This window comes from Camelus bactrianus, chromosome 34, assembly GCF_048773025.1.
Source record: "Camelus bactrianus isolate YW-2024 breed Bactrian camel chromosome 34, ASM4877302v1, whole genome shotgun sequence".
Lineage (NCBI taxonomy): Eukaryota > Metazoa > Chordata > Mammalia > Artiodactyla > Camelidae > Camelus > Camelus bactrianus.
Genome location: NC_133572.1, coordinates 6,428,605 through 6,482,611, shown reverse-complemented (window position 1 = coordinate 6,482,611; position 54,007 = coordinate 6,428,605). Strand labels below are relative to the sequence as shown.

Here is a 54,007-nt window from a genome sequence, read left to right as displayed (position 1 = left end):
AAAAATAAAGTTTAAAAAAAAAAGGAGCAAAAGCAAGCATAAGCAACCTTCTCTGGAGACTTACATTCATGAACAGATGGTAGAGAGGCACCCACATCAGGGAGCTGTGGATATTACCCAATATTTTCTATGATGGGTGCAGGTACTTAATGAATGTGTTTAATACAAGAAGCACATAACCAGAGACAGGGATGAAGCCTTTAGTTAAGCGATTATTTTTTAAGCCTTGCTACTGCAGAAAGAAAATATGGTTCATACGAGAAGGTCCAATGATTTTGTGAACTAAGGTGTCACATTGAGATTGCAGACATAAAGTTTTGACCTCTGGCATCCTACAGTCCTACAGACTAGTTCAGGGCTGGGTGACTCTTTAAATGCCATTGCTTTAAGGAGTCTGGCTGCGTGGAGGGTAGGTGTTGGATTGTGTTCTCTCTCCAAATCTGCAACCTAAGGGAAAGTGTCACTTTAGATGGCTAGGAGCGAAAAATAAGAGCATTGATTTGATATTTGTTGTTCTTGAGGTTATTTCTATTCATCTTTGTCCTCAGTTCCCTCGTCTGCATAACAAAACCCACAGTATCGATCACAATGTGAGCAAATACTGCAAAAGAACAGGAAAGGAGCATGGGACAGCATTCTCTCCACAAAATTTTTCTTCTTCTGTTTTTTTTTTTAAGAATACAACAATTTCAGACTATTTCATGACATATGAGAATTACATGGGATGAAAGTTTCAGTGTCCCTAAATAAAGGTTTATTGGAGCACAGCTACGGAAAAAAAAAAAAAAAAAGAAAGAAAAAGAAAAAGAAAACAAAGAATCAGAACATGAATTTGAAGCATGATTTTCTCGGGACAGTTTTCCATTGAGAACCAGAGAGAGCAGCGCCCTGTGAGTTGGTTTTCTACCACGAGACTTTTTTTCTTCTAGGCTCTTGTGTGTTGAGGTAATTCTGAAGCAATTGTGGGAAAAGTCAAATGAGGATCATGGCCTTTCCTGGTAGATCTGAGTTCCCCAGGGTACAAAATGAGCCGTGTCTTTTCCTGAGGATATTGAACCAGCTCTTAAACACTTATCAACAGGAAACAGGCCAGGAGCCCTGGAACAGCAGGAAGTGTGAGAAGTGTGCTGGGAGCTTCTACTGTGGAGATAGAAGCAGATTGCAAAATACGTAGAAAGGTCTAGAAGGTTGTCTCAGCGTTGGCCTCAACATTTGGGAGTCAAATACTTTCCAAAGGGATTCTTGCATTTTTTGAAGAATGCCAAATGCAGCACGATCGGATTTAAAGTGTACATAACTTCTTTCACAAAGCTCATCGCATGAATAGCTTTTTAGACTCTAATGATACATTTTATTTTATCAATAGTACGATTCTAAAGTTTTTCTTTTCACACATTTAATGTCTTTTGAACAGACTATGTTAAAAAGCTTCTTTACATTTGTAGAACAGAGTTCTATTTTTCCTACTGTCTGCCTTTTTAAAAATGATTCTGGAACTCAATGAGATGGATTAAAGAGACCCCATTCCTTACTGGTGGGAGAAGGATATGAAACTGGTTATCCTGGAGCTGAGGTCCAATCTCTTACCGCTGTGTTGAAAAAATGCCTTGCTATACCTGGCCAAGAGCCAACTGCAAGGAAGAAATCTTCCCCGACCCCTGCCACATCTGTGTGGAAAGCAGCACCATCACTGAGGAAACCTGAGAGGTTTGCGCCAGCTGCACTGTAGACAAGACTGGTAGACATGGCATTGCGTGCTGGCAGATGACATCAGCCGAAGGATGTTTGCCTCTTGCTTCATTGTCCTTCTTCTAAAAAGGGTTATTAAATGCTTCCTATCCTTTCTCTAAACACAGCTCCATGACAATACTTTGAGGAGTCTTGAAGGAAAACATTCTTTATTACTCAAATTTGCTATTGTTTCTCTTTATTCCAGGTTATTATAGTCATCTGCCAGCTGCCAGCTGTCAAAACCAAACAGAGGAGATGACTTATAGCATGTTTTCTTTGCTATTTTCCTTTTATAAGTTCAGCAGAAAATGGGAGAGAATCCCTTTTATTGGAAATTCCCACCATGTAAACTCAAAGACAAGGGTAAATAAAGAAATAAACCTCAAAAAGCGCTCTTCCAATCCTTAAAGGACATTCTCTTTCAGAGGTTGTCTTTTACAGTAGATTTCCCAGTTGCTTTGAATAACTTCCACTGCCCCAGTAAATTAGGTTTTATTTTCCGTTACTTCTTTAAGTGGTGCCCTTATTATAAGGCGAGAAAGATGAGAATCTAATGTATCTTAGCTACTCCGTGTGAGAAATGAAAGACTGAATTTAGCATATATTTGATGAGAGTCTGCTGTATGGTAAAGGTAAGGTGCTGTTCTAAGGAGGGTAAGTGGCAGAAAGGTAACACACTAATACTTAGAGAACTCTTTCCTCCTTTCAATCACAAGACATTTTCACATCCATTGTCTCTGGGGAACAAGCGAGTCTATGCTTCAAGAAGCCCATAGACTTAGGACAGAGAAAACCTAAAGATTTATTTGAAAAGACTAATTAACTTTATTTATGTATTTAATGGAGGTACTGGGGATTGAACCCAGGACCTCATGCACGCTAAGCATATGCTCTACCACTGAGCTGTACCCTCCCCCCACAACTTTAAAACAGACATCCTCTCCAGACAGTTGGTGACAATTTATCCATACACTTTATCTTCTCAATATTTCTATAGCCTGAGCAGGGAATGGGGACATTTTTATCTGGAATGCGCACATGAGGTTGATGCCCTGGGATGGCTGGTGATTTACACCCAATGATAAAGGTGTGTGTTAAACTCTGTGCAAGGGCTGTTCTCAGCAATTTACATGTATTCACAGCTTAGTCCTCAAACAACATCTTGAAGTAAGTTCTATTATTATTTTACAATGAGGAGATTGAGACACAGAGAGATGCAGTGAAAAGTGCTGGTGTGTCAACCTTGAGAATTCAAGCCATGAGTCTGATTGGTGAGCAGTGGGGACGGGCAGTGAGATGGAGGCGAGACCCTGACATTGGCAGCCTGACTCTTCCCACAGCTTGCCTGTAGTTCTGCTGGTTCTTCTCTCCAGGAGAACCCTGCAGTCCTAAAAATGGTACTGTCTTACCATCCCTTCCAATCTGAAGAAGCCACATCTCTGTCCTCCCATCCTACTGGCCTGATAACATAATGCGTGGGAGCCCAACAAATGCATAGAAAGATCTGGCAAACAGTGAGTTTAAAAGATCACGTTTCTTTATTTACTAAAAAAGAATATCAATCAGCTAAAACCGCACATCTCCCCAGTGACTTACAGATTTCTCTGCGGAGTTTAAACTCACACTAGGTTAAAAATAGAAGGAGAGAAAGACAAAAAATGACCAATGAAAATAATTTTTCTTTAGTTTGTTCTCAGCTCTTTAAGGTTTCGTCCTCTGATGCTCTAAATCAATTTTATTCTTATCAATTTTTTTTAAACAACATCAAAAGACTGTCTGGAAAGGATTGAGGAATATTGCCAAGTGTAAATGCTAGACAGGTTTGGGTTTCAGGTAGTGAGTTTCACAGCCCTCTGACTGGTTTACTTCTGTGCTGGCTTTTGGGCTGTTTGTGATGGGTTTTCCAACAACCTGTTGCACATACTAGCATGATAGAGAGATGACTTCAAGCTTAGTTTCTTTCAGGTAGATCTTAATGCGTACTTCTCACAGATGAAATATTTCCAACTGCTGCAGTTGGCGGAAGAAAGGATCTTGTCTTTGAGGTATCCACACACCTGGTTAGTTGATGGGGGTCCCTGTGCTGGCGACCTGGAGAGGCAAGAAGTCAGTGCATCTGAGGTTAAGCATGGGGCTTATGGGGATGTTCTCCTGGGCAACAGAACGAGAGATGCACAGCTTTTTGTTTTGTTTTAATCTGTCACCCTCCTGCGATAGTTTTGTCCTCTTTCTTCAAAAACAGAGCTATTTTCTCTCAATAAAAGATGTGAATATTATTTCAACAAGCAGCATATTTAAAAAAAAAGTTTGGTTACACAAAGATAGGCTCTAATTTCAAATCTCTTTTCTGACTCTTAATTCTCAAAATGTGAAAGCACCTGATTCCTTTGACCAGTCTCCTCAGTTCTTTCTGAAAACTTAATATGGAAATTGCTTAGTGATTACTATAATCGCTTGCCCTTAGCCCTCTCTAGCCATTAAATGGTACAAAGGGGATGTGCCTGATTACATGATTGCATAATATTGTTCATTCAGACTCTCTAATTTTGATGTGAGTGTCCTGGAGGGTAATGACAGAGGGGCTGAGAAGGTTCAGGGACAGAGAGGTTTAGAAGCCATGTAGCTACTCTTAAATTATCTTGGCTTTGATTCCAATCAGAAGCCTGAAAAATTATCACCCTGGTTCTGTCTCCTGGAGGAAATGTAAGGTATAAAATCAAATGAACCTTTGAATTCCCTTATGTGTCTAACTCCCCTTGGACCGTTTCCCTCAGAGACTTACAGGTCAGGAGCAGGAGGAGAGCCATCCTGCCAAAGCCAAGGTTGGCTGGGCCCATCCTGAGACAGTCCCACCCAGTAATCATAGTTGCTTTTGGTCTTCCTCAGGCTGCCAGTGATAAAGTCCTATAAAAAAAATAAGACCTGAGCAGTGAACTGAGAGAATGAGAGGAGAAAGAATCCCAGAAAATCTAAACACACACACAAGCCCAATAAACTACCATGAAATATAAAGTGTGGTATTTTGCCTACACAGAAATAATTGGAACTTGAGAGCTGGAGAAAGGGGTGGAGGTTAAAGGAAAGGATACTTATTTTTCCCAGTTGCTAAATGATCAATGTGATGTTAAGGGTTATTGAAAAAAATAGGTATCTGGCATCAAAATAGTTTTAACAGATTCAGAATTTGGTAGACAGTATATGTCTTTCCCAGGATACTTCAAAGTGAGAAATAGTTTAGAAGATTCCAGAAGCAACTTAACTGTATGCGTATTTTGTTAGAAGAAATATTTCTAACTGTTGTCACTAAATTTGCACAGAAAAATTAGTGCAAATCCATAATCATAATAGGTGAGTCCAGCTTGCCTTGGTTTACTGCATGCATATCCTTACCAAGTTGTTCTCTATTATTCTTATAGAAATGAACTTTGACTAATTACTGAATATAGAAGGCATACATTTTTAATAAATTCAGAAATGTGTAACGTGTATTCTACTTCACACACAACTTACAGGTCAAATGATTTCAGGGGAACATCTTACTGTTTGCTCATTAAGATTTTAGTAAACTAGGTTTAATGCCAATTAAGCATTTTATTTGGCAAATGCTTATTTTCAGAGAACATTCCATTTCGTGATGTCACCTCACTGTTTATACTTCTACGTTTCCTGGATAATTGCAAAATTACAATAGGTTATTATACTTCCCTACAGCAATGAAAATTATAAATTTAAAACACATGCAATTGTAATGTATGCATATCTTGGAGTGGATTAGCATGTCACAAAATGGCAATGTCCTTTCCCCTTTTTGATTACCAAAGTTCATAGAATTAACATATTGTCCTCAATTTCTAAATAGCCATTCCGTTTTTTGTTTCTCCAATTAATAGGGAAACAAACCATGTTAATTACTACTTTGTGTTCAACTCTTCTTTTTCAATAAATATACTATGGTTAGGGAGTATCAAGGAACTCTATTTTATGAGAATCAGTCCTTTTTTTAACGTATAATATGGTATTTTCAGAATGATATGAAACCATAAAACAGTGTTTACCATTTCTTCTTTGGTGTCTATTTGTAGAAGATTAGAACATTCCTCTAAACAAGCCTCTTGACTGGCGAGCCAAACTTTCCAGTTTTCAAAGACATGGTAACAGCTTTCTCCATTCTGAATCCAGTTGTCTGGACAAGGGCCGTGCTTATGGGCTTTGAATATAAACATTTTATTAAAGTTATTATTAAAATGTTAGTAGCACATCCCCTCAAATGACCCCCTTGTATCTCTCTCAGTAAAGCTGAACTCTAACTGAACGGTTCATGTGATACAGTGCTTACCAATTTCAGCTCAAAGGAATTTGAATTTGGTAAGGAGGCTGAATTTGGTAAGATTTATATAATTATTTCCCAAATGTGATAGGTCTCTAAGAATTAGTTCAAGATAAAATTAATTGGGGAATATCTTTTCCTAAATTGTTCCTCTTCTATAATAATTGGTCTGATTAATCTACTTTTATAAATCTTTCCTCTCTTTAACTTTACATCATTTATAGTCTTCATTTGTTTGCTTATTGTTTCATGTCTGTTAATCTTACTGAACCAATTTAATTGAAATGTACTGAAACTGAGCCATTAGGTGAGCAGAATAATAAGCCTCAAGTTGATGTTTAAATTCTGGGAGTTAAACATGAAAATATTCCTTAAGGAGCAATTTGAAAATATGTAGGTGAGGAAAACTGAAGAAAAACACAAGTGACCAATATGTTTATTTTCAGGCGTTGATGTAACTAAGAAGTGAGCCATAATGTTTAAACAGTTTTACAGAACCTATCTTAAGAGAGAATGTATTCACAAAAGAGAGATGTTTAAATGTGTAAAAGAGGAAACAAAGAGTAAAAATCTGACCAAGTGTTTCTGGCACAGTTTTATAGAGGCAAAGACGCAGAAACTTCCAGAACTCTAGTTTCTAGAGAAAAACCTTCTGCTAAGGGTTACAAATAATTCATTATCAGTTTCCAAGGCCCAGGTGTCAAGTTACTGAAGGTTCTTCAATATCCTTTGCTTGGAATACGTTCTAATCAACGTCTTGAATATTGTTAAAGTTGTAGCATAAGTGGTGTTGACAATGCCAGTTGATAGTAGAGAACACGGTGGATTTGTTGGTCTCCAAAATGGATATTGTCACTGATTTAAGGTTGATGGCTCAGAGGTATCCATATCTCATGCTTGCAATAGTCTGTTATATTTAAAAACATTGCTGTCTTTTTAAACATTTACTTGACTAAATTTCAATTAGAAGAAGCTATGGTAGGTTTTTGACCTCTCTCATTAACGGTTACGTAAATGTTATCCACTACAGGGAAGTTAATTCTCTAAATTATATGTGTGAGTGTTATCAAATGCTGATTCAGTAACAATAGAATACTTGATACCCTATTAATAGGTAGAAATAAATGCTTATAAGGTATAAAAAAGATAAAACTTATGTAACTTACTAGAATTTTTTAAAAGAGCTGAATCCTGCGTTGTTACAATTTTTGTAAATACCCTAATTTTCAAAATGAATTTTCTGCTCAAAGAGTTATCTAAATTTGAGTCTAGAGCAATATCTAAACTAAATAAATTGAGGAATTTGGAACTATAATTAAAGATACACTTATAAATTTGCATGATGGGATAAAGCATGGAATGTTATTTCTTTAAAAAAATCTTACCTGCTAATCTTACACATTCCATTTTGACATCTGACTGTATATTTTCCTTATCTGCATTTCTTGGAACCTCAGTATTTTCCACATGCTATTGATATATATAAGAGAGACTGAACTGAAAAGCAGATCAAAATTATGTCTCTCCTATTATAAAATCCTGACTACAATTTTAGGGAATAAAATGTGTCACCTTTTTTTTTTTTCTTTAAATTGGTGTACACATTTGTATCTGCACAGTGGGAGCGGATTTTATATCAATTACCTGAATGGAAAGAGTTTTGCATCAAGGTTTGACAACATTGCATCTGGAGGCGATGGTTTCTATTCCATCGTGTGCAGTTCAGCAGGGCTCTGTCCTGTTGGATGAGTTCTTCTTGCTGCTTCCTTGAAACAGTGGACACCTGGAACACTTCAAACCATAACAATCAGATAAAATGCGGACATATAACAAAGTAATCCTTCAACACAGACTAAAGAGTGCTACAAATTACTGATGATATTTGAGACTAAAAATGACAAATGATGCACAGTAGAAAGGGTCTTTGACATCCCTGCTTCCTTATTCACCCAATCCCAGCCCCTGAAAGTGGTCAGGTTTACCAATTTTTAAAAAAATTCTTCCAGAGATATTTTGACATTTACCAGCAAATAAACATAAAATCCCTTCACTTTACACAAATGGTAATAATCTTTTTACATGGCTTTTCATCTTTTACCACTTAAAATATATTTTGGACATAATACTATGTTAGCACGCAAAGAGCTTTCTCATTCTTTTGTTATATAGGATTCTATTGAATGGATGTACTGTGATCCATTTTAATAATTCTCTACTGACTTTTAGACTATTTGTAGTCTTTTGGTATTACAGAAATAAGTATTACTGTCGTAAAGAACCTTGGTTATACATAATTTCACACGCGTGCAAATATATTTGTAAGATAAGTTGATAGGTCAAAGTTCTTGTGCATTTAAATTGTGTTAGATGTTTCCAAATCACCTTCCATGTATGCTGATGCAAATTGTATGGGAAACCCTTAGTTTTCTCTTCTGTGAGCCTTTCTCCTGTGCATCTTCTTTGCTTTTACACCACCACCATCCCTACACTGCTGACACGGTCACCAAATGTGTGGTCCCCGCCCCCCTCTTCCATACACCATCTAATTCAGCTCTGACACTAGCTTCCTGGAAATAGTGTCAGATCCCACAGGTCAAGGGCTCAGACCCACAGGCTGTAACGATACGCATACATAAAAGCTATGTGTGGCGTGTAATCTGTCCACCTGTAGATTGCTTTGAAGATACCCGTTCGTACTTACACTTGAGACCCAAGAAAATGGAGGTTGCTAATGAGCCTGTGCAGAAAATACACAAAAGCACCACCGCCAGACACCATGCTCCTAGACAAGGAAAAGAGACAATGAAATGGAGTTTGAGAAAGTAGATGAGTGATGTGGGTCAGACTAGGACTAGACCGAGTGAAATAAGGAATTAACAGTAGCCATTCCTCCTGGAGAATCGCTGAAGCCTCATAACTGCGTGTTAACAGGAAAAAGTGAACTCAGACTCTTCGAAATGCAAGTGATAACTTGCGATACACTTGACTTGGGAAGATGCCAAATTGAACAGCATTAGTAATATACTTCTGTTACCCTTACATGGCACCACAAACTTAGTAACCAGTTAGATGTAGCCTCTCCCAACAATCTTTCCGAGATGATGGCAAGCCAGGCAGCAGGCTTTAATTTCTGAGAGCAAAGATGCCGTCTCAAATCTCTTCCCCTCTTGTCAGTGTCGCTTGGCTGTGATTGGTTCAAAGGTATTTCCCTTTAAACATATGATTTTGGATGAGGATTTTTTTTTTTAAGGTAACATTTGCAACTATTCAGGAAGGGAAACTGAGAAACGTGTGTTTTTTTTATATTCTTTTTAAAAATTTTTCTTTAATTGAAGTACAGTCAGTGACAATGTGCCAATTTCTGGTGTACAGCACAATGTCCCAGTCATGTATATACAAACACATATTTGTCTTCATCGACTTTTTCATTAAAGGTTATTACAAGATATTGAACATAGTGCTATACAGAAGAAGCTTTTTAAAAAATGTATTTTTATATATAGTGGTTAACATTTGTAAATCTCAAACTTTCAAATTTACCCCTTCCCACACCATTTCCTCAGTAACCATAAGATTATTTACTATGTCTGCAAGTCTGTTTCTGTTTTGTAGGTGAGTTCATAGTGTCCTTTTTTGTTTCTTTTTTTTTAAAATTCTGCATATGAGTGATATATGGTATTTTTCTTTCTCTTTCTGGCTTATTTCACTTAGAATGACAATCTCTAGTCCATCCATGTTTCTGCGAATGGCATTATTTTATTCTTTTTATGGCTGAATAGTATTCCATTATATAAATATACCACAACTATATTCTTAATGCTAGACAGAGAAAAATGCATGAAATGTTATCTTTGCATAGTTTGGTAGGCTGACTAATGCCCCTGCCCAAGATGCCTATGTCCTAAGCTCTGACACCTATAGATGTTACCTTATGTGGAAAAGGAGACTTTAAAGATATAACTAAGTTAAAGATCTTGGGATGGGGAGATCATCCTGTTTTATCTGGGTCATTACAAGTGAGATGTGGATCAGAGGGACAGACTGCCTTATGATGAAGGGAGTAGAGAGACATTTGAAGAAGTTCTGCTGATGTCTTTAAAGATGAAAAAGGAGCCATCAGTCAAGGAAAGCAAGAATGCAGCTCTAGGAACTGGAAGATGGAGAATGAATTGTCCCCTAGAACCACCTCTAGGGAAGGTAGCCCCATGACACCTTGGTTTCAGGCCATTTTGGACTTCTGACCTGTAGACCTATAAGAAAATGAATTTGTGCTGTATTAAGCCCCTACATCTATAGTAGTTTATTACTCAAACAATAGAAAACTAATAGAAATATTAAAGAATATAGAACTGATCCAGGCTGATGAGAGTTGGCCAGTTTTTTCAACTTATGTTTTCTCTTTTTTTGTCCCTTAGTATTTATCAGATAATTTGCAGAGTGTTTCACTGTGGGAACTAAAATTATACAAAATATATAATTTCTTTCACTTATTTTCCAAATCCAGGGATTTTTCTGTCTTTCCAGCAAGCAAAAGAGAGAAAACCAATGTGTTACATATTTATCAAGTCCATCTCTCTTTTCCTTTTTCAACTTTACCTACCCCTCCTTCACTTCACTTCATTTTAATATTAGCACATTCCGCACATGATAATACTCTGAAGTGAGGAATGTCAGATTAGAAAAATCTCTTGGTCTCATTGTAAAGCAGTAACAAACGAAAGCCCATAAACCACAAGGTCTTGGTCTGAATCACTGGAACTGATTACCTGAATTTTTGGTGGAAGACCGATGCTTCTGGTAAGGGCTTGGTGTCGGATTATCCCACTGAAGAGAGGTGTATGTTTCATCCTCCTGCATGTCTGAGATGCTCTGACAGGCGGGGCAGTCCACTTGAAAGGCTGAGACAAATAACTCCTTTTGTAGTCAGGAGCAGATTAATGAAAGAACTGAAATTAGCTGCCTTTTCACACCAGTGGGGAAATATACTTGAGTTTAAGGAATAGAACAGGTGTATCTTCATCCAGAAAGCAGAAGTTTATGAAGTTTAAGCCAAAGCATAACTTGGTAAAGAAGGAAGTGAGAAAGAAACTGAACTCCAAATGGCCAATGATAGAAGTTTATTGTTCTGGATTCTACAATGCCGCAGAGGTTGAAGGTGATAACACTGGATTGCTGTTAAGATGGAAAGGCTAGAAGCGCAAAGAATGACCTTGAGGACAAAGGTAAGCCCATTGCTGATGTTGGGCAAACCAGTGCATAAGGACTTGTAGATCTCTGTGTTTCCCTAAATGAATGTACACACTGTATTAACTGGGCTGATGCAGCTGCTGGGACAAATGAACCTCAAAATACCAGTCATTTAACACAATCAGAGTTTATTTCTCACACACATAAAATTTCAGCTCTAGTAATCCTGGTCAGGGGGCAGTTTTTCTCCAAATGTGACCCCAGCTCCTTCTAACCTGTGAGTAATTAAAGTCTCGTAGTTCCAGCCATTGAGGGGGAAAAAAAGAGGTGGCAAATTCACATTTGCTTCTTGAGCCATAACCTTGAAGTACCACGTGCCACAGCCACATCCACTAATCTAATGCCCATGTTTGGATCTACAGGTTGGTCCTGATAAATATAATTTTTGCCTTTCTAAGACACTTTCCCTCTAGAAGGGAAGTATGAATTATTTAGTGGATAGAGGGCCATTTGGACCACATCCTATGACTACGGCACTGGTATTGATTTTTGCTTATTTTTTGGGGTGGGTAATTAGGTTTCTTTGTTTATTTATGTTTTAGAGAAGGTAGTGGGAATTGAACCCGGGACCTTGTGCATGTTAGGCTTATATACCGCTTGAGCTATACCGCTCCCCGCCCCCCCCCCCCCCCCGGCACTGGTATTGATAACTTTGATACTTGAATCATCATTCTTATATTGGCCATTTGTCTTTATGGCTGAAAGTCATGTCTCAGTAATGTACAGTCTGCAGATCCCAGCAATCTGCAAGACTCTCTTTTGTTTCAGTGTCTTACTGGTCCATCACTGACCTCTGTAGTGGGAGAAGACAGATGGCACACTTCAGGGGCAATCTGAAGGCGTTTAACAAAGATGCTCCTACAGAGTCCTGGGAAGGATTAAGGGAACCAAAAAGGGCAGTGAAATATGAGTTGAGAAGCTATGATCACCCCCCATGTCTGAAGGGTTAAGGGGGAGGTGTTTATTGGAACTTTGTTTCTTGTCTGACAAGGACCATGGCCTGAGGTGTAGACCATGAAGCCTCTGCCAAACAATGGCAGGGTAGGACAGAGCCAGGGGCATAAACACCCTTGATCACCACCGCGTTTGCCCAGATGCTGCTGTACGTCTGAGTTCCGCCTCCCAAGGCGCAGGGTGGGACCGAGAGGACCTCCAGCGGCAAATGGAGACCATCCAGCAAGTCTTCCAAATATTTCATATGATTTTCATGGGACCTGAGATTCTGACATGGAAAATAATGTGACCTAACTCCCTGTCACCTTTACAACGGAATGCTTTCTATCTTGAGGTGAAGAAGAGGAAGAAAGCACTAGCACACCGAACGTGCAGCGAGTAACATCGGGAACTCAGAAACGGAAGCTGCCGTTCATTTCCAGGTGCTCGCAAATTCCATCAGCACTAACTGTCAGTCTCAGAAGGAGCTGTTTTCCCCAGTACAGTATATTCTCTGATAAATTTATTTGTGTGAAACACTGGGCTCTCCCATACTAAAAGATTAATATGTCACTTGTGTTATTCTTGCTGTTTTTAATTATACTACCTTATTTATTATTCATTATATCCCAAGCGCTGGTTCCAAGGGCTTCGACATGAATTATTTTGGTTCTCACAACAGCTCAACGAAATAAGCACTACTGTGAGTATGTTGTAGCTGAATTGCAAATTGAGGCACAGAGAAGTCGAAGCATTTAGCAAAGTTCACTTATGCAGTTAAGCAGAAGTGTTAGTATGTAAACTAGGTGGTCTGATCACAGAACCTGTGCTGTTAAAATCTATGTTATTCTGATTTCCTGTATAAGATGCTTTTGGTATGAGTACCAGAAAAAAAAAAAAAAGAATCTTTGTAGATACAATTTAATTGGTTTACATTTTTGAAATGCATTTTCGAAGTGCCCTCCAATGTTATTCTTTGAAATTTAGTTGTGTCGTAGTGATCTAAAATATATGCATTTCCATTCAGAGGGGAGATGAAACACTAAATTCCAGAGAGATGGCTGATTTTTGGATGATTTGCTGAATTATTAGTTCCTATTTGTTTTCTCTAAATAAACAAGTAAAAAATAGGAAAATAACAGAGTACTGTGCCCCCAAAACCCAGATCTCGGGACCTTTGAAGTAAAAGCAGGATCCATGATATTTCTGTTTTTTTTTTTTTTTCTCAGCTCCCTAAATCTGCTTGTTTACTGCTAGTCTAAAATAGAATAGATTCACATGCCTTTGGATGTCAGTGCACAAAGCTATAGAAGTCATACATATTTGCTGAGTATTTATCACATGCTTGGTACTCTGCTCAAGGCTTTACATGATTGTATTAAATGATCCTCACAGCCCCTTATGAGCAAGGTAGCAATAAACTCATTCCATGTGTGAAGAAACCTGAGTTTTAAAGAGACTAACCAACTTACCAGACACCAGATAGGGAGTCGGTTCTAAAGTAATGTTTCTCAACATTAAAGATGGCTTGTATCAGAATCAAGCAGGGGTGCTCATTAAAAACACAGGACTCTTCGTCCTCAGCCCCCCAGCTGAGAGCCATATGTGTTTGTGTTTCAACATCGACGTTTTCATAAGCACCTCGGCTGAGATGTTTGAGAATCGTGTTCACACATTTTACTACCACTGATCGCAGGAGAAAGAATACTTTCCGGAAGGCTGTGAAAAGAAATGAAATTTTTGCCTATTATCCTGTTAAAGGGTGCCTCTCCACATATCTCTAAATACTTCACGAGTTACTCGGCAGAAACCAAACATAGAACTACCCGGAAAGGAACGAGATAAAGCATTTGTGTTTGCTGCTCAACTAGCCCGCAGGCCTTGTTCAGAAGCATTTACTCAGTTTAAAACCCCATCAGTTTTCTTGCAAGCTTTATTCTCCTTCTCTTGGACAGAAAATGACTGCTGCTGGGTCTGACCAAAGGCGGACCTGGAATAGAAGTTGTGCTTGCATAGTGTTTCACTGGTTGCTGGGCTTTCTAACGAGCTACCTCGCACAATGAGAAGCAAGTATGTTTCCGTTTCCTGTGAGGAGGGAGCTGTGTTTGATGGCATAGAATAGAAAACGGGAAAGTCATGGTGTTTGCTTTCCCGGAGTTTCTGAGATAATTAATACTCTGAAGCTTTATTTTAGGTTGTGGAACTGTGAGGCATACAAGGCAGGTGTTATCCTATTTTATTTTATTTTTCTCCCCTTCATGGAGGCACTGGGGATTGAACCCAGGACCTCTTGCACACTGAGCATGGGCTTTACCGTTGACCTATACCCTTCACCTCCAGGTAGTATCTTATTTTAAATATAAGAAAATGGAAGAGGTTACCTGACTGCTTCATGGTTGTACTTGAGTTTAGTAATCACATCATCTAAACTATTCTACTGATTCCAAGTTTAGTATGCCTTCCACTACCTTATGCTGTCTTTCAAGCTTAGGTATTTTGCATAGTCTCAAAGTTAGATACTTTGCACAGTTCAAGTCATTTAAGCCCTAACCTTCTTGTTTCAATGTAAAATGTATGTGTTTATATCTAAACATGCAGTGAATCATAGTAAGTTGAGATAATTAGGAATAGAAGACAAGAAAAATGAAAATTAATGGAAACAGAACAATTGGGAAACAAAGGATCAACTCACAGACCAGCTTCTGGATGTATTAAGAAGGTACTAAGTTATTCCTTAGCATAAAGGGCTGTATAAAGAAGGGGGTAAGAGGGTGCTGGTCGGAAAGATAATGTAAAGATGACTCCAAGGGGAATAAAGGGAAAAAATAAGCAATTTTGTGGCTAGTGATTCCTTCTTCCAGATCTTTTATTGTCCAATCAAGCCCTTGCCTGTGACATCTTGCCCATCACTTTGCATTAGAGTAGTTGGTCCAGCTTGGCCCTACCTGCCTTCCTCTCACACATAAAATAATGCTTGTTCTCACAGAAGGTGGGGTGAATTTTCCCATTATGAAAATAAGCACAAGTCATATTTCCCATTTCGCTTCCAGAAAGCTTAAACCTGTGAATGCAAAAGGTAGAATTAGTTCCTTTGAAAGTGAAATAATCAACATCCAGACTCTGTATGTAGTATTTTGTTGCACAAAGTAGACACAAGAAGTATGGAGGAAAGCAACACTCAGATCATTGGGAAACTTCCAATCTGCTTGGCAGTAGGATGCATGCACAGTTGAATGGCTCAACAGAAATTTAACATAGCATAAGACTAAGCAGCACATGAACAGTAGGTACCGCAGGAGTCCAGAGGAAAAGACGGATGGGGATCCGAAATGATGAGAAAGGCTTTAACTTTTCATCTAACATCGTACTTTAGTTCTGTCTTGAAGGAAAGGTAGGACTGAGATAAACAGAGAGGAGCTCCTACAGGGGGCCCTATAGGCGAGTAGCTGTACATTATGGAAATGAGCTCAAGGGAAAGTAAGTTGATTAAATATTTTGGACATGAGGATCTAGGCTGTAGGGTAGCAGATATAAGACAGCTCCCCACTACACAGCTATGACAAGAGGACAAAGGATGTATATTTATTAATTCATTTGCCAAATATGTATGGGATACCTACTACGTGTCAAGTTTGTTTTATGTGCTGATGATAAGAGTGATAAAGACAAGGTCCTTTCTACTGGGAAACTTACGTTAGAGTGAGACACTGTTGGTAAGAATCTAACCAATAAATAGAAGATTTCAGAGAGTGGTAAGAGTGATGAAGAAACTGAACAGTGTGATAGGATAGACTCGAGTGGAGGTGGTGGAGGGAGCCTAACCTAGTTTGGATAATTAAAGTTGGTCTCACTGAGGAAGTGATGTTTAAACAGAGACTTGAGCCACAAGGAGGAGCCCGTCAGGGAGTTCCTGAGGCGGAGCATTCTAGAAGGAAACAGCAAGTACAAAAGCCCCTAAGACCACAAAATGTGTTTCATTTTTTGGAAGAAAAGAGGGGTCACCAGGATTCCTGCCATATTGTGAACGAGGTGAAGTGTAAGGTCTATGAAGAAGCTTGCTTGTACTTGTGGTATTCTTGGCCCCCATAGTAAGTATCTGTTGAATACATTAATTAAACATTAAAGTAATGATCAGATTGTAAAGGTTTTGGTTATCAGTTTGAATTTTAACTGGAGAGATACTTTACAAGACAAACAAAAGGTGATTAGAGATTGGGATGCCATATTGGGTAACTCAGTGTAATTGGCCCCTCTGCCCGAATTGAATGTAGAAAGATGGAGATTTTTGACAGGAGCAGTGGAATCACCTTGTGATTGATAATGTGCCTGATTCGTGGAGACCCCTATGGCGAGGTAAAATGATACTGAAGAGTCAAAAGAAGCCTCAAAGTAGTAACACTCAACCATAAAATAATGAGGATGGTAATTTTGTACTAAAAATATGTGAAGAGAGTCAGATCAAACTGAAAAAAAAAAAAAAACCAACCCTCTCACATAAAATATTCCAATCATAAAGCTGAGGGTAGAAATGAGAAATGAATGGGAAAAAAATACCAGGAATAGAGGTGGACTGTGACTTAGATAAAGAGCAGAGGGACAGGAGAGTAGGGAAAGAAGACTCTTATTACGGGTGTTCTCCTGTTAGGATCAGGGTGGGAGTGACTCAGCCAGTGCTGAGGTAACACGCAGTGTGATACGGAGCCACCTCCCCACTTTTGAGCAACTTGCACTCAAAAGGCTAGAGGATCTCAGGAATAGAAATTTCTCGTTGTGCCTTGTATTCTGAGTGTCCAGTGACTTACATATTTTTGGAGGGAACTGAGCCATCTTCCCACATCCAGACGTCCCTGGAGTTCTGGCGGGACAATCCAACCCAACGAATCAATACAGTCCTGCTAGTGATGTATTGCTATTGCAAACACAAATAAATATAATAGTCAGAGTGCTTCTACAGTTCCTGTAATGACATAAAGGCAAAGCTTCATGGTAAGATCCTGGATACAAAAAATTAGATATGTGTCTATTTTAATATTTATTAATTATAGTTGATATTTAGAATTGTACATGTAGGATACAGGGGAAAATCTGTACACAAGATAGTTGATATTCTAGTCATCCTGTGTGTTTATATTCCATCAGTTGAAGATTAGAATAACAAATAAAGTACCAAATATGTCTCCTAAATGAAATGGATGGTAAACAACTAGAGAAGGAAAATGATTTTAAAAAAATACATTGTTTGTGAATCTTATATTCTCTAGAAACAAGCTCTCCTTGCTTTGGTTTCATTACTTAGCTTGCCCACAAAATCTTATATATTGGAGTATTCATTTGCTTTCATTTACTGAGTAAAAGAGAATTATATGATGTCTTGCTCAAAGGGATTTACAAATGACATACATCTACTTCTTTCTACTTAGAAATTATCTTTATTTACTCTACTGTATACAATACCAGTTTGTTTTGTTCATTGCCTCTTGCTCCAACTGGAATATAAGTTCCATAAAGTTAGAGAGTTTTGTATGTTTTATTAATGCATAAGTTCAGGTCCTGGAATAGTTCCAGCACATATTTGTTAAATTAATGGATGAATGAATCAATCAGTCAATCTATGAGTAACAAAATTAAAAGGAAGTCAAATGTTCATGTACCATCATATGTCTCCCCCCAAAATAAGTGAAGACACATCCTTGGCAGACCTGTGAAACACAAAATGGCATTCTATAAAAGATTTTGTGAGTCACTGATTTCTTAAAGCTTTAATTTATCTGTCACCTTTCTGTTAATTTATGTTTTTTTTCTTTAAAATACATCCACATTATCTACTTCACTGCAGGACCTGACAGACAAAGGCTGCTTGAGATTCAACTCTTCTTTATTTCTCAAAAATAACATTACTTCCTCTTTAAGTTGTAAATCTGCAACCTGGTATCAGTAATAAGATTCAAAACATATGTAGTCTCAAACTGATCTCTTTGTAATAGAATTGAGATTTTAAGGCACTCTTTTTATTTTGGGTGATTGAAAAGAAGTGAATTTGTTTCTCTGAGCATCTTCTCTGTGAGTGTGAGCCCACACACAGAGTACGTATGCGGTACAGCAAGTTAGAATAACAGGGCACACAAATGAACATGAATGTCACTGGGCTGACTTCCTCATGTCTGCTCCATCCTGGCTATTCCAGCCCTCAGGAAGGTGCAGGCCAATTCTGCAAATCATCTATAACAGTTGAATATGACTTGCCTGAATATTTGAATTCTGCTGACTCTCTGTATGCATATAGCCCAAGTCCTGACCTTCTATTCCAATTTACATTTGCTTTCATTTTTAACATGCGAAGTCATGAATCATTCCTGCGCTAGAAATTATAAGAAAATAACAATAAATAATTTCTGCCTTTTAAAAACTATGTTTTGATAGACTGTTACTGGGTTGAAGGGAGACTCCAAGGCTTGGTTCCTGGCTTGCTTCCAGGATTTATGGAAAGAAAAGCTATATTCAATCGTAAAAGGAGAGTGCAGCAGATGGTGTGGATGTATTTTGTTTGAAAAGAGAGCTTTCGTTAGAAGCTGTCAAAGAGGAAAATGTGGAAGAGCAGACATGTTTAGTAGAAAATTTTCAACTGAAATCCTGTGTTGTGCCAACGAGATTTGTTCTCCAGACTATCTGGGAGAGCTTCTGAAAAGATGGCGTTTGCATGATGGTTCGTTCAAAGTGTCAACAACTTAGCAAGAACTGAGAAGGCTTGTAATACTGGGATAACACTGTTGTTTATGCTTTGCAATCATATTGAGTTTCTTTGCACTTTCAGATTCTCTTTTTGAATTAGTAAACAGAGCTAAGAAGCCAAGAAATGATCTTAACTCTTGTTGCTGAGGTAAGACCAGAAATCAAACTCTCATTCACTCTATTTCAGCATTTTCTACTCCCCAGTGTTGTAAACGGGAGGACCTAAAAATGTGAAAAAATAAAAGTCGAATATTTTATTTGAAATCTGTCTCCTTATGATTCCAAAATACTTGACACAGAAATCGCCTTACCAGGACGTCCTGACTGGCGATCTTCAGGAGAGTGGCGTTCGTGTCAGCGCAGTAGTTCTTACTCTCTGCCCATGTCAAGTTGTGCCTGAAGAAACCATAGCAACTGTCTCCGTAATACCTCCAGTTTGTGTCACATGGGCTGCATTTATGGCCTTAAGGAGAAATCAAGCAGAGGATCTCTTTCATTCTGAGTCAGGCTGACTTTTTCCTCTTATTCAATGTTTCCTGCAGAACCTCAAGATTCTCTACAGGGTGCATCACAAAAGCTCCAGAGTTAGGGGAGGTGAAGAGGTGACGGAGCCATACTCACTCTGCTTTTGTCCTGATTGTTTTATTAAATCTTGGCAGAACTTCTTTGCTAGTTGTTGCAGAGTTCCTGAGAGATTTTCGTTCTCGGCTTGTAAGTAGTTTTGCTGCGTGACAGCTAGGTGGAAAAATTAGATGATACTTTGTAATCAGGATAATGAGGATGATGCAGAAAAAAAAGAAAGCCCTCTCAATGAACTTTAAATTCAGTAGAGTTATCACTCTGAAATGTTTACTAGGTGCTTATGAGTAAATGAATGGGCTCAGGGTAAAGTATAAAGAACAAATTAAGAACCACGCAGAGCTGACCCCCAGGGTTTTCCAAAAGACTGGGACCTACTTGGAGGAGACAATCACAAGCAAGAAAATGCCGTGATCAAAGCAGCTGTTTTGACATTTCCCTGAACACAGATTTCTAAGCACGTTTCGCAAAGCGAGTGACCTCTGTTCCGGTTTTCAGAAACTAAAATATCCATTCACATAAAATATACATATTGATTTCTTGTTATGCTCAAAGTACTGTGATAAATCAAAGATAGTGAATGAAAGTTTCCAAAATATCTTATTAAAAAAAACAAGTATACAAACAAGTAACAATTATACAAATGATAATGTGCCATTAGAGGGCTTTTAGAATTATAGGAAGAAAAATATTTTTAAATTAGATGGGATATGACCTGTCCCAGTGGAAGTAAATACATTCCATTAAAAATACGGGAAGGGGGGCATTTCAGGAAGAGGGACTGGAACGAGTAAAATCTCAGGCAGGGGGACAGACCGTTTATTTGTGAAAGAGAAAATTCCATGTTGGCTGGATCTTAAGGTGCATAGAATAGAGAGGGAAAAAAAAAGTTGCAAAAGATAGCCTGGATTTATACTGAGGAGGATCTTAAAGACCAGCTTAGGGTTCTTAAAAATAATTTTCATTAATTAAAAAAATCTAAAAGATCGTTTTAATCAGAAGGTAAATGTCGGAGCTCTCCTTTATTGAGCACACCTTGGCAGCTAGGTAGAAGATACTTGGAGTGGCGACAAACAGACGAACGGTAACAATTAAGCTCACTGGCGTACACCAGGCAGACACTGAGATACTGCCTCCCTCAGATCAAATCACTGGGAGTAAGCCAATACTTACACATAATTCCCAGAGCCACCAGCCCAATAACCATCCCCAGGCAGAAAAGCAGCAGACTCAAAGCCATCACACGCCAGGAAGAGGAGGCGGCCGGGTCGACTGTGGGCAGACAGTTAAGCCGTCAGGGAGCACGCAGTGTGACACGTCCCTGGGGCAGCACCATCCCGTCCCTGCCCGCTTGGGATTTTCCAGGCGCTATAAACAGCTTCACTGGCACACCTTGCCTTTGCTCCCTTGATCATCAGAGGTAAACACAACCCACTCCATCCCCACTCCTGCTGGACTTCTCTCTGAGTCAAAACATCACTAGCTGTTCAGGTCTCGTGTACATGTCTTTGTTTTGTTTTATGCCTACCCCTACAAATAACTGCGTTTATAAGCAACAACTGTAGAATCACACCCCTGTGCTGACATCTTAGAAAGTGGAGTTTCCAAACATTCTTTCCCCCAACCCCTTGGTTTCTATGCCCTCCAGCGTTTAACTCTATAAGCCTTAATGTAACGTGCCCTGCTTGCATCTTTTGTTGTTTATATTCTAAAGAAGTCTACCTGAGCCTATGTTGATACCCCTCAAATGCAGTAAAGGAAGAAGTCCATTCAGAAAAAGAAAACAAAACTATGCACGCTATCACTAATAGAAAAAAGGAAACCAGAGTGGATCCAGTTCAATCACAATTTTCCAAATTGTTGGCTCTGGGCATTCTTACCTGAAGTGAGAGCTGGTTTTTGACTTTTAACATTTAAGATGACATATCCCTCTTCATCCTGCATGGCTTCCCTTGGACTCCAAGTGATCTCAGGGGTCAATAACTTTGCAAAATGTAGTGTCTGCTCTTAGGGTTCCGACATCTACCAGTCTGCAACCCTCCTCTTGCTGGTAAGGTGGAGCTGTATGAGTTGGGGGTGCATGGTTTTTGTTTTTTTTGTTTTTTGTTTCTTTCCAGGAAGCCTTTTAATAGCTACTCCGAGATACATGGACCTTGGACACAAAAAACCAAAATAATAACTTGCGGTAAAGGACTAGATATGGCATTGGTTTCCTGTTTCCTTATCTTCCCCTCTGAATGAAGTCCATCGTGTGTATCCTTTCAAAGAGCAGAAGTTCATGCTTCATTTTAACCTTAGCGGAGTTTAAATCATCTTGTTTAAATGGACTGATTTCTGGTGAAAATTCATGGATCAAACACCAGTAGATACACTTTAAAGTAAATTTCCAGGAATGGATTTTGGACCTTTGATAACTTTAGCTACAGCCTGAGGGGCTTATGTCTGTATCTGTGTTCTATAAACATATCTCTGCCTTTATTTGAATCTATCAAGTGCTGCTTTCTGGTATTAGAAATATGCTGGGTGAGTGCAGACTCTTGGGGTCAAAGGAGGCCCTGATAACATAAGGCTTAATTCTGCTTCCTCTCTCTACATATCCCCAAAAGTACAAGGTCAGTTGCTCAACAAAAATTAAGCAGAGAACCGCAGGAAAAAGCGATAGATATAACTAACTTTTCCCTCCCTCTTCCCCAATCCGCAGGCTTTGTTAGGTATCTCTCAATCACCCTACAAGGCCTGTCGCCGACGTTGTATTTCAACTTGCATATTTTATTGCTCCCTCTCTCCTTGGCTTAGGAAAGTAGAGCTGAAGAAGGCTTTCATTCCAAATATCCTGATGAGTTTGGATTTGGAATGAGAACCTTTGTTTACTATTTTGGAGATTGAGATAATATTACATAAATTGTCTCTTTTATTTTAAATCAGGTATTTTATTAATTTAATTATGTGTCAGGCACTGAAATTAGTGGTGAGCATTCATGGAGAAAGTCATGGTCCTGGCCCTTGGGGAGCACAGAGTCTTAGATTTTAGCTCTCTAACCTTTACCTTTTAGTGTTTAGAACAACCTTCCCACCCTACCACTCTCCAGTCTCATCGTCTGTCTTTCTTGCCTCATGCTTTTTCATTGCACTTATCACTGTTGGACACACATCAAGTCTTAGGTACATACATTTTTGTCGTGTGTCCCCACAAGAATGTATTCCATGGCTCTAAAATAGTGACTAACAAACAGCACTCAATAGATATTTGCTGAATGAGGAATGAATGAATGTATGTACAGTGGGCATTTTAATCCTAATATTGCACATGTAGGAAGAGGAGTTTAATTTGGGGGCTTTTCTATGATCATGCTTTTTGTTTTCTGTTTCTTATTTTTTTTAATTGACATATAGTTGATTTACAATGTTGTGTTAGTTTCTGGTGTACAGCCCAGTGATTCAGTTTTTTATATATAGATATATACATATATATATGTATATATATATATGTTCCTTTTCATATTCTTTTTCATTATAGGCTATTGCAAGTTATTGAATTTAATTCCCCATGCTAGACACTAGGACTTTTGTGCCTTTTTTTTTTTACATTCAGCATATAAGTGATATCATATGGTATTTTTCTTTCTCTTTCTGGCTTACTTCACTTAGAATGACGATCTCCAGGTCCATCTGTGCTGTTGCAAATGGCATTATTTTATTCTTTTTTATGGCTGAGTAGTATTCCATTGTATGTATATGTATATGTGTATGTGTGTGTGTGTGTGTGTATGTGTGTGTGTATATATATATATATATATATACACACCAAAGTTCTTTATCCAGTCATCTGCAATAGACATTTAGGTTGCTTCCAAAGCACTGCAATAAACACTGGGGTGCATGTATCATTTCAAATTAGAGATTCCTCGAGATATATGCCCAAGAGGGGGATTGTTGAATCATATGGTGATCATATTTTTTGTAAGAAGCATCACTGTCTACCTAGTTTCCAAGTTCCTTCCACTGAACAATGATGTCTTTCAAATTTAGGTATTGTCCAGACTCCATTATCTATGCATAGAGCTGAAGAACCAGTAAAACACGCTATGCTCACAATGGCAAGGAATCAATGCAAACCAAAGAGAACTAGTGGAATGTAAAGTGCTATGGATAAGACTGATCAGTATACAATGATGGCTGGAGGATGAATTAATGTTTTTGTTTTCTTCAGATATAGATCCAGGGCTGGAAATGTTGGATGGTGTGGTAGTTCTATTTTTAATTTTTTGAGGAATCTCCATATTGTTTTCCCTAGTGGCTGCACCAATTTACACCACCAGTGTACAAGTGCTCCCCTTTCTCCATATCCTCGTCAACATTTGTTATTTGCGTTTTTTTTTTTTTTTTTTTTTTGATGATAGCCGTTCTGGAAAGTGTGAGGTGATATATCATCGTGGTTTTGATGTGCATTTCTCTGAGTAGTGAGTAGTGATGTTGAGCATCTTTCCACGTGCCTGTTAGCCATCAGTGTATCTTGTTTGGAAAATGTCTATTCAAGTCTTCTGCCTTTTTAAAAATCAGGGTTTGGGGCTTTTTTTTTTTTTTATATTCAGTTGTATGAGTTGTTTACATATTTTGGCTATTAACCCCTTATCCATCATAAATATTTTGCAAATATTTTCTCGCATTCAAAAAGTTGTCATTTTATTGATGGTTTCCTTTGCTTTGCAGAAGTTCCCACTTTTAAGAGCATCCAGAATAACTTAAGCTTAATTCTGATATAATAATAGTGATACCATTTATTATTGTTTCTATATACTTATATTAATTGCCTTTGTGTTAGGTGTTATACTTATGCCAATTTAACTAACAAGAAAAATAAGGCACAGAAGTTAAGTGGCTTGTCAAAAGTTGCTAGACAAGAGAATGTTGATTCAGGATTTGAATCAATCAGTCTTTCTCCATAACCCTTTATTTTAATCTGGATATTTTATTATCCTGATAGGATGAATATACATTTCAAAATAAATTTTCTTACACTCATCCTATGGCTCCTCCTTGTGGCCATATTCTTCCTTCTGCTTTTATCTTTTCGTTAGGTCTTTGATACCCCTGGATTTAATTTTTATTTTTTTTCCACTCCTTATTGTAAATAACTTTAAATTTATTCCTGTGCTGCCCATTGTTTGAATAGTATCCAATACAGACCCCTTTAAAAGTGTGCTCTGAAACAGGCATAGAATGTGGAAATGGAATAGTCACTGAAGAAAACGGAGTGAGACTACAACTTCCCATCAAGTAAACTCATTATCTCTTCATGTATCCCAGGTGAACAATACTTCCATGTTTAATACCTGTATTCCCTTATTTTCTGCAATGAACAGTATTTTCTGATGGATTTTATTCATGAGAAAGCAGCAAGGGAAGTCAAAGGTGACTCTAAGTTTTGGGCTGATGATAAGTATGAAGTTTCCATTTACTGAAATGGAGAAGTGTACAGTGAAATGAGTAGAAAGGGGCTGTTCATTTTTTTTTTTTTTTTGATGTGTTAAGTCTGAAAATTCTGTAACATATTAAATCAATACGCCAAGTCTCCATTCAGACGTGAGCCTGGTGATCAAATCCTGGAGTGAATATGCATCTTTGGAGGCCATCTATGTATGGCTGTGACTTGAAGCCCTAAATCTAGAAGACTCATCCAGGGATGAGTATAAACAGAAGAAGACAGAGGGTCAAAGACTGGACTCTGGGGCTCAGCAGCATTTTGCAGTCAGACGAGGAAGGATCTGCAAATCTGATGGAAGATTAGATAGTGAAGCAAAAGGAAACCGAGATAATCGTGTCCTAGAGAGCAGAGTATTCTGAAGAAGAATTTTAAGTTAAAGGGAATAATTAGTTATGTCAAATGCTGTTTGTAGTTGAGTTAAATGAATCCTGAGAAATAGGCATCGGATGCATTAAATGTGGAGGTAAATGGTGAATAGAAATAGTAAGGGGAAAAGCCTGATTAAAGTGGGCTCAGGAAATGCAGGAAGAAATTGACACATTGCAACTGATTATACCTCAAATTTAAAAAAAAAGTAGGAAGAGCCAGTAGGTACAGACAACCTTTGAACACCTTTGCTGCTAAGAGAATTAAAGAAATGGAGTAATAGGGTGTGTTGGGGGGGGAGTTGTGGGGGGAGCAGTAAACAAAAATTTTGTGCTTATTTTTTAATGAAGATATTACATCATGTTTGTGGGTTAAGGTAAGTGAACCATTAGAGATAAAAAAAAATGAGGATTTTAGAGATAAAAAGAGAGAAATTTAGAAGTTAAGAATGTTTGAATAAGTAGATGGAATGGATTCTAATGTTAGATGGAGACTAACCATAGGTAAGAGTATATAGAATTATTTTCTTTTTTATTATTGAAGTTTAGTCAGTTTACATTGTTGTGGGGTTTTTTTTTTTTGAGTATGTAGAAAATGGTTGAAAATTATATTACTTTACATATAGATGTAAAATGTTTTTTTTTTTGTATATTTAGTCAGTGGAGCAGAGGAAATTTTCTCAAGATAAGAAGCTAGATTATTAATTGAATTTGAAGAAAGAGAGAAGAAATTTGAGACTTGAAAAAGGAAAAGAAATTGGAAATTAGTGGATTCACAGAATAGATTGGTTAGTAAGAGTGCTGGCAAGTTATCATTCAAAAATGTAAAATAAGGCCAGTTAATAAGGTCACATTCAACTACTTGTATGCAGTTATAGAGCAGGTAGAGTTTATTTAACAGGCTGCATTTTTCAGATACGTATGATGAATGAAGGAATAAGCATTGGATTTGTAGCTGAATGTACAGAAGCTATTATTATAATTAACCCCGAGAAATGGTCTAAGCCAGGTAAAATAGGAAATGAGACATGAGGGATTTATGACAATGAACAGTGCCATGGTCACTGAATTTGATATCCCAGTGAGCATCAAAGTAGAATCTGGACTGGGAAGAAAAAGGTTGGAGGTTAGAGAGTAGAAATCTAAAGCTGAGATAGTCGAGGAGATGCTCATACTGGTAATGAAATTGTCCAGACTCTAGTGAGCACCATACAGTAGAATTTTCTGTGATAATGGAAATGTTATGTATTTGTGCTGTCCAGGTCCATAGCCAATAGCCAGCCACCTGTGGGTTATCAAGCACTTGAAGTATGACTAGTGTGACTGAGAAAATTAATTTTTAATTTAAATTCATGTAAGTTTAAATCGTCACATTGGCTAGCAATTACAATAATGGACAGCATAGCTTTAATGCATGATCACCGTAGTGGGTGGTTGATTTGAGGGTGAGGTCAAGGTTATTGGAGGTAAATCCAGCACCTGAGAGCCCAGGGTATTGCAACTATCATCTACACGAATACTGAAATCACTGATAATCATGATGGGAAAGGAGGTGAACAAAGAGATTTAAGACAGTTGAAAAAATGGTAAAGAAATGAGGAGAAATGTCCTGGAATTTGGTTGATGATTGCAACAAGGTGTGTTATTTGATAGTGTAATCTGATAAATTGAGCTACAGAGATGCTGGAAATTTTTAAGAAGGAGTAGTACAGACAACAATTTCTAAATAAAATTATCAACTAATTACAGATAATAATAGCATTTTAGGGTCATAATAAAGACAGTGTGTAGGAAGTACGGTCAGTCTTCTTTCTTACAGAAATAATTAGAAACCTAATGAGATTCTTCATCATTATTTTACCTGAGCATTATTTCATATAAGATAGTAAGACATTCAATACTTTTTTAGGGAACTTTAAGGTATGTGAAAGAGTCAGGCAAGTGAAAATGAAAACATAATCTGCAAAATTTGGTAAAAGTGAAAGACGAGAACAAAGACAGAAAAAAATCCTTCAGTTCTCATTTTTTGTAATCACCTATTTGATTTAACTTTTGCTCATACCAAAGATTTCTGCCTTTATCCAATTTACCTAGAATAGAAACATAAACATAAATTTATTACTCATTTCTGCACGTTTGGCAGTGGAGTTTAGCTGATTATGACTCCAGAGCTTCCACACATTTTTTTTTTTTTTTGGACTGAGCACATGATCAGTTTTGGGGGAAAAAAACACTAACAAAAAATATATGTACATTTATGTATTTAGAGATTACGCAAAAATGTTACTGAAGAATTATTATTATGTTGCATTTCTGCAGTCCATTGGAAATTCGTCCCCACCCGTGAAGTGGTTGCAATTCATTCTGAGGACATTTGACTAAGATAATCTTCACACAGAGATGGACTTTGGGAGGTTTTGAATCATTCCCCCAACCACCTGAAAACAAGAGCCCACACCACGTTCTCTTCCTGAGTGCAGTTACCTCATCTCCTCCTTACCCCAAAGGAAACCTTTACAAATGATTCCTTAGTCCATTTCCTCACGGAGAGCCCCTAAATATTTTGTGAGTTCCGGATTTGCTGCATTGCCCAATTACACAAAAATAGCAGCTTAAACAGCACTCATTTATTGTCTCCCAGCTCTGTAAGGTTAGAAGTCTGACATGGATCTCACTAGGGTAAAATTAAGGCGTAGCTGTGGCCCTTTTAGAATGCCCTGTGGGAGAATCTGTTTCTTCTACTTTTCATCTTTCAGCGTTTATGCCCTGGCCCCGGCACCCCTTCTCCATCTTCCCCCTGCAAGGCTGTATCTCTATGACTTCTCTTTGTCATCACATCTGTCTCTGATCACATCGAAGAAAGAGTCTCCACTTTCCTGTGATTAACTTGGGCCCACCCAGATGATGCAGGATAATTTCCTCATCTCAAAAATCTGTAATCTTAATCACATTTGCAAAGTCCCTTTTGCCACATAAACTACCATAATTATAGGTCCAGGAATTAGGACATGGACATCTCTGAAGGACTGTTATTCTGCCCACCACAGGTTCTTAACAATTTACCTAAAAAAATTTTTTTTTTTATTGAAGTATAGTCAGTTACAGTTTGTCAATTTCTGTTGTACAGCATAATGCTTCAGTCATACATAAACATACAAATATTCATTTTCATATTCTTTTTCACTATTGATTACTACAAGACATTGAATATATTTCCCTGTGATATAAAGAAATTTGTTTTTTTGGTCTATTTTATATATAGTAGTTAATATTTGCAATTCTCAAACTCCCCATTTCTAAGGGGAAGAGTTAACATCTCTCACTTTCTCTGCAGAAAAACAGATCACCATTCTGTTCTTACAGAGGGGCCGTGGGATGTGTCTGGGGTCAGTTTGGTGCTGATAGAAAAGCTCCCAGCCTTGAAAAGAACAGCCTGTTCCCGGGCCTGAAGATATTGAAACATTAATTAGGTAAATTTATAGTAGAGCGTTCTTCTGCCATGTCCGAAGAAGTGACCTACGCGACACTCAGCTTTCAGGATTCTGTTGCAGCAGGAAATAATTGGGATGGAAACAACCTAAGGAAAAGAGGTAGGAAAGCAAGATGTGACCTTGGAGAATGGACAGGTGTTAGATGCCCTGAAGTGCTGGCTTTGAGACCGATGCTAAAGAGAGGTGTGGTGTGGACTCTCCAAAATGGAGACCAAGTTGGGGGATCTTTCAGTGAAGTGCGTTCCCCGTACTTGAGGAGAAAGTATGTGATTTCTAGGACCTTTTAAAATGACGTGATAACTGCTATGTCTCATGAAGCTTTTTGTGTTACAGTGCATTATTTTGACTGAATATCCTTCAATCAGAGATTGAGTTTGGAGACTAAGAGTTCTTCTTATAAATGTAGTCCTTGATATTTATACCTTTTGAGAGAAGGCAAGGAAATATTCTTTTGGAAGCCAGTTGGGAGTCTCCTAAAACAGAGAAGGTGGAGGGACCTTTTTTTTTTTTGGAAGCTATAAATAACTGAAGAGAAAAATTGGAGGATGAGTGAGTCAGAAATCGACAGGTGTAGTTTCTGTCTTATAAGTATTTGGAAACTTTTTTTAAGGCAAGGTTAAGTTCTCAGTATAATTAGTCATGCTGAAGCAATAATAACAAAGTGTCTGTGTAGTATTTTATATTATATCTTTATCAAAATATAACTGTGAAGTAAATGAAATAATATTAGTCCTTTCTCCAATGTATTAATGAGAAAACTGAGGCTGAAAGGCATTAACTGATTTAACCAAGTTCATACAATTGTTGCGTGGTGGAGTCCAGGCTCAGTCCTCATCTTTCACTCATTCCTTTGTACCAAATTAGAAGAAATAGCTGTCTCTGTGGTCGGGAATCCAGCTTAATACATTAGACTACACCCCTTGCCTTCAAGGACCTGTTGACACTGTAGGCTGTTGTCCTGGATCACCTAAAACGTCCCTCTTCTCTTTAGATTTATTTTTATTAGATAGATTTATTTTGTTAAAATAAATCTTTATTAAAAGCACATGTGTGTATGTGGTTTAGGGGGCTAAAATACAAAAAGAAAACAGAAATAGACTTTGCATGTGATGGTACATTTTTGTTTTGTTTTGTTTTAAAAAGTCTAATCCTTGAGAAAAAAGGAGTTGTGACTGTGGTACATAGGGCAGGGCACCTGGAGATGGTATTCCCATCTCTCTGAAACACTGGGCTAAATGCCACTAGATCCAGAATTAAGGAATAGGAAAGAGAGGTAAATATGAAAAGCATTATATATATATATGTAAATAAATACATATCTCTCTCTATATATAATATATAATTTATATATATAGATAAAATATATATAAATGAATAAATATATAAAAATTGCTAAATTTTGAAGAATTATCCTCTGGCTTTTCACTCTATTCTGCTCTTTGTAGATTAGATTGCACATTCATTCATTCTTTCATTCAGTATTAATTCCTCATCCATGAGATGAAAAAATAAAATACATGATAGATAAAAGCAGAATTCACAAAACACCTGCCTTGTGGAGGTTTGTAATGTCAACAACGTGGTGTCTCTGCCATAGTCAGGATCATCCAGAGGAGAAGTTCCACAGCATCTCATTCATGAATTCAGGAATCTTGAAGAAGAAAGGTGTGTGGTGATGCAAAGCAAAACCCCCCAAATTATGAGATTCTTGCTCTTCAAAGACTGGAGAATGGTGGAGAAAATAAATGGAGGAACTCTATGGTGGGGCCCTTACTGTGCACTATTTTTAGTATTTTCTAGGTAGGAGAACTGAAGAAGCAAGAGACGAATTTTAGTATCGGGAAGCTTGCTAACTAGGAAAATAAACAACGCAAAGTGTGACAACCAGAAGGCATTTCTGTTTGCTAATCCTCCTGCTGGCTTTTTTTCAGGGTATCCAGCTCCATCCCCCATATGGCGTCAGGCTGCCCTGGGTCTGCTAGCGCTTTGTCTGATGCTGTTGATTGGGTTGGTGACCTTGGGGATCATGTGTAAGTGTGCTGGCATCAAACCCAAGACGGGAGGCCAGGAAGCATATTTGTAAACTATATGATAGGTGCTGGCCTCCTGAATTCTCAGTACCTTCTGCCACCTCTTACATCTCTCATCCCCCATGTCTCCAAGGTAAACCTGGAAGGGACATACTTTATCATTTTGAGGATTTTGCCCTAAATACTTGGTTTTCTCTTGACAAACTAGACTGGACTATGAAGACAACTTTTATTTTTCTAGTTATCAGTTGGAATCAAGGGACTCCTTTCTGCCTAGACACACATCCACTTATTATCCTGATGCTGAGAAACAAGGAGTTGAGGGAGGTGGCTTCAAAGAAGGGCGTGCCATTGCATTTACCTCTAAGACTTGGTCCTAGACTGGCTAATCTGCTCACCCAAGACCTTTCTAGCGTAGAGAAAACTTCTAAGCAGCAGCTTCAGCTTGACTGCTGTGAAGGAAAAAGAGATACAAACAAAGAGGTAGAGTTGCCTGATCCCACCTCACTCAGTAAATAGAAAGCTGAACCACCTCCATATGATAATGTAAGTCCACTCCCAAGCACCATAGTCAAAAAATATACATATATTCTCTGGATTCTGACCCATCATTGGGCAGTCAGAGGCGGATAGGACAGGGAGTCTGAGACTAACAGTAGGCAGAAAAAATCCTGAGAATACACACTTTTTAGGTTGCTGGTAAGTATTTGAAGTACAGAATAGCGAGTTGGTACAACATACACTTTCAGGGAACTTGAGTCAAGAAAGTCTATTTGCTGAGTGACATTAACACCTCCTCTGCTAAATTTCATTTTTTAAAATATATTTAAGAACTCATGGACAGTTAGGATTTTCTAAATTGAAGCATAGTTGAGTTACAATGTTATATTATTCTCTGGTGGACAGCATATTGGTTCAGTTATACATAGATATTCTTTTTCATTCTAGGTTATTACAGGCTATTGAATATAGCTCCCTGTGCTCTACAGTAGGACCCTGTTGTTTACCTATTCTGTATATTGTAGATTGTATCTGCTAATTCCAAACTCCCAGATAATTAGGATTTATACATACTTAATTTGGACCCAAAGAGGCTAATGATGCAACTTACTCTTTTGAAAAGAAATATGATCTTCTAGCAGTAATAACAGATATGCACTAGCCAATCACTATGAGGATCAGTAATTGATTTTCTACAGTGATGTATATTTAAAAGAGTGAATGAAGATATAATAATGTATATTCATTGGCTCACCATAGAAGGGTGAACACTTTTTTTCCTAAAGTGCAGTACTTTTAGTGCAGTGGTTATTAAATTTATTGTACTGGTGAATCACTTGAAGTACTTATTAAAAAATGTGGATTTTATTAATTCAGGACCAGAAATGGTCTAGTAGGGCATTAAAATTTGCTTTTTTTTTTTAATACCCGAGGTAATTCTGATGCAGGTAATTTGCAGACCATACTTTGAGATACTCATTGCCCCAAAGAATTCTGTTCCTATTAAAACAATTACAGGGGGAGGGAAATAGCTCAGTGGTAGAGCACATGCTTAGCATGCACGAGGTCCTGGGTTCAAGCCTGAGTGCCTCCATTAAAAAAACAAAAATAAAAAGCAATAATTACATTAATGAACTCCAAAAAGAAAAGAAAAACTCCACCAATATGAAAGGAAAAATGACTGGCATTGCCTTATGTGAAACTTTCACTGATAAATAATTATTAATTCATTATTTTAACACAAGTACAATTGTAATTAAAATATAAATACAATAATAAAGATGAGTACTAAACAATTTGAAATAGAAGATTAAGTGCGTTTCCTCCATGATAGCGGGATTATTAGGAGCTACTAGTAAACCTTAAAAATTCTAAGCAGTATTTTCTGAGATGTGAGTTTGTTTCCTGTTATGTCTTGGAGTTTTGCAGACATCAGATGAATCTAACGCAGATTCAGAGAAACTGAGTCAGCTTCAGAAGGTCATCCACGAACAGCAGGATAACTTATCCCAGCAGCTGAGCAACCACAGGAGCTTCCCCACGGAGGAAGCATCTCTCCAATCACAGATCTCCAGCCTGTTGAAGAGGCAGGGACAAATGGCCATCAAACTCTGCCAAGAGCTAATCACTCACACTTCAGGTAATCAGGACCTGCTGACCAATCAGATCAAACCTGTTGCTCCGGTCTTTAGGCTGATTACGTACGTGCACCACCTTGGAGTGTGGAAGACTGTGTTACCAATGACTTTTTAAAAAATTAATTAATTAATTAATTAATTAATTATTTATAACACCTTTATTGTGGCATGGTTCCTGTACAGTAAACTACACATATTTCAGACATACAATTTGATGAATTTTGATAGACACACCAAAGAAACCACCACCACAATCAAGGTAGCTAACATTTCCATCCGTCCCCGAGAGGTGCAGATTTCAAAATTTGTACCAATGACTTCTAACGATGCTGTGCTGAACTTACAGAAGACAAGGGAAGATACGAAATCCTTTCACATTTTTGAGAACACAGAGGCAAATTTGGGACACGTCTTGGGGTGATACCAGCCTGGATACTTCCGCCCCTCACTTTATGAATTATTTTTAGGTGATCCTGTTGTTATAAGAAGTTAAAAGTGTAGCTAGTAATTCTGAGGCCAGAAAACTGAGCCTTGGAAAGGGAGTTCCAGTCACCATTGTCCTAAAGTGTCATCGGGGTGACTCTGTTTTCAGAGGCTCCCAAAGCAATATGTTTCCAGGGTGGTGGCTTTGAGGTTCTATCGTACAATTAAATGATTTGCTTTCCAGTCCCCGGACGCTCCAGAGTGGTTCAGTTTGTGCTATTGGGTGCATTTCTCTTTCAGACCATAAATGTAATCCTTGTCCTAAGACGTGGCAGTGGTACCAAAGCAGCTGCTATTATTTTGCAACAAATGAGGAGAAAACCTGGCCCAACAGCAGAAAAAACTGCGTGGACAAGAACGCCACGTTGGTGAAGATAGACAGCTTGGAGGAAAAGGTCTGGTTGACTGTCCTGCCCTGGTTATAGAAATTACCCATACGATGCACAGCAAATAAGTGGAACTTCTGATTCACATAGCAGGAATTCAGTACATTCTGAGTAAGAATGAATACAGGAATTTGATGAGGGTTCCCATCTCTCTTACTCCTGCAAACTGGAATGTAGCTCTCATGTTACATTTTTTCCTGTTTTCTCTCTCAGGATTTTCTGAAGTCACAGCCAATACCTAAGTTTCCTTTCTTCTGGTTGGGATTGTCATGGGATCCATCTGGCAGCCGTTGGCTCTGGGAGGACGGCTCTGTCCCCGCTCCATCCTTGTAAGTCTCTAACTATTGGGGAAATAAACAAGCTAAGGATACTGGGAAATGGAAGGCTCAGAAAGTAAATATTCATTTAATTATAAGTCTAGATACAAAAAAGACTACAACCTACAAATAAAAGATATGGAAAGGAAGATTACCTGGAAGGGCTTTGCAGTGTGGGATAAACTCATGGCAAGACACGGAACACCATCTATTAGTTTAAATTTCTTTATTTAACAAGCACAAGTAACACTTACTATTTTCAAAGTACTTTATAAATATCAGCTCTATGATGAAAGCACTGTTATATTCCTATTTTATAGATAAAAACGGTATCAGAGGGAGATTAAATAACTTGCCTGAGGTCACTTAGCTCATAGTGGCAATTTCAGGTCTGAGCCCAGCCTCCCAGCCCTCCGGTCTCTCCAGCATTTACAGTTCAGAAGGGTGGTGTTTATCATAAGAACATACATTAGCATTTTCATTCAAATGAATAACTGTCAGCAATTTTCTAACAGAATGGAAGTCTAAACAGACTAGTTTAACAATTAATTTTGTGATGGGAATTTGCCAATTAGATTATATGGCAAATGGTTTTCATGAATTAAAATGAGCTAAACCCACCACGTCAAGGTTTTGGTGAAAATCTTTAAAGCACGTATAGAATACATAATACTTGGAAAATTATATTTTTGGAAGCCATTTGAAGTTATGAAAAAAATATTTATTGGGGAACATAGCATTGCAAAGTTCTTTTAACTATAAAATCAAATATTTTCAGGAACACCCCTCATCACAAATATATTAAGAAAATACAATTATAGTCATAATTTAATATAATGCATGGTATTTTTATATTAGATGAAATTTAAGAGCACTGGCATCTTTCCTGGTGTAGCAGATTTTTCTCTACCTCCATACCCCATCAAGTTATTAATCCATTCAACTCACTCCTGTTTTACTTTTCAATGCATGTTGTCAAAGTTTCCTTAATTATAATGGCTCATTTTCTGTCATGCTGTGCTTCAGCTGGGACTCAGCAAATTCCTTGAATAGCAATGACATGTCTATACTTTTTCTCCATAGGTACACTTTATCTTCATCCATTTCCCAAGGCCTTTTCATGGGTTTTTCTGCTCAACACCCATCTCCCACTTTTTAAAAAACAATGTTTAATTTTAATGGAGGTCCTGGGGGTTGAACCCAGGACCTCATGCATGCTAAGCACATGCTGTACCCCTGAGCTACACCCTCCTCCCCTCCAATCTCTCACCTTTTAAAACCACATCTAACATGGTCATTCATTTCCTCTTAACCTCTGTCTTACTCTCTTTTTCACCCGCTGTGTATGTATAAATATACACGAAATTATATTTTTTTACCTAGTAAAATGTAATAAATTTTTACAGAGTGTGATTTTATTTTTTCTGTTTTTCTTCATAGAGTTCCAGAGTAAAGAAACTCTAGTAATTTTAATATCATCTGCATTGGGTAGTTTCTACCATGTTAGTAGAGAGAATACAAATTCTCAACTCCAAATTTTGACTTTCTTCTTAAATGCTTCCATCTGGGATCAGGGTTAATTTGAAATAAAAAACTCAGACGTGCCAGCTTGAGGTGTTTTGATGGGTGGCGGCAGCAGAAATCTCTCCACATTCGGATATATAGATACTTGGTTGTCAGGGGAACTGAGAACACTGAGGTATGATCAATTTCAAATGCGACACCCGTAATTAATTTAAAATTGATTAATTTTCAGATTTAGTGCTAATGAATATGCCCAGGTCAATGGATCCAAAGGATGTGCCTATTTTCAAAAAGGAAATATTTATATTTCCCGCTGTAGCGCTGAAATTTCTTGGATTTGTGAGAAGACAGCTGCATCAGTGAAGATTGGAGATTTGGATGAATAAATACTCCAAATTCACCAAGAAATAAGGGGTTTGGGATTAAGCTTATGTGAGGAAGGACCAAAACTACACCATGAGAGCAAAAAACAGATGAAAAAGTAACTATGTATTTGAACTCTCAGGCGAATAAACTTGCTTCACAGAACATTCTCTGCTTCCTCGTCTGATGCCTTCTGATCTGATGTGCTTGCTATTCAGTCTTAAAATCACTGAGAGCTTACGGGAACAGCTGTTCTGTGGCTTTACTGCTCCGTCTCAGACTCGTTTCACTGAATTTCCTCTCCTCTCAAATAACGACTTTTCTTGCTTTATTGTTACGAATGCACAAGTGCACAGGGTGATGTGTCAATACTTAACAGCCAGAACTAACACAGGCCACAGCAATGGGACAAGGTCCAGAAGATCCTGTTGTGATCGTTGCTGGATCATATAGAGAGCTGGGGGGTCTTGGGGTGGCAGCGCTGTACCAAATATTTGGAAACGTCTTAGTGTCTTAGCAAATGGTTCACCTGGACCACCGGGTACCAGCTAAGTGTCAGCCTGCCTGGGCAAAGGAACTCCTCCTCCCCCAGCTCCCTATGAAAATGCATCTTTTATTAATCTTTAAAATTTAGAAAATTTGCAGTCTAGGTGAAATAGCACATCATTTAGTGTGAAAATTCTCATTTATTTTAATTAGTAATGTTAGGTTTATTGATTTGCTAATCTGGATATTAGTATTAGTTATTCCCTAATAACTGGGATTTTATGTCCTTCAGACAAGTCCTAATAAATTGCTCTGACATTATAATATTAGAACCATGATGTTTTAGTTTTTTAGAACTTTTCTTTAACGTAGTTTGTCAGTGTCCCTGCATGTTAGATGCTGAACATCACAGAGTTCAAGAGTTCTTCGGAAATGAAATTGTTAATTTGAGAATATTGGTTAAAGATATGGTTTTCATTGTCTCCTCATACAATTTTACAGCTATGTATAAGGTAAAGGGGATGGTAAACTAACTTGTGACACTGATTTGGCTAGACTAGAGATCGAGAATTTACTGGAAAAACTGATATGATCTAAGTTCAAAGCTAGGTGCATTTCAGAATACTTCGATATTTCTTTGAAGGAACATCTTTATACATATATCTAGTAGCCTGTTACTCTTGAAAGGTTTAAAATCGTGGGCTAATCAACATTTTATATATGTACCAACAGAAAGTCTAGAACAAAGAAAGTAAAGTCTGAAGTGAAAATTTAAAAAGAATTATGAATGATATATTTAAGCACAGATTTTTAAATGTAGACAACTATTTTATCATAGTCCAAACGAACCGGCTTGACTGATTCTTATACAGGACTGAAATACAAGTTACATAAACGTGAATTTAAAAAGCAACTGTAGTTTTCATTTTTCTTTAGTAGCTTACTGTCATTGTCATTCTCACAAAGATAAAACTATTTATTGAAGGTCAAGAACTCTGCAGCTGACTCCTACACATTGGGTTTTTTCTTTATTCCCATGGGAAATATAATTTCTTCTTTTTTCCTCTCTATTTCTAAGCATAGAAATATCCGCTATTAATAATAAAATATCTTTGTTAGTTATTTTGTTCCCTAAAAGAAGTTACAGGGTTTTTTCCTGGAATCTTGTATCCTTTAATTCTTATCTCATGGACACTCATTTTCACAGTCACAAAAAAAAAAAAAAAAAAAAAAAAACTATTTCTATTTGACCTATTTGGAGTGGCTCTGGAGTTTGATCAGATCCTGGTGTTTGTAGACCTCTCCCTGCCGCCCTGCCGTTGCCGTGTTTTCCCTGGCAGCCCCTCCAGTGGGTGTGTAAATCCGAAGGTCTTCTTGAGGACGTATCAACCTCTTACATCAGAGTAATTCATCCCTCCTTACTTTGTGATGACTTGGCTTATGAGACATGGTGTATCCCATGAATTTCAATCTCTCTCTGGTCAAAATTCCTGGGAGATGTTATACATACACACACATCCTGTCAAAATTCCTGGGGAAAAGTCAAGTTTTGTATGTATCTTAGATAACCTTTCTTTCTTCATTGATTATTTATATGGTTTCCAAAACTGCCTTCACATAAGAGTTACATGGATAGTCTCCTTAAAAATACAAATTCCTGGGCCATGTCTCTGATCTACTGGCTCAGAATGACTGGGGAATCTGTTAGTGCCACAAACTCCACAGGTGATTCTTATTAACTCAGCCCAGGTATTCAGCTGTGTTTGGATGGATAATCTCAATACCAATTTCCTGAGCAAATACGTCCAGCAGTGCTGGAATTATTTTCAAATTGGATGGCTCTTTCTTTTTTTTTTTTCCTTTGTTATTATTTATTGTTTTCTAGCTTTATTGAGATATAATTGACATATAACATGATATAAGTTTAACTTGTACAACATAATAATTTGATATATGTATACACTGTGAAATAGTTTCTGCAATAAGTTAACATCCATCAACTCACTGTATGGCTCTTTCTGCAATGTTAGCAAAATGAGTTTGATTTGGGCAGGCCAAATTAGGTTAAGGTAGGTCAAAATTGGAATGGAAGTAATTACATATGTAGGCTATTTCATTTTTGTGACCTTGGCCAACATCTCTTTAGTGAGGAGATTGGGACGGTCATGATGGGCAGGTGATTTGATCTGTCAACTCAAGGCTGCGAATATCAAAGAACCAAGGGAACATGACACCACCAAAGGAACAAAGTAAAGCATCAGTAACCAACTCTAAAGAAACAGAGCTTCCAAACCACCCGACAAAGAAGCCGGAAGGGACAGGGGATACTTTTTAACCATACTGTATTTGGTGAAGAAAGTATCTCATGCAGAAGTTGGTTTTTGGAAAATGTTTGATTGACAGAACCTATTCTGTTCATTGATCCTGTTCAGGTGAGCTGTCATCATCTTTGCAGACCCTCCCTTTAATCATCTTCCCATAAATTTGTCAACTGCAGTCTGGGTTTCCTGCTCCGTTACCAGCTCTTGTGGATTTTTTACTCCTGGGCCTCTCTGCTCCAGCAAGCTGTTATTCTCCATTTCTTCTTGTCTGTCTCTTCAATTTATGGGGCAGTGGTTTGCCCTGTAAGTTTAGTTCTCTGATGAATCTAAGAAGGGTTGTAGCTTTAGTTTTTTTTTTTTTTTCTCTTGTGTGGATGGGAGTGATAATTTCCAGCCTCCTTACATGCCAGACTAAAAGCCACAGGTGCATTATTTATTATATAATCTTAGGCGTAATAGTTTCTGCAATTAGAACATGCTTATTTATTAAATGGATGGATAATGAATAAGTGAGTACAGTGAGAGTTTAGTAAAAAGGAAGCAACTAGAGTCACGATGTGACGGATGTTTTTATTCCCTTAGAAATATAAAATGGATCAAGAAAATAATTATTTTAGTTTTTTTTTTTTAATAAAGAGGATTTCCTAGGAAATAGATTCTGAAACTCTAAGACTTCTGTGTAGAAGCTTTGATGATAAATGCTCTTGAGGGTGAGGGAAGCAACACTGGACAAAGGTAGTTGTTCATCCATACAGTGCAGTTGCAACAGAGGCCTCAGCCAATCCTGTGGGGAGCTCCGGAGCTAGGCTGGTCCTTCAAAGTTGCACTTCTTGAAGCCAGAAGGCTGAGCTTTATACCCCAGTTTGTCACCTTGCCGAGCCATTTCAGTAGGCTGTCCCTGCGAGGGGTGACTCCCTTGGACAGAGAGCAATTCCGAGAACAAGAGTCAGCTGAGAGAAGTCAGTAGCCAACATTCTCAGTCGCTTTGGAGGTGACCACATCAGTCTTGAAGGGAGTGTCTGGGCAGCAAGCCAGACTATCCGCTGCAATCTACTCTTGTGCTGCTTGGATCTGCTTGGTTAATGTAAAAATGTTCCTTGATCACCCCCTCCAGTATTCTATTCAGTTTCTTTTCTTGGTGAAACTCACCAAAGCAAGTTTAGTGGGACAAACTACGCTCCTCATCATTGCAACTGGTCTTGAAGTTGCACTAATTTCCATCACCTCCCTCCTCCACTACTCACTGTAGATTCCACTCACCCTTGGCTACATCCTCAGCTAGACTATTTTACCTAGTAGGGTGACCAAGGTACCCATCACTAAGGAGTCTAAGCCCCTGGTTACAATAACGCATTTCTACTAAACTTATCTATTCCATCACTAAGGAGTCTAAGCCCCTGGTTACAATAACGCATTTCTACTAAACTTATCTATTAGCTGTCGACATTTAGCAGGGGACCATCAAGAGACATCCTAATGGGCCACCTTGGTGCCAAACACGCGCTTCACTTTCCCTCTTATGCAACAACAGCCCTACATTCTCCTGATAATCAGGTTTAATTAACCCTGTCAAGATTGTGACCCTTTTTTTTTTTCCCCTGCTGGGCTCCTGGCATAAGAAGCCCAGAGTAGCAGCCGTAGCTTAAAATTTAGTGAGCTTCTCACTGTGATGCTGGAGGAAACCAGGGCTGCTAGACCAGCAGATCCTAAAATTGTGATGACATAGTACAGATTCCCCAAATCAACGGTAATATGGCAAACAGGGCCACTCACATGTCCATCTTGGTTCCCAGACCTGTATATTCTACTTACTGGGACACAGAACCACATGACCATTGCTGATTTAGAGTGCATTCTGTTAGTCAGATAATTGTGCACTTCAAATAATAATCTCTGGAGACTCTCCAAAACTATTGAGAAAGGAAATTTTTTTTTTCTGAGTAAATATAACATTAATAGTCATAAAAGCAATAATTATATTTTTAACCAGTTGTGATGGTTAATTTTAAGTATCAAATTGATTGCACCATGGGGTGCCCAGACATTTTGTCAGACATTATTCTGGGTGTGTCTGAATGAGATTGTTTTAATCGGTACAATGTGTAAAGCAATCTTGCCTACCTTAATGTGGGCAGGCCCCAACCAAGTTGAAGATCTGAATGTTTTTTTTTAAAGGCTAAGTGAAAGCAACTTCTCCTGCCTGACTGCTGGGCTGGAACTTCAGCCATTTCTTACCCTTGAACAGGAGCTCCCCCGTCACCTCTCCTAGGTCTCCAGCTTGCAGCTGCGTAGCTTGGGACTTTTCAGCCCCCATCGTCACGTGAACCAATTCCTGGTATTAAATCTATATGTCTTAGATTTGAGCCAGTTTACAGACCTAGAATGAAACAGAAGCTGAGTCCCCATAAGGAAGGAGTCTGATACACTGTCAAAAATTTAGACTTTTCATCTTTCTTCTAGCCTTCCCCCAAAAGTTCTTACAGCTTTTTACTAGGGTAACAGTGCATTTCAGGAAAGAAATGATCAGGCCTTTGGGAAAATACTAGACCCTGGCTCTGAGGCCATACTAATTCCAAGAGACCCAAAGCATCACTGTGGCCCCCTATGCAGAGGAGGGGCTTATGGAGGTCCAGGGACCAATGGAGTTTTAGCTTAGGTCCACCTCACAGTGGGCCCAGTGTGTCCCCAAACCCATCCTGTGGTTATTTTCCATTTCTAGAATGTGCAATTGGCATGGAATACTCAGTAGTTGGCAGAATCCCCCCCTCCCCAAACACACTTATAGGACATTTAGTCCTGTCCAAAACATCCATAAGATATGTGGTCCATGAGACATTTGATCCACACCAAAAGGTTCTTGATAGCCGGTTGTACTTCGTCCTGTCTAAAACCATTTGGCGTGGATCAAATATGCTCATGGCTGTTTCATATAGGACCAAATTTCAAGGACCTTTTGGCATGGACCAAATGTCTTTTGGATGTTTTGAACAGGACCAAATGTCTGCTAACCCCCCTGACCTGCAAAGCTATTGCTGGGGCCTTTGATATACTGACCTTATCCTTCGGTATGCATGCTCCATGGCTCAGTTCCTGGGCCCCAGATTTCTTAATTTGTTTCTTGTTACTAGGGAAACTAGGTTCCCTTGGTCCTTTTAGAATATCCTGTACCCGTGTAAAGGGAGACAGGGTGTGGCTTACACGCTCCCTATCTCTGGGCATGTGTGATCTCCTGGCTAATGCAAATGTCTCTGTCAGGACCTTTGCCATGATACATGCTGGACATCCACACCAGGCCATCGCTGTAGACTAGTGGGTGTTTGAGGACTGGGTCCTTTCTGTCACTTCTCTCAAAAGTTTGAGAGAAAGTTTGTCCCTGATAAACTCTATATTGTATCTGAACCATGCGGCACTGGTGATTTGTGCCCCCTTGCATGACACTGATAATATCCAAACACAATTTTAAAAACTGCTTTCTGTGGCCTGTAGACACAGAGAAATGAGAAAAGAAAGAGTTAAGAGGAAGAAAGACGTTCCTTTTTGCAACTGCATTCTGTTCGTTTCTGGCAAACAGCTCATTTCCGGACTGTGGGTTATTGGCACTGTTTAAAAACAGAAGTTTAAGGTTATAAATTTAAGCTTTGGTTTATAAAGAGAAGTTAAAATCACAACTCCTGTTTAACATCCAACTCTGTTAGTTTACCCTCATCTTTTTTTTTTTTTTCCAGTTTGTCAAGTTTTCTTTGCGTTGCCATCAATGTCTGAAGAGGTCACTTATGCAGATCTAAAATTCGAGGACTCCAGTAAGACTGAACATATCCAGGAGTTTCACAAATGTGGGATAAAAGGTAAGAGTTTGAACTAGCAATTTGACAATAATCTTTCAATTTGAAGTTTTAAATAAGCCTCTCTTTTTTCACCAAACCTACCACAAATATCCAGATCGAATGATTATAGAGGTTTCTTTTTTAAGGCAATGATAAGGTCATTGAACACGCCATCTTTTACAAATTTTTCTGTTTTTTAATATCACACTCAAGATAATTAGTATGGGAGAGTACTTTCGTATGACTGGATTGTGAAACATTTTTTTTCCCTCATGGAAGGAAGCCATGGAACAATGCACATATGTTGTGCAGGAAAGTCATGGTTTTGCATACTTTTTTAATAAGAAAATGCTTGTGTGTGTGTGTGTGTGTGTGTATGTGTGTGAATGTCTAAAAAAGAAACAAAGGCAGAGACACAAAGAGAAAGGCAGAGAGGATCTTTAGGGAATTATATTTGACTTTCTACCAAATTAAGCCCCAATTGTTTCCTATTTCTTTTGGAGATCTTTTCCCAATTTACTAAAACATAGACAAAGTTCAGTGGAGTGGAAGCCACATCAGGGACTATAGGGAGAAAAAAGATAAAGAAATATTGGAAGATACAACATTCAAAGCCACCCTGTACCTGGAAGCTTTGTATTTTTTCATTTAAATTTAATTTTGATATAAATGGACGACTTGTGTGTACTTTCAACTTACGTTTCAATAAAGTGCACTTTAATTTCCATCCTACTCATAATCCTGTATTTCTCTTATTGTCTGTAGCTCTGACCTCGTGGCTCGTGGCTTGTGGCTTTTTGGATGAAACTTGCCCCAGAATGTCCGTACTTAAAATCAGTGTGTATAAATTAAAAGTAGATAGGAGAACACAATAAGGTGGTAATACAATGAAATTAAGAGAGAAGAGTAATAGAAAAGTTCTCATGTATTCTTTAAATGACCCCTCTCCCCCGCCCAATGTAACTCTCTTTGAAGTTCTGACTTTACTGTGAACAGAATTTTTAATGCTAAATTTTGGATCCACTAACCAAGCTTGGATCCATTCATCAGTACTGTAAACCTGAAGAAAGGATAACAGTTTAATTCTGTGGCTTCTTCCTTTAACATGGATCTTTTTTTTTTTTTTAAAGAGTGAGAGGTTAAGGATTTTGCAAAAGTTTCGATCTTAATTTCTTTATTTGTGTTTCTTCTTTTTTATGGTTGGTGTAAGAGGATCAATCATGAATTTAACAAATCATGAATGAGTGAATGAATGAATGAATGAATGAATAAATAAATAAATAAAATTAATTTATTTTAATAAATAAAAATAAACTTAATTGCCCTTTACATATCCCTTCTCATTTCCTGTCCTACTAAACCTTCTTATTCAGAAATTCTTCGACTCTGCAGTCAATGTCTGGTTGACTTTCTCAATTTTGTCTAATTTCCTCATTATTCAGCTTAAATTCTATACTGTGTAATATAAACTTTGTATTATTTAACATCTACCCTTACTCTCTTATGTATGTGTATATATATATATGTATATACCTCCTCCTTGTGTTTTTTTCCTTGAAAAAATTCAATTCTTATTAAACTTAAATACTACCTGCTCTGTGTCCCACCCAAGTAGCTGAACGTCGTCGATAAAACATACACAAACGTGTGAGCCCAGTTTACTCTCATCTGATGGGCTTTGCTCCTATTTATTTCATTCCACTCCTTTACTTTCTGCTACCAGCGTCTCCATCCTGTCGCATCCTCGCTCATCCTCTCCGCCTTACTGCTAGATGATATTTACAAGGTGCTTATTTCCTCTTATCATAAGACAGACTTTCTCATTTGGCTCTAAATTTCAACCCAAGTGTCCTTCTCCAAGACATTTCCTTTACAATTTTCTCCTTTCTCTCCTACTTCACTATTCTCTCTCCCCTCCTCTGGCCGATTATCCCTCCCCAGTGCACCAGCATGCTCTGCTACTCCTATTTTATCAGAACACATCCCTGCTTGACCACTGAAATCTCTCCATTTATTCTTCCATTTCTTTGTTTATTTTCATAACCCAACTTTTTTTTTCTTACTGAAGTATAGTCAGTGTACAATGTTACATCAATTTCCAGTGTACAGCATGTTTCAGTCACACATGTACAAACTTATATTCCTTTTCATATTATTTTTCATTATAGGTTACTGTAAGATACTGCATATAGTTCCCTGTGCTATACAGTAGGTCCTTGTTGTTTATCTATTTTATACATAGAAGTGTGTATCTGTTGCTTCTTTTTTCAACCCCATTTTTACCTCTTTGTTTCTGGAATCTGCCTATCAATTAACAGCCTTTTCTTTGAGAACCAATTTGCATGTAAAACAATTAGTATCTAGTTGTATCTAGTATCTAGTATCACTCTTGAGAAGGATGTCTTAGGCAAAAGTGAAAGTGCTCATTTCTCTTTTATTTATTTCCTTAATTTTGTGCCTGAAACCAGCTACACTTTAAATGAAACGTGCAGGTGAAATACCGATGCAAGCTAAGGGTTTGAAGTAGGCTTCTAAATACCGCCTAGGGGGGCTTTCTCGCTCATCGCATATTAATTGACATCTATACTGCTATCCCAATGGGAGGAAATATCTGCAAAAGATGAGACTGACAAAGGCTTAGTTTCCAGAATATATAAGTAGCTCATACAACCTAATAATAAAAAACAAACAACCCAATCCAAAAATGTGCAAAAGACCAAAACAAGCAATTCTCCAATGAAGACATACAAATGGCCAATAGGCACATGAAAAAAAGCTCCATATGGCTAATTTTATCAGAGAAATGCAAATCAAAACTACAATGAGGTATCACTTCACACCAGTCAGAATGGCCATCATTCAAAAGTCCACAAACAATAAATGCTGGAGAGGCTGTGGAGAAAAGGGAGCCCTCCCACACTGTTGGTAGGAATGTACCAACCTACAATTGGTGCAACCATTATGGATAAAAGTATGGAGATTCTTCAAAAAACTAAAAATAGACTTACCATATGATCCAGCAATCCCACTGCTGGGCAAAAATCCAGGAGGAACCTTAATTCAAAAAGACACCTGCACCTCAATGTTCATAGCAGCACTATTTACAATAGCCAAGACATGGAAACAACCTAAATGTCCAATGACAGATGACTGGATAAAGAAGTTGTGGCATATTTATACAATGGAACACTACTCAGTCATACAAAATAATAAAATAATTTCATTTGCAGCAACATTGGTAGATCTGAAGATTGTCTTTATAAGTGAAGTAAGCCAGAAAGAGAAAGAAAAATACCATATGATAGCACTTATATGTGGAACCTAAAAAGGAAAGATAAACTTATTTACAAAACAGAAACAGGTTCACAGACACAGAAAACAAACTTATGGCTACCAGAGGGGGAGGGGGGTGGGAAGGGATAAATTGGGAGTTTGAGATTTGCAGATACTAACTACTATATATAAAATATATAAACAAGTTCATACTACAGCACAGGGAACTATATTCAATATCTTGTAGTAACTTATGGTGAAAAAGAATATGAAAATGAACATATGTATGTGCATGTATGACTGAAGCATTGTGCTGTACACTAGAAATTAATACAACATTGTAAACTGACTATACTTCAATAAAAAATATATACATATAAAGGTATTACAAAAATATCCGTGAGTTTCTAGCAAAACATTTCTTTACCAGGAACATGTGAGGAAGGAAGTAAAGGCAAAATAAATGAATGCATGATTCAAATTAAGACGTATACCATTTCAGGCATCTTTGCTAATTTTGCTTTCCGCAGAGCCTCCTGCTCCTTCCCACATATGGCGTCGAAGAGCCTTGGCTCTGATTCTTCTCTGCCTTCTGCTGCTGATTGGACTGGGAGTCTTAGGAGGCATATGTATGTATTATTATTATTGTGTTTATTGACAGGGAAAACACCTAGAATTGCATGAGTTGTACTCCCTGAACTGAAGCATTGGAATGATAGGTGATAACACCCACAAAGTGAATTTAGATAAGTACTTTCAACATGGTACTTAGTCTCTTTCCCTGACTCCTGTAAGATAACTGCTTCTCTAGACCTTCAATATTCTTAATACAATTCAGCCAAAAATGGGTGGTGGTTGTATTGAAGGATTACAATTTTTCATCATCATCTCTCTCTCTCTCTCTTTTTTAATCTGGAGTTTATATAACTTCGAAGACAGACATGGGGGAATTGAATAAACTACAAGAGTTCAAAGAAGAACTTCAGAGAAATGTTTCTCTACAACTAAAGCATAACATGGATAGTTTTGAGAAGGTCAGGAACCTCTCGATCACACTGCAAGAAACAGCCACCAAATTATGCCATGAGCTACATAGAAAAAACCCAGGTAATTCTATATTTCTCTCTGAGTTATTTATTACACCATGAACTAAACCTAGGAGTCACTTGAGAATCATTTCATCACTAGCCTTTCTCTAGGAAGCCATTATATGGAGCAAAGAATTAAATGTGATTGACAGAAGCTTTGTTGACATTTCTGTCTAGTTAGAAGATAAACAGAAAAAAAACCCAATGATAATATAGGCTCCCAAATTATCAGGAGATGACAGTTACTTACTAAAACATTAGACAGTAAACAGTTTCTCTAATCTGACATTTACCTCGGCTATTTGGGCACTGAGGTCAACAGAGTATAGGCACCTCTTTATATCCTTTATGATGGACAGCGATGGAAGATGGGTCCCCTCTTTATGGGTGACCGCGGTGCCAAATTTCAGTCAGTGTTGGATAAGAGTCAATAAAAAAAAAAAAAAATCAAGTCAAGTCTTACTCTTGGAAGTGGGAGGAATTGGTCTTTTAGTATCTCTAAGAGTTTCTATAGTTATTATAACTAAACCTTGTTCTTTGTCGTCTTGAGAAGTGTCCCAAATCTTCAACAAGGCAGAGTGCCAGGAGCGCTCTAGTGGGAAGGGGCAGGATTGACGTAGGTTTGTAAGGTTGATTCTCATCACACAACGTTTCTTGTAGTTAACTTTTATTGCCATGTAGAAATACACACAATGACAAGGGAAAGAAGGAGGTTAATTCATCGTTATCCAGGGCTCCTGAGGTAGGAAAATACATCGGAATCCGAGTGTGTAGTTTCAAACGTATTCCAACCATGTTTTGCGGTGGTGCATGCAAGCCTGGAACTCAGGATGTATTATTGTCTCCACCTTTGATGTTAGAGGGAAAAAGGCAAGTGAATGTGGTTAATTTAACACAGAGAACAATGGGGATACTAAGAATTGGGGCGATGATCCACATAAACATAAAACTATGTTCTTCTTCCAGAGCACAAATGTAAACCTTGCCCGAAGGAATGGATGTGGCATGACGACAGCTGTTATTTACGGGTTGAAAGTTATGAAACATGGCAGAAGAGTGACGCGATATGCTCCAATCACAATGCCAGCCTGCTGAGGATTAAAAACAAAAGTGTACTGGTGAGACCCCACAGATCTCTGCCTGTGAGGAAGGAAGTCACTCTCCCCATCACAGAACAGAGAGGAGTGAGGCAGGTTGGGGGAAATTTGTACTAGTCCAGACGTGATTCTGGCTTATTCTAGTAGTGGTATGAGGTGACTGAGAGTTCGTATATTTATCTCAGAGGACCAGAGCCAGAGTTGGTCATACAAAACCTTAGCTTAGGACCTTAGCATCAGTGAAATTTTACAGGCTGATGGGCAGATGGATACGTATGGGCACAATGAATCTCTAGGTCTGTCAGCATTTCCAAACTGGAATTTTAGGGTCAACTCTCAGAACACAGTTTCTGAGCATTTATATAAAAACAGAAGATCTGGAAATTATTCCTGAGTATTACCAATTCCATAAAATCTACACAGGAGGAAGTTCTTTGTTTCTGCCAATTTTGTATTTTTTAACCGTATACATATACTAGAATAACAAGATAGTTTTGATAAAATATGTATAAAAAGTAGAGGGGGCGGCTAGGGCTGAGTGATAGAGCACATGCTTAGCAATGAACCCAGCACAAAGTCCTGGGTTCAATCCCCAGTACCTCCATCTAAATAAATAAATAAACCTAATTACCTCCCCCAAAACAAAAACATTCATTCATTAATTTTTTAAAAAATAGAATTAAGTTGGGGCGGCAAAGACAAGTGCCAAGCAGATACATTGCACTGAGTTCCCAGCTTCCAGGAAAAGTGAATTCTCTGGACGACATATTTATACATTTATTTATTTATTTTCTAATATCTAAATAGTATCTCTATATTTTACTTATTAATTAGCATTTCTAGCTTTTCAGACAGTAATCACATATTTATTTTAAGCAAAAATATATTTTCCCAAAAGCCTCAGCTTCTCTGCCGTAGTAATCTTCGTCCTCCTTTTTAGAAGAGGAAAAATCAATCCACAGTCTCTTCCTTATCTGATTATTTTCAAATAACCCATCTATAGTTACTTCGTCAACAAATTACTGAAATTTGAGGAAAAAAACTGTTACTTTGGTAATAAAATTCTGGACTGGTTTTGAATTCTGTTCTATACCCATTCATCTGACTTTGCCACATTTTCCTCCTATTCCTATGTTTCTCTTAACTTGTGTTTTCTAGTGAGTAACCACTTCTTTTACCCCCAAACTGAATATTTACTGCTTAACATTTGAAATCTGAAATTATGCACTTCATTGACCTTAAGACAAGGTTATGCATGGATTGGTAAATCCTTCTCCATGTGAGACAGTAACTGAGTATAAACGTTGAAGGAAATCTTACAGTAAGGGACACTTCGTCTCAATTTCTTTTGATGGCATAGAAAAGCAGTGGTAGCGTGTCAAAGATGTCACCTTAGGGCAGTAATTTGTAGGAAATTACATTGTGAGGTTCTGTACAGAAATGGGAGCCAATGATTTTAGCAAACCATCTCTATCGCCCATAGGAATTTATAAAATCCAAGAGGTTATATAGATATTGGCTGGGATTGTCTCCCAGAAAAGGGAACCCAAACACCAAGCAATTGGATACAGCAATTATCTCCTCTGACTGGTAAGTCTGAATTCTTGTTGCATTTTTATAGGAGGTTTGAGTAAAGCTGTTTTCCTCGGGAAGAGTGCAGAGTAGAACTTCAGCCAAAATTGCATCCTCAAAGAACTCTTTTCCATCAGGCTTCTGTAATGTGTTTACAGTGCAAAAAGTTGCTGCAAATATCTTCTCATTTTCTGGACAAGTCACTAAAGAACTTATAGTAGCCAAATAAAGGAGAACTTCTGTAATAATGCTCTTATGTAAGAAAATTACAGAAGATGACGAAATTCACTAGCTTTGAACATGTACTTAAAATTGTGTGAAATGCTGGAATTATAGAGAGGAATGAAAGCTTGATTCGTCCTTTAGTTACTTAATCTTTAATTGTATGCACAGGCTAGTTAATTCTACAGATTAAAAAAATATTAAGTGATAAACGTTTCAGCAAGAAGACAGAATAGCTAAAAATAAATTTGAGCCTTTAAATTTGTTATAACTGACACTTGAAGTGGCCATTTTTGAACAAAAAATTTAGAGATTGACTAGATTGACTGGAAGAGCATTTCTGGTGAAGAGAATAAAATGAACATGGATATGATACATTGCACATATAGGATATATGCAATATTTTCTTGTGTAATATATTAAGAAATACAGCTATAAATATACCATTATAAATAGATTCATATGTTGTATTTGTTCTCGTAATGACGTGGGAAAGGCTTATATAAAAATAATGCCAAAATCGATTTGTGTTTTATAATTACTTAAACTTGGGAAGTGGACAGGATTAGACTAAAGAAAGAAACCAAAGCCTCAAACTGCTGCATAAAGTTACAAGCTCACAAGCTGATACACACTTGTGGGTCCAGGACACACCAAGCGGGAGTGAACTCGCGACAACTGTGTTGAGTGCTGTCATCCTGAATCTAAACCCTGAGATTCCCCCATACTCACATGTTGGGCAAGGCAGCAAATAGAAGCTTTGATTGTTTTTGTCTGTTTGTTTTGCCTTGTTTGCTTTTTCCATCAGCTAGAAATAATAGGTGAAGGAAAACGGGTCAGAAAGGCAAGGCAGCTGTACCTTTGGCGATCCGCAGCGCTAGGACGGGATGAGGGATAAGAAACGTACAGACGTACAGACGAAGGAGAGAAGGGCACATGGTCCAAAGCTCTCATTCGGAGTGAGGGACTAGAGGTAAAGGTAGTGTGAGCGTCAGGGGGCAGTATAGATGGAATCTTGTTTTAAAAAGTAGAATTTCCATGTGCTTATCCGAGATTATTGCTAATGAGAAAGTAATACATAACGGGATGGAAGACACAGCAGATACTTCCAATTATCCAGAAATAATACAGAAATAAAACTTGTATAATAATATATGTATATAATATATAATCATATATAATGCATATGATTTCCTTTTTTATTCTCAATGTTATTTTTGGATTTGCTTCTGGAAATTGGCCATGATCAATAACACCTGTATTGTGTCACTTCAAATAGGAAATTTCACTTTTGAAAATTTAGTTGATGAACTTTTTATATATTCATGACCATGACTTACTGACCCAAGTATTGATGCTACATTTTCCCCCAAAGATAATTTATTTAGTTTGCAAGTTTGTCTTTAATGCGTAGTCCCTCATCAGTGATTGGGGGCTGGTGATTATTCAGGACTTCATAGTAAAATCTCTGAAAAATGGCTGGAGGGAAAAACATCACTTCAAGATGATGTTGAGCTTAAGGTATCCTAGATTAGGTTAATTCTTGGCGTTGGTGATTATGAAAAACATTTGAGAAGGACAGCCTTGCAGATTAACTACTACTCTAGGACCACTGGTCCAGTTTTCCCAGAAAGTCTAATGGAACTGCATTGTGCTAAATCATATTAGATGTTGGGGAAGGAAGGAGCTATGACCAGAAGTAAAGGATGACAAATATCCCAGATGTGTGAAAGCAGAACAGACAGAGAGAAATCAGGCGGTGTGTGACCTGGCTTATTTGTCAGTAAAAATAGGTTACTTGGACCCTCGATATTATAAATAATAATTAAACTTTATTTTAGAGAATGCAGACCCTAGGAGCAATGATATGCTGGGAAAGTCTTTTTTTTTTTTTTTTTCTGTGAATATGTTTCAAAGGTTGGGCTTGCCAAGGGTAATTCTTCATTTTGTCTTTCAGGTATACAAGAAATACAAATGGCTTAAATGATAAGTTAAATTGTGGTTACCTACATCACTCAAATGTTTATTACACATCCTGCACTGAAACACAAAGAATTATATGTGAGAAGTTGGCCAATTCAGTGAAGATTGAGAGTGTGCTAACGACTGAAGTGCCAGGTGGAAGGACGTAGTGAGTTGCAATTATTTTGCCCAGCTACTATCCTGAGATTAAAGGCAACTTTAGGGAGCATACATCTTGTGGACCACACAGACGACTGCAGTGAGATTACATTTCTGCCTCTCTCACAATTTATATTTTCAAACTTTCTCCTTTCTCCTCATTTGCTGAGTGAATAAAATCTAAACTCCTAACTAAAGTTACACCTTATTATCCAGCCCAGATACTGTTGAGCATAAATACAGTGTTTTGGGTGAGAATACAGAAAACTGAAGCTAATTTTTCCTGCTTTTCCAGAAATAAGGTAAATACCAACCTTACAGAAAATTGAAGAAATTATGCATCAATCATATTTCTATATGTTAGCAGTGAGCAATGCAAAATAAAATTTATAAAGCAATATCATTGATAATGGCATCCAAAACAAAATAGTAATAAATATAACAATAAAAATGTGGAAAACCTCTGCATGGGAATGTTATATGCAGTGTGATGCTTTTTGCCTCATCCAGAGTTACACCTCCTTCCGAGGGATCTCCACGTCCAGTGACTGGTAAACACAGTGCAGCAAGGACCAGGGGCTCGTTGTAAAATGCCTCAAAGAAAACAATAAGCCGTTTGCTGTCCAGTTAACTAATATTCACCCATTCCACAATGGAAGAGCCGCGACTCACTTTAACAGGAAGAGATGCATATTTTGGGAATGGAATTGTTTGTCCTGCCCACAGAGTTCAGCCAGAACCACTGTCCACAGGCTTAGTTAGAGAATAATTTGATCAGCTGGAAGGTGATCTTACATAACATCATGTCTGACCAAGGGACACACTTTCTAGCACAGAGGTAAGGGAGTGGACAACTGACCACGGGATCCACTGGTTATATACCACAAACTGAAGCCACACAAATCTGCAGGTCACACAGAGCAATGGGAAGGACTAAGGGCCTGTCAAAACACAGCTGCAGAAGCACCTCAGAGGGAATCCTTAGCGACAACATGACAGTATCTTCCAAGTTACAGTGTGTACTTTAACTCAGTAACCTTTACATGGTGCTGTGTCCTCAGTAGGTAGACGACAGGGATCTGGAAACCAAGGGGAGAAGCCAGAGTGACCCCACTTGGGAAACGGGGCTTCTGTCCGAGGAACTCGGGGTTCTGTGGATTTAGAGAATCTTGTCTGTAAAGGCCAGATCCTTCCACTAGGGGGCACGAGATCTCATTAAATGAATGTTATCTTGGGAGGAGTAATTGACTCTGATCAACAGGAGAGGGCGTAAGGTTGCTGGTACAGAAAAGGGACAGGAAGAAACACGTGCGGCAGCCAGTTGCCCTGCTTGAGTACCTCTGTATGATCCACGCCCCGCTTTGATGGTAAGTAGGCATCCTCGGCGGGCACAGCTTGAGAAAGGTCTGGCAGACGGGCTCAAGCCCCAGGCAGCTGACGGGCAGAGAGTGAGAGGAGTCTGAAGGAATCACAGAGGAGCGATCGGGGGCTAGAATTCATTCCGCACGTCTTCCTCTTACAAGCTTATTCCAAAAAGAGAGACGTACCTTCAACCCGGACTTGCTTCCCTTCCACGGACGTTAAGCTGTAGTGACTCTGTGATGTGATCCAAGAGCCCTCCCCCTTCGGGACTGAAGGGCTGGTTCTGCCAGTTGCAGGGCGAGCTGTCAACACGCAACTATCAAATGTGAGCCTTCGCCTCCGCCTCCGTCGAAGAGAGTTAATTCAACCGAGGTCACGCTCCCTTCCCAGGGCAGCTCATAGCCAGTGACTAGTGATGCGGGGCTGAGGAGGTCTGGCTGCCTAGCCCTCACTGGGGAAAACTCAGGTCTAGTGCAGCTTCTGAGCACCGTCTGGAGCTGACTTAGGCCTCCC

General features: G+C 38.2%; 4 protein-coding genes across 6 annotated transcripts; 2 read left to right on the top strand and 2 right to left on the bottom strand.

Moving 5' to 3' along the window:
* Positions 1–3,246: 3,246 nt before the first annotated feature.
* Positions 3,247–11,329, bottom strand: CLEC9A (C-type lectin domain containing 9A). Its single transcript, XM_010946397.3, has 6 exons — positions 10,825–11,329; positions 8,760–8,840; positions 7,703–7,849; positions 5,787–5,938; positions 4,514–4,635; positions 3,247–3,822 (listed from the first exon to the last, which is right to left on the bottom strand). The coding sequence occupies exons 1-6, from the start codon at positions 10,913–10,915 to the stop codon at positions 3,693–3,695; spliced, it is 723 nt and encodes a 240-aa protein (XP_010944699.2). The 5' UTR covers positions 10,916–11,329; the 3' UTR covers positions 3,247–3,692.
* A 612-nt stretch (positions 11,330–11,941) lies between these two features.
* On the bottom strand, positions 11,942–21,623 carry CLEC1B (C-type lectin domain family 1 member B). Of its 2 annotated transcripts, XM_045510387.2 has the most exons (6): positions 21,427–21,623; positions 20,720–20,818; positions 19,589–19,702; positions 19,279–19,430; positions 17,041–17,147; positions 11,942–15,299 (listed from the first exon to the last, which is right to left on the bottom strand). In XM_045510387.2, the coding sequence occupies exons 1-6, from the start codon at positions 21,488–21,490 to the stop codon at positions 15,155–15,157; spliced, it is 681 nt and encodes a 226-aa protein (XP_045366343.2). In that variant the 5' UTR covers positions 21,491–21,623; the 3' UTR covers positions 11,942–15,154. The 2 variants fall into 2 exon arrangements, with proteins under 2 accessions (XP_045366343.2, XP_074213642.1); XM_074357541.1 differs by lacking the exon at positions 20,720–20,818.
* A 7,211-nt stretch (positions 21,624–28,834) lies between these two features.
* CLEC12B (C-type lectin domain family 12 member B) lies at positions 28,835–36,288 on the top strand. Its single transcript, XM_010946394.3, has 6 exons — positions 28,835–28,986; positions 30,819–30,917; positions 32,839–33,057; positions 33,779–33,933; positions 34,138–34,253; positions 35,998–36,288. Exons 1-6 carry the CDS (start codon positions 28,896–28,898, stop codon positions 36,149–36,151), a joined length of 834 nt encoding a protein of 277 aa, XP_010944696.1. The 5' UTR covers positions 28,835–28,895; the 3' UTR covers positions 36,152–36,288.
* A 6,176-nt stretch (positions 36,289–42,464) lies between these two features.
* CLEC12A (C-type lectin domain family 12 member A) lies at positions 42,465–52,606 on the top strand. Of its 2 annotated transcripts, XM_045510227.2 has the most exons (7): positions 42,465–42,557; positions 42,661–42,780; positions 46,563–46,661; positions 46,951–47,139; positions 48,087–48,238; positions 49,701–49,807; positions 51,969–52,606. In XM_045510227.2, the coding sequence occupies exons 2-7, from the start codon at positions 42,690–42,692 to the stop codon at positions 52,141–52,143; spliced, it is 813 nt and encodes a 270-aa protein (XP_045366183.2). In that variant the 5' UTR covers positions 42,465–42,557; positions 42,661–42,689; the 3' UTR covers positions 52,144–52,606. The 2 variants fall into 2 exon arrangements, with proteins under 2 accessions (XP_045366183.2, XP_010944695.2); XM_010946393.3 differs by lacking the exon at positions 42,465–42,557 and having other exon boundaries at positions 42,573–42,780.
* Positions 52,607–54,007: the final 1,401 nt, after the last annotated feature.

Bases quoted from the DNA above. Each gene is read 5' to 3' on its own strand.
- CLEC1B (XM_045510387.2), bottom strand. From the start codon at position 21,490: ATGCAGGATGAAGAGGGATATGTCATCTTAAATGTTAAAAGTCAAAAA. The intron at 19,703-20,719 runs GTAAGTATTGGC...TTTTCCACCTAG, and splicing joins GGTGGCTCTGGGAATTATGT to CTGTCACGCAGCAAAACTAC. The intron at 19,431-19,588 runs GTGAGTATGGCT...TTTCTCCTTAAG, and splicing joins ACAATCAGGACAAAAGCAGA to GCCATAAATGCAGCCCATGT.
- CLEC12B (XM_010946394.3), top strand. From the start codon at position 28,896: ATGTCCGAAGAAGTGACCTACGCGACACTCAGCTTTCAGGATTCTGTT. The intron at 30,918-32,838 runs GTAAGTGTGCTG...TATGTCTTGGAG, and splicing joins GGTGACCTTGGGGATCATGT to TTTTGCAGACATCAGATGAA. The intron at 33,934-34,137 runs GTCTGGTTGACT...TTTCTCTCTCAG, and splicing joins TAGACAGCTTGGAGGAAAAG to GATTTTCTGAAGTCACAGCC.
- CLEC12A (XM_045510227.2), top strand. From the start codon at position 42,690: ATGTCTGAAGAGGTCACTTATGCAGATCTAAAATTCGAGGACTCCAGT. The intron at 47,140-48,086 runs GTAATTCTATAT...TTCTTCTTCCAG, and splicing joins GCTACATAGAAAAAACCCAG to AGCACAAATGTAAACCTTGC. The intron at 49,808-51,968 runs GTAAGTCTGAAT...TTTGTCTTTCAG, and splicing joins GCAATTATCTCCTCTGACTG to GTATACAAGAAATACAAATG.
- CLEC9A (XM_010946397.3), bottom strand. From the start codon at position 10,915: ATGCAGGAGGATGAAACATACACCTCTCTTCAGTGGGATAATCCGACA. The intron at 8,841-10,824 runs GTAATCAGTTCC...TTCCTTGTCTAG, and splicing joins GTCTTCCACCAAAAATTCAG to GAGCATGGTGTCTGGCGGTG. The intron at 7,850-8,759 runs GTAAGTACGAAC...TATGGTTTGAAG, and splicing joins CATTTTCTTGGGTCTCAAGT to TGTTCCAGGTGTCCACTGTT.